General features: G+C 47.4%; 2 protein-coding genes across 2 annotated transcripts in view; one reads left to right on the top strand and one right to left on the bottom strand.

Moving 5' to 3' along the window:
- The first annotated feature begins 3947 nt into the window (after nucleotides 1–3947).
- Nucleotides 3948–41165, top strand: LOC126527690 (uncharacterized). The gene is made up of 4 exons (XM_050175558.2): nucleotides 3948–4385; nucleotides 28954–29216; nucleotides 30232–30274; nucleotides 32488–41165. Exons 1-4 carry the CDS (start codon nucleotides 4323–4325, stop codon nucleotides 34264–34266), a joined length of 2148 nt encoding a protein of 715 aa, XP_050031515.1. The 5' UTR covers nucleotides 3948–4322; the 3' UTR covers nucleotides 34267–41165.
- Nucleotides 41166–57534: 16369 nt separating this feature from the next.
- The window catches only part of LOC126527698 (uncharacterized), a 6894-nt gene continuing 3480 nt past the window's right edge, over nucleotides 57535–60948 (bottom strand). Inside the window, exons 3-5 of the mRNA XM_055068824.2 lie at nucleotides 59627–59682; nucleotides 59196–59285; nucleotides 57535–57750 (exon numbers count right to left, since the gene is read on the bottom strand). Of these exons, the coding sequence (XP_054924799.1) occupies nucleotides 57578–57750; nucleotides 59196–59285; nucleotides 59627–59682 (319 nt within the window). The 3' untranslated portion in view covers nucleotides 57535–57577. The remainder of the gene's footprint in view (nucleotides 57751–59195; nucleotides 59286–59626; nucleotides 59683–60948) is intronic.

Here is a 60948-nt window from a genome sequence, read left to right as displayed (position 1 = left end):
TGTGGCCATGTTGTCCCTGCAAACGTCTTAATGTCATCCGCCCACCTAACTTTCTGCCGCCCCCTGCTACGCTTCCCTTCCCTTGGAATCCAGATTCACGCGAAATCAAAGCTATAGCAGTCGTGCGCAGCAGCGCTTATACTCAGACTCAGTAAAAAAGAAAAAAGAAAGGAAAGAGAGGCTGCAATTTCGCTGGAAAGGCGAAGCACTAACAGTGATAGCGAAGTATAAGACAGTTACACGAAGGAAGGTTACACCACCGAGAGACGGCAGATTATTCGTGGTGCTAGAGGACTCAGTCTGTGAAGTTGGAACTTTCTCCTACTATGAGGCCTTGTAAGTACTCATATAAGGCCGGGCCCATGCAGGGCCCCTGCAGCTAGCCGGGCCCCTGCAAAATAGCTATCCATGCTGACAACAGGAAAACGCATTTGTAGCGTCCACCTGAGAAAGCGGGACGTAGAGATGAACGAGGGAGCTTTAGAAATAGAAAAAGAATAAAATGATAGTCACCATTTAGAAAGAGCACTGTGCATGTCTCGACGGCTCCATGATCACCTAAACATCAAACGTATCAGAACTTGTTGCTGGGCGGGCTGTTACATCTGTATGACAGCCTTAATTGAGGTCCCGAACATGCTCGTGCAAATTATAGCCTAAAAAAATGTCGCAGTTTAGCCTGTAAGGCGAATGCACGATTGCGATAGCAAAGTATGAACTCGTAAACACTTGCTTAGGAAACAAATTAACAAGCATGGTGCCACGCGCGCACAGTCAAACATGAACACATCTCACTCGATGACCGCGGGCACTCGCTGTCGAAACGCTGGCTTGAGGAAGGACGGCAGCAGCAGCGAGCGAATCGACCTTCGTGCTGCCTGTCGCTTCAACGAGAACTAAGCGTCGAGAACACAGCGCACACGAAGCTATCAGCCCTCGGCGAACCTATACTCTGTACCCATCGCAAATCGCTTTGAAGATAGGACCCGCGCGGCCACGCTCAGTCGCGCCATACTCAGCAGCCACCGTAGTAGAATCCCCCCCCACCCCCTCATCACAACCCGGTGCCTTGCGCGCGATGGAGGACGGTGCGCTTCATCCCCGCCTTCCTTCCTTGCGCGCACGACATCAAGCCAGCATCCTTCTTGGCTCACCCATGCACCTGAACTTAAACTTACAGCGCAAACACCTAAGACGGACCACAAAAGGAAGATACGACACACACTGGCGCTGACTAACAACGTCTTTATTTCTTCGTCGTCGATGCATATATAAACCCCAGGCCACACAACCGCGCAGGTGCACAGATTACACTACAGAGATCTGCCAAATTATCACATACGTGATAATAATTGTGTATGTGCTGTGTTGCGTATGTAGTAATTTGGCAGATATCTGTAATCTGTGCGGCCTGGCGCGGTTGTGTGGCCTAGGGTTTATATATACATCGACGACGAAGAAATAAAGAAATTGTTAGTCAGCTCCAGTGTGTGTAGTATCTTCCTTTTGTGGTCCGTCTAAGGGGTTCGCGCTGTAAGTTTAAGTTCAGAATCATGTACCAACTAGGCCCAAATGAAGTTTTACTGAAACACCCATGCACTTTCAGTTGCATACGGCGCGCGGCTACGACGTTGTAGCACTTGGACTTTATGTGGAACATCACGGCGACGGCGACGGCGGAAATGTGCCTGGAATGTCCATATAACTGCCACCGAAATAAATGTAGTCACACAGGTGGAGCGCTCCGCTTGTCTGTCTCCCCCCCCCCCCCCCCCCCCCCACACACGTTTCTTTTTCTGCACATGTGTTTGCTCCCTTGCGGCTTTCATCGAGCGTACCTTCGGAAAGACACAGGCCTTTAGCTCGTCGGCGTTGACACATGTCATTTGACTCTGAAACAACATCTTCCTAGCGATATTGTTTCTATTAAAATTCGCGAGCCATTTCGTTATCGCCTGCACGTGCATTTCACGCCTAAATATTGCTCGAACTGCTCTCCAGTACCGTCGCTTCCTGAATTTACTTATTCGTGATTTCTCTTGTGTTTCACTTTCTCCTTGTGGTATTTAGTTTCGTGTACAATATTACCTCGTTTCGATCTCTTTGTTTGTATTGTCTGAGCGTGGACACTGCGTACACAATTGGCTTTGTACATTACGCAGTGCTTCCTTGCGTGTTGTCCCTGTATGCTAATTGTCAGCATTGCCATTTGTTCGGCGTGCTGGTAAACTGACTTGGAAAGCACATTTAGCGCCAGCAGACAAGGACAGAAGGGAGACGACACCACAATGTTGTTGAAGTTAGCACCTTGTGGTGTCGTCTCCCTTCTGCCCTTGCTTGCTTGCGCTAAATGTGCTTTCCAAATGCTAATTGTGTTGCAGCTGACTTTACATGTATATATGTATCTTTTTTTGTAATTGGCCACCACATGCACTGTTGGTCACGTGCGCTCAAACGAGGAGCCTGTAAGGCATCGCGAATAAATAAATGAGCAGTCATTTTTAGAGGTAAAGACGGGCGAATTTCAGCAGAATATAACGTCACTTTTCCTTTTTCGAAAATTGGAATTGTTAAATCTGCAACCGTTCTCTGTGTTTATTTTTCTGAGACCTTAGTGTGGGAGAGTCACGTGATTTACATATTACATAAAAAAGGCCAAATTACTGGCATATTAAACAGAAATCTCTATTTATTACCACAATCCGTGAAATTATTAACGTACAAATCTATTTTTTTTTCATTTCTACTCAAATTATTTTTCTTTTCCATTTAAGTTATGGGGCACGATCACACAGACAAATGTTATGAGGCTCATAAAAGCTAAAAAAAAAAAAGAATTCTGTAATTGCAAACCTCGATTAATGCGAGCCTACGTCGCGCTTGTTCAAGAGATAAAAAGCATGGTAAAGTTTAGTGATCTGTACCGATATAGGCTAGCACGAGCGTATTTTTCTGTTTTAAGCAAATGAACTCCTTCTTTACTGAAATTGCGAATTTAAAAAGAAGTACTTCCACCTGTGAGACACGGTGGATCGAACTTTGGAATGTTCCGACTTGCCGTTCCACGTATGTATTGCAATCCCCGAACAATAATTTATTGCGCTTATTAGATGAATTTCGTATAACGGGTATAGATATTTCACTCTTTAAGCTATCTGATTTGACTGCATTATTTATTATGTAATTAATTTACTTATGTTTATACTAATTGTGTTGAGTGCTTCATCAAAGTACTCTTATGTGATATCCCGTATTATCTTTTTTGTTTGTTTACAGTGTTAAGACATTATTAAACTTGTAACCTCATGTTGTTATTGCCATTGGTTGGTTCTTCTTGATAAACTTGCACAGCATGCAGTACAAGTCTACACGTTTACCAATGTACATCTGTAAGCGGTGTTCATCGTATGTTTAATGTCTATTGTATGTGTTGACATGCTGTGCCTTATTTACGCCTTTATTGTCCTCGCCGTTTTCTATTGTTAGTTTTTTTTATTGCATGTGTGCGTTTTTGCTTCCCTGTCTCGCTGTCATATGCTGTCAGGGGGTTGAGGGTTCTCAAGCCGTATCTCTGCGGCTTTTCCCTCACATTCTTGCATCGTTCAATGGGCAATAAAAATTCATTCATTCATTCATTCATTCATTCAAATAAATAAATAAATAAATAAATAAATAAATAAATAAATAAATAAATAAATACGTGACCTCCTTCGGAACGAGGTGTGGTGACAGGTGCCACTACATATGCCACCGGCCATGATCCAACCATCCTGCGGCCACGTACCACATTTCGTTCGACGTCACTCCGGTTATTCTCTACTTACTTCCTTTAAACAGTCGGGCACAGTGAAGAGTGACGGCATACTTTCCGATTACGTGGCCAGAGACCGACCGCGTGATCCCACAAACGTGGCCAGCCTCTGACCGTGAGACCCGACCACGAGGAAGAGGGTAACCAGCGCCATACTACGGCGCACTAGAACTAGCGCACTCCAGCAGATTCCGCCGCGATTTCGTCTGCAGCAGCAGCAGCAGACGAACAAGCCAGCGCAGAGAGATCGCATAGGAGAACACCGAGGTCACGTGCCGCCACCTGGCGGCAGCGGCGACGAGCGCGCGCGCGCGCCCGTCGTCGTAGTCTGCGACGGGCCCGCCGGCAAATCGATCGGGGCCAGGCGGGCGCCAGCCAGAATGGCGACGTCTAGATCCCGCCGCCGGCCAGCGGCGGCGACTACGACGCGCAGGTAAGGGGAGAGCGTCGGGGTTCCGCGGGGCGGTTTGGTGGTGCCCGGACCCGTCTGCAACGACGGCTGCCTCAGGCCATGGCGGCCACGCCAACCACCACCAGCTGCTGGGGATGCTTCCGATGGCGCCAGCTGCAGCAGGTGAGAACGAAAGAAGAACCCGTTAGGTAATCTCATTTCCCCTTTCTTTCCTTTCTTAAAAAAAAGAACAGAAAAAAAACGTCAGTCGGGCTTCCCTTCGCCGAAACCCGGGGTAACCATCGCGGCCTACAGTCTGGGATAACGTACGCGGCTCGAAAGATAAAAGCAAGACTGGTCTCGCGTCGCCGTCCGCGCGGACCTACAATCCGCACGTATGCACGCCGTGAATAAAGTCGCGAAACCGAAATAACTCGGAACGAAAACCCCCGTTTCGGGAGCTAAACGAAGCGCGGCGTACGCGTGCCTAATCGTCCCGGTACGGGACGCGAGATTCGTCTCTCGTTCGATCGCGTAGTAAGCGAGATCGCTGTGCTCTCCGAGGACTGGCAAACGAGTACGATGCGAGTGGTGCGGTATGCAGCGCGTGCTGCTGTAAATTGCAAGCGCGACCGCCTGTGTGCAGAGCTTGCTTCGGCCGTCCTGCTCGCGTGTTTCGCAGCGAAGGCCGCTTTAGTACTGCGTAATTCTCAACGATCTGGTAAAAAAAAATAAAGAAAGGAAGAAAGACTCATAGGTGTCCATGCTGGTGTTAAGAGCGCAGAACGTAGACGGGGACACGAATCGGGAAGACGACACCACGATGCTACAAACTGGTAGCATTATCAAGATCGGCTCACTCGTGCATTTGATTAACCCGCGTCTAGGAGGATTGGTCGGTATTAGAAACCCCATAAAATAAAGAACATTCGCGAAGAGACATACCGTGAACTGCTATCAATATCGCCCCCTCAGGCCGCCTCTGATTACGCTATCTCCTGGATTGGCCTGTTTTTGCTTTGCATCTACACGAACAACGAAGCTAAGACATCGAGATAAAAAAAAAGATGGTTAAGGAGAATCATCAGTCTAAATGTTACTGGTGTTACGTTGCGAGGGATTTCCGGTCTCTTTCACTAAGGGGGACAACGTTGTCTCTGTATCGCGGTGCGGGAAGCGCTTCGGCGTAGCAAGGACCACTTGAATCACTCCGTTCTGTCCAAGAAGGAGCGAGGCCCGTTACGAGAGCGGCTCGACGAATATTACTTTTGCCGACTACGGAACGGGACGCATGTTTCTCGATCGCACCAAACTTCACAGCTGTACATCCTGTTCAAACCGGAAGACGTGTAGCTCAGGGACGACATAAGCGCTTCTTTTTAAAAGTCACTTTTAAGTCGCTTTTTAAGTCAGAAGACAAGCAACGAAGGAATCTGTTTGCTGAAAAGCAAAACTGAGCGCAGTGGGCAGTAATTATTACCCTTGCCTTAAATTGGTTCTCGACGTCGCACGCACACATTCTTGCACGCATGTTTAAAAGAAACAACAACAAAAAAAGCACGATACAAATAACTATTCTGAAAACTTTATTCTCAGAGAGCTAGCACCTTTATAGAGCTGGCAGCAGGGTTCCCCGTTCGATGTATCCAATATCTGATGTAGTTCACCACGAGTGAATTAATTTGCCCGAGTATCGGTCAGTAAGTTTCGTATGTTCGATACATAGAATAATTCGCTTTATCCAGGTCTGTTATAATTGGGATTCAATTCAATTCAATTCATTTTATTCACATCGTGTGGATGTGGGAAAGCTTGGGCAAAAAATTAAAAAAAAGCGAAACGATTCGCTTGAGGAAAGCTCAGACCCCTGTGCAAGGCATACAGTAGAAGTATACAAGCGTATTACATACGTGGAGTCAAAGGTTAAACTACATATGCCTGAATTAACAGTCTCTGAGAAAATTTACAAAAAAAAGTTGCGATTCTTATATTAAAATTTACAAGGCACAAACTTTTGTTTCCCCAATTTGGCAGCACTAAGCCATTGATCTTAATATATCAAGGAGCACAGAAATGCATTCGGTTGGAAGTAAGTATTTCAGCATGTTTGTCTTTCTCAAAACAAACGATCACAATTGCTTTGAACTCTCTCCTTAGGGTCGAAAAAAAAGGAAGTTACTGTAAAAAATTTCTTTTTAATATCTCGGATGCTAAGGGTTTCCAATAGTATTCCACTACTTGGCACTGTGTTCAACAAGTGAGTTCACCAATGTGTTCAACAACTTCATCAACTGCACTGCACACTACGAAGCTCCCCGTTCGTCCGGGTTTGAAAACTGCATGTGTACGCCTCGATTGCAGAGCTGTCCTCGCTGCGTCAGCGGGTGGATAGGACGATGGGGATTGTGATAAGGCTGGTTCTAGGGGGGGGGGGGGGGGGGGGGGGGTCGATCGTTACACGCCGTGGGTTTGGACCAGGCGCCAAACAATGAGGCAGTTCCAAAAAAAAAAAAAAAAAAAAAAAAAAAAAAATATATATATATATATATATATATATATATATATATATATATATATAGAAGGTAAATATAATACATATACACATGATATATTATATGTATCATTTGGAGGGAGAACGCATAAAATCCGTTATCGACACAAACAATAATCTGAACATATGTGATCGGTATAACGTTATACATGTTCATAATAACCACAAGGTGATAATTTTTAGGGGAAGAAGAGAGTAAGTTACGTAGGGCTAAAAATAGATTTTAAAGGTTTGTCATTAATTTGTGGGTGAGGAGGAAAATCTTCCCCCTCCCAGAAATACGAAGGGAAACCCGCACGTATTTCGCAGAAAGAAAGCTTTTCGAAATTGAAAAATTCGTCCTCCTCCGGAGATCGAACCCGGGACCGGCGAAGCCTTTACGGGGGTGGTCGCTCTCCCATCTGAGCTAACTGGGTGGCTAGCAGGACGCAGCGCGGGATTCGAATTAACCGACAACTGTGAAGCTGCAGGATACGCCGGCGACGTCAAAACGTTTTCCTTTCTAAAAAACCCGTATGGGTTGCCCTGGTAGCTTCGTGCTATACTGTCGGGTTAATGACAGTTTCCCTTTTTTCAGGAATCTTGCCTCAGCTTTGAGGACATTGTTTGCCTTCGATTTATGGGATTTTAGCGTCATTTTACCAGTGCTGACATATGGGGAGAGACTTGGAGACTGACAAAGAAGCTTGAGAACAAGTTAAGGACCGCGCAAGGAGCGGTGGAATGAAGACTGCTAGGCATAACGTTAAGAGACAGAAAGAGAGCCGTTTGGATCAGAGAGCAAACGGGTATAGACGGCATTCTAATTAACGCCAAGAGGAAAAAATGGAGCTGGGCATGTGACGTAATGCGCCGGTTAGATAACCGTTGGACCATTAGGGTTACAGAATGGGTGCCAAGAGAAGGGAAGCGCACCAGAGGACGGCAGAAGACTAGGTGGTGCGACGGAATGAGGAAATTCGCGGAGCTAGTTGGAATCGGTTGGCGCAAGGCAGGGGTAATTGGAGATCGCAGGGAGAGGCCTTCGTCCTGCAGTGGACATGAATAGGCTGCTGCTGCTGCTGCTGATGATGATGATGAGCGTCTCAAAGCGACACTCGGGCTACGAGAGACGCCGTAGCGGTGGGCTTCGGATTTATGTGACCTCAATTAAAACACTACTGGCCGCGACTGGGAAATCGAACGCACGACCTTGCGCTAGGAGCAGAACGTCAACGCCAGCGAGCCGCCGCCCTGACGGCTGCTATAAGGCCCAGAGATGAAAGCAGGTCGCCAAGGTTGCCTTCGTGGGTTTCCAACCAAGTACATGAAATGGTCGATAAAATGAAATTATAAATGAAATGACACATGAAATGGTTTCATGTATCAGGCACATTATAGTACGCGTAACCTTGCTGAAATTTCAAACAGTATCTGTTTCAAGGTGTCAAATTTCAAACAGTGTAGATGCTGCACACCTAATGACATGTTGGCTACCGATACCGTATTTGACTATGTGTACTGTACTAGCTGCATGCCCTTACTTTTTTTTGAAACACCTCAATTTTGTTGTTTAATTTAGTTGTTTACTGATGTTTACATCGTCACGCTGTTCTACCTTGAAGTGGTCTCTTGGGCCCAGTCAAGCTGTTGTTTTGCACAGCTTTTTGCCCAAGAGCTTCGATCATGCGTATGGTAAAATAAAAGGAATTGAATTGAATTGACTTGAATTGAAGTGCGCGTGCCGAGTCTTCGAGGGGCGAAGCTGACATTCCCGGAGCTTCTTCCGGTGGTCGTTCCGCTCGTTTACGCGGTGGTCCGTCCAGGTTTCGGCATCCTTCGTAAGCGTCACCCTTTTAACGGCTTTCGGGGTTTAGCGGCGCGTTGAAAAAAATCCACGTAGCAGGCGGAGTGGCGGTCTCTCGCGTCTGGCTAGCCGTCGTAGTAGTGGCTGACATCTTACTCGAACGGAATGAGAGAGGGTCAGATTCAGGTGGTGTCGCGGTAGTTCACGTTGCTCCCGTACCTCCACCAGAAATGTCACGTTTTACTACTGTAACGCCACTCACTAAGGTGAGGGGGCCCGTCATAATAGTCTACACACTATTTTTAATGGGCCCCCTCACCGTAGAGCTGCTGAACTGAAGGGGCCCCTTTTTTCGTTTGATCGCATGTTGTGCGCGCAGAGTTTTGCTAATAGGTGAATTTAGAGGGGAATTTAAACGCGAGTTAATGATTACATTAGTTGAAATCAAGAAAAAGAAATGGGCATGGGCAGGACGTATGATGAGGCGGGAAGATAACCGATGGTCATTAAGGGTTACGGACTGGATTCCAAGGGAAGGGAAGCGTAGCAGGGGGCGGCAGAAAGTTAGGTGGGCGGATGAGATTAAGAAGTTTGCAGGGACAACATGACCACAATTGGTACATGACCGGGGTAGTTGGAGAAGTATGGGAGTGGCCATTGCCCTGCAGTGGGCGTATACAGGATGATGATGATGATGATGAATTTAGAGGGGTGGAGGAGGGGGTGTCGTCTCACTGGGGTACGCAGCAACAACGTAACAGGGCGTCATTATTCATTTGTCTGCGGCCGCTAAAGCGGCATCTACCTAAGGTCCCCATCCACCTCCGCCTGGGCTACGCAGCGGGTTGCTTCTCCTACCTTGTTATGAACGCTTCGTGTCAGGCGTGTTGTTGAAGCATAGGACAAAAGAACAAGTACGGCACAAGCCAAACAAGAAAAAAATACACGTAGAAAGAAATTTACACAACGCTATTCGAACCCAGGACCCCTCAATCACAATCCCGATGCTTTTCCGCAGTGCCATGAAACCTTTTTTTTTCTTTATTACCTTCTTAGCAACAATAAGCACACACATACAAAACAGGTCACTTGGTGATAAACAATATCAACACATCATTTGGTTAGACTACTAATTTAGAAGGCCTTCAAAGAGGCTATCGAAGAAACCGAACCAGCTAAACAAACAAACAAACAAACAAACAAACAAACAAACAAACAAACAAACAAACAAACAAACAAACAAACAAACAAACAAACAAACAAACAAACAAACAAACAAACAAACAAACAAACAAACAAACAAAACCTAACTAACTAACTAACTAAAATTGCAAACCTGATATTGCAAGTTCTTGTCGACGTAAAGAAGGCTTCACCTCTACATTTATCTTGAACCATGAAACCTTTTTTTGCTTTATTAACTTCTTAGCAACAATAAGCACACACCTACAAAACAGGTCACTTGGTGATAAACAATATCAATACATCATTTGGTTAGACTACTAATTTAGAAGGCCTTCAAAGAGGGTATCGAAGAAACCGAACAAACAAACAAACAAACAAACAAACAAACAAACAAACAAACAAACAAACAAACAAACAAACAAACAAACAAACAAACAAACAAACAAAAAAACAAACAAACAAACAAACAAACAAACAAGTAAACAAGCAAGCAAACAAACAAACAAACAAACAAACAGAAAAACAATCAAACAAACAATAAACTAACTAACTAACTAACTAACTAACTATCTAACTAACTAACTAACTAACTAACTAACTAACTAACTAACGAACGAACGAACGAACTAACTAACTAACTAACTAACTAACTAAAATTGCAAACCTGATTTTGCGAGATCTTGTCGACGTAAAGAAGGCTTTACCTCTACATGTATCGCCCAGTGGCAAAGCACGCTTCACAGGCTCCATTCGTTTGTCTTCATTTCTTCCTGTGTGACTCCGTCACGGCCTGGGACGGAACGGAGGGAAACCGGCTTGCGGATGGGGACAGAGAGGAATAAAAAGGGGACACGGAAAAACAAAAGCGAAGCTACGGAGTGCCTGAAATAGTAAGGGATCAATAGGGCGTGTAGCGAGCGGGAGACGGTGCTCGGCCTGGCCGCCCCAACGTATTTGTGTATACCGCGACGAAATATGAGCGGCCGACTTCCCGAAATGAAGCGAGCGCCGAGATGGGCGGGGTGCCGTAATACGGAAACTGCACGAAGCGGAACAGACTTGTTTTTCTTTTTTTTTTGCGCAAGGACAAAAGAGCGATTTCTTTGACACGCTGCCCGTAAAATTTGCCCTTTCGCTTACCGTACGCATCTCGGTGAATGCATTAGACGATTTCACGGCGAATAAAGGACACTGTGTGCATTTTAACGCAGTTGAAGAGAATAATGATTATAACTTTATGCTGCCTCCTTAATTTTTTGTATATCTTTGACGACGTCGATGTCCCGAAGATGGTGGGCTGCGACGCCTGCGCCAACGTTTCTCTCAAAGCACGCATTTTTACTCTTTCCGCACTCACTGTTTGCACTAATGCCAGACAGTCCATGAAAGACTGTTAACTAGGAAACAGAATTGCATGCTTCTATCAGTGACATCGAGGAATGACATTGGTTGGGTTCAGGATAGGCAATTCATTTATGTTTCCTGCAGGATGCAGAATTTTTATTTAGCGTATCGAATGCTTCACAATAATGCCGAAGGTTAGTAAGTAAAAAAAAATTATGCACAAGCTTGCAAATTCCTAGCTCTTCACGGGAAACAGATATCGCAGTTCAGTAAGCCGCGTCTGTTCGAGTACCCAAGCGGAGAAACCTGACATGTGAATTTGTAAATTACGTGTAACTGTTGCTTGTTTGTGATGGTTCTGTAGATGTCATACCGAGAAATCAGTGGTGCATTTCAGAGCGGAGCACGATATATCAAATTTGCCCGCTTGAAATGTCTTAGTAGGTGCTGTTGATAAAACTGTGATACGCTTTGGTGCTTCGAACAGCGTGATATTTCGACAAGATTGATAAAAAAAGTTCAAGCGATAATAAAAAAAATGTGCACGTCACAGTGAGTAGGTTATTTTTTCTTTTAAGAGGAAGCTTTGGCCCGGATGCTCCTGTCTAAATACATGTAAAAGGAGAATTTGTCTTTCTCGGCAACCACTGCACCAAATTTGGCAAGGTTTTCTGCATTTAAAAGAACTTAAAGGTGACTGTTTGCTTCCAATTCCTGATTTAGGTTATCAATTCTCTATTAAAAATTGGCAAAAATCGGAAATTTTCGGAAAACGAAACTATCAAGTTTACGACTCTCCAACTCAGCAAGAAAAAATGACATCACAATTCTGTGAATTGCATCTGATAGTAGATCTAAAGCGGACAAAATTGATATGTTACACATGACTCTAATAAAAATCAGCAATATGGAAATACAGCTCTTGCAGAACCCTTGTACACAACGTAACAAATTCATGTAAGATATGAATTGACATGCCAAATTTGTCCGGTATGAATGATCTAATGAATGCTGTTTACAGAACCGCGATATCTGTTTTTGATGCAGAGCTAGTAATATAATAACTTCGTGCGTCTGTCTTCTTAACGTTCAAAATGCTGAAAATCATTTTCACATAATTCAGGCCCTAAATCGAAAATCCCCTTCCTACAGTCACTTGAATTCAACTTCCTCTCTCAAATGCAACAAATTTCATTAAAATCGGTCCAGGAGTTATCTCAGAAAAGCGCTTTTGCGTTTTACATGTATTTGAATAGGCCGCGTTGGAGTTGGCCCCGAGCTAAATATTCTTAAGAGGAAGCTATGCTAATAGTAGCACAGAGATTGAAGAGTGGTACAACCGCTTCAAAGACGGCCGCACATCGGTGGAGAGCGAACCACGCTCCGGTCGGCCATCAACATGCTGAAATGAGCAGGTCATTGTCGAAGTGGACGCTGTGGTGATGCGGGACCGTCGTGTGACTATCCGAGAAGTTGCGGAAGGGGTGGGCATCGGCACTTTTCCTGCACATTCCATTATGACCGAAGATTTGGCCATGAAGAGAGTTGCGGCGAAACTCGTGCCGAAGCTGCTCACGGTGGAGCAAAAGCAACCTCGTGTTGAAGTCTCACAGGACATTCTGGATTCCACAAACAGTGACCCCGACTTCATGAACACCATAATAACTTGGTGACGAGTCTTGGATGTTCGGGTACGACCCGGAAACCAAATCCCAGTCGTCACAGTGGAAGCATTCCGCGTCACCAAGACCGAAGAAGGTCTGCCAAGTGCGCAGCAACGTCAAAGTGATGCTGACTGCTTTATTTGACTCCCGCGGTCTGGTACACCACGAGTAAGCACCACAGGGTCAAACAATCACCAAAGAGTACTACAGGGATGTCCTCCGTCGCCTACGTGATGCTGTGCGGCGCAAGAGACCCGAGTTGTGGTCAACAGGACATTGGCACATTCATCACGACAGTGCTCCGGCACATTCCTCGCACTTGATTCAGACTTTTCTGGCGAAAAACCGGACTCCTATAGTTCAACAGGCTCCTTACTCTCCTGATATGGCCCCCTGCGACTTCTGGCTGTTTCCCAAAATCAAGAGGCCATTGAAAGGAGCGCGATTTCAGACAAGAGAAGACATTATGGCTGCAACGACAGCTGAGCTAAACTCCATTTCGAAAGAAGCCTTCTCGGAATGCTTCCAACAATGGCAGAACCGGTGGGAGAAGTGTGTGGAGTCCCAAGGAGAATACTTTGAGGGTGATTAGGTTTCCAATGCTCCAGTTATGCCAGTTTTTTTCTTCGGCCGAAGGTCGGGTACTTTTCTAACTGACCTCGTATTTAGATAGGAGCACCCGAGCTAAAGCTTCCTCTTAAGTGCAGTCAATCTCCCCAAATTCGGTTCAGTGGATATCGGGCAAGATGATTTCTCCGTTTCAGTGTATTCAGGTAGGGACTCCTGCGGTAAATGCTCCGCTTAAGGTAACAATTAATCCAGCCTTGACAGTGTTCTATTAGTACAGTTTGATTACCCCTGCTTTTACTTATCAAACATCCACCTACCGGGGCTTTAGTGTAGACAAATGGATGCAAAATATATATCTCTCGGCCGCGTTTACTGTAATTACTTCCTAATGCCGCTGGGCGAGGTTTTCATTCGTTCACTCGACTGACCGTACAATCAATCAATCAATCAATCAATCAATCAATCAATCAATCAATCAATCAATCAATCAATCAATCAATCAATCAATCAATCAATCAATCAATCAATCAATCAATCAATCAATCAATCCTCTAAACTGCTTTCGAGGCAAACAAACGCGTTTTCTTTGTCTCCGATCGTACCGCCACCCAGAGAATCGAACGTTCCGTGCTACTGAGAGCGACCCCACAGACGACAGGCGGGGAAGTCCCGAATGGTGGGGAAGCATATAGATGAGGCCCATTTGGATATGCGCTGTAGTTCGCCTCTGCGTCTCTAGCGATCCTGGCTGCGTGTATGCACCAGCGTAACAGGCGCAGCGTAGCGAGAGGTTGTTTGTTTCGACGGGCCTCGTATTACGGCGTTTTACGCACAAGTGGGCTTCGACGATGCCCGAGGCCGCGCCTTTCAATGAAGAGGAGTTTGTTGTTTGTGTCTCGTCTCGTCGACGTTCGTTTGCTCCCAAGTGCTCTTCGCTTGTCGTTCGCCTGGTCTCTCGTTTTATTTGTGCATTTCATGCCTTCGGCATCCGAGACTCCTTTTGATGAAGCTTGGCTCGCGTACTGTCTTCAATGTCTACGTCACTGACTGTAGTTTGCGTTACTCGAACGTTTCCTCCAGCGAGCACGCCGCGTTCATGTTTTACTTGCGTTAGCAAGCGAGACGGCGTTTGCGGGGAGTTCGTTAAGCCTCTTGTATCAAACCTCTTATATGTCATGCGTGCGTCCGAGTACTTATACTTAGTGATTTCACTGGTTCGTGTTATGTTGTTTTAAGCCTTTTATATGTATAATAACGCGAAAAGGAAAGCACACACACACACACACACACACACACACACACACACACACACACACACACACACACACACACACACACACACACACACACACACACACACACACACACACACACACACACACACACACACACACACACACACACACACACACACTCTCTCTCTCTCTCTCTCTCTCTCTCTTTCTCTCTACTTTCTAAGCTTGGAAGGTAATTTTGTTCTTCAATTACGAATAGTAAAGCGTCTACACATACTTCAGCGCTGTAGTTTGTTACGCCCTAGAAGCTTCGAATTCTGCTAATTCGCTGTTACGCAATATTTCTTCAGAGGATATTCGTTGTGAAATAATTATTAAAAGAATACCTTGTATGCTTCGACTATTTAATGAAAAGGCATTGGCGTGCATTGATGTAAGCACGACGTAGGGAAGGCGATCTGTTAATACAGGTAGTGCTAGACAATGTATTGCCTCAACGGATCTCATAGCGGCTTATCAGCTGCCCGGATGAAAGAATAAACTTGAGTAGTTAGCGTATTGAAAGCGCGAAGGGGAATTGGAGACAATGTACGCATTTGTCTTTATATATTAGGTTAAAGACAAGTTCTCAGACGCAGTTTAACATCGGATATGCTGAAGGTCATTCTGTTCACAAGAACGTTTTCACAATAGCCTTTGATAGTGGTATGCCGTGGAGAGTGACTTGCTTCAGCAGAGATTACCAGATGCGCGCCCTTAAATCAACCGGTGAAAAGCGGACTTCTCAAACTTGATAATTAGCGAAGCTATTGCTACGCTTTGCAGAGAAAACTGTGTGTATGCGTTTGCCTGTGTATATTACCGCCGAACTGTAGATGCAGATCTGTGTTCTGTGTGCCAAGCATAACGTTTTAAGGATGTTTTCGAAATCAAAAGCTAATCTTTTTCTATGAATGGCAGAATTGGATTGACAGACGGGAACTTCATTTACCGGATATCATATTGACCGCAAATAAAGACATAGGACAGCGGAAGAGAACACAAAAACGACACCGCCCGTGTCGTTTTTGTGTTCTCTTCCGCTGTCCCCGTCTTTATTTGCGTTCAATATGATATGCAGTAAACACCAACTAGGCCAACTGAAGTTCTTCCTTTACCGAAATTACGATAGCGGGGTATCCGCTCCAGTAGTGCTACTCTGGAGGCTGTCAACTTCTGCCACGTTCTCAATCGTTTTGAACCAATCAGAGAGACGGTAGCTGACCAATGAGCCAGTCAGAGCTGAGAAGGTGGCGAATTCCACAATATAGCAGAATTTGACAGTGCTTTAGTCTAACCCTTTGGAACATAAAAATGATTTTACCATGTCGATTTGCCATATGCATTGTCCTTGTGCTTCGAGTTGTCAATTAATTCGCCCTTGCACTGTCATCTATACTAGCCCCCTGGTTAGCTCAGATGGTAGAGCGACCGGCCCGGAAAGGCGTTGGTCCCGGTCTCAAATCCCGGACCAGGACGAATTTTTACTCAACTACGAAGCTTTGTTTGTGTGAAACCCGTATGGTTTTTCTTGTAGCTTCGTGCTACATACGGATGGATGACAGTTTCTGCTTTGATAGATAGATAGATAGATAGATAGATAGATAGATAGATAGATAGATAGATAGATAGATAGATAGATAGATAGATAGATAGATAGATAGATAGATAGATAGATAGATAGATAGATAGATAGATAGATAGATAGATAGATAGATTTAGGCTTTATTGCAGCAATCACGCTTTAAAAAACCGGAGCCTCCAGCTGCGATTTACATGATTGATTAGGTTCCCGTGAAGCGAAGTCAACACGAACGTGGTGGTGAAGTGCTGATGACTGAAATACTTCGCAGAAATCTGAAGAATTACCGGTAGGTCTCCTTCCCTAGCGATAAACTACAGATAATGAGCAATTAGAGTACCTACGTACGGCCAAAAAGATGCAACGAGAATGATTTTCAGAACGGACGAAGCTGTTGTTCAGGCTGATAACCTTTATGATTATGTCTGATTGCGCAGTTTAGCAAAGAGCAATGCACGATGAAGAAGGTGTTTCTGCAGTCTTAAGGGTAAGGACAAACACCGTCTCCTCACGGGGGAAAAAAAACCTGATATGTAAATTACTCGAGTAGACTGAGTGGAAAGAAGGTTAGAATATAAATAGAATAGATTACAATAAAAAACAGGGGGTGAAATTCACACGCTTGCCGCGCATTTTCGTGTACACAATCGGCAGGCCCGGTATACGTCGAGCATAGCGAGGAGCCCCCCCCCCCCCCTCTTCGAAGTTAAATTAAGTTTTCGTAACTAAGCGTAGCAAAGTTTGCGTGGCTCAGTCGCAGGAGAGGAGCGTAATTCTTCAAAAGAAGTTAGGCAGTTGCGTAACGAAGCAGTGCCTTGCGCAACCACGTGATCTTGCACAAGAACGGACTCCCGCAGGGAGCGGACCGACCGGCGAGACTCCGACAACACGTGGGTGGGCTTTCAGGGGGGTATTCGACCCTGGGCGATTTCGCAATTCCCTCGTTTCGCGAAAGTGAGCTCTTCGTCAAAAAATCACGCACACATGCAGACGCACGCACGCACGCACGCGCGCACGCACACACACACATACACACATACTTTAGAGGCGACAAGACGGCCACCTGCGATCCCAATCTCTTTCGTACGGAAGAAGATAACGAGCGGTGATTCCCGCAAATCCTAGATGGCACGGTCGTAGTGAAATATAATCGTTGAGCGGATTTCTTTCCAGGCGAGCATTGCCTAACTGTCCTGGTCCCCCGGAATTGCCAGACAAGATTTCCAAAGAGCTAGGCTTTGCACGTAGGCAGTGTGTTCCGGCCAGACGTAACCGGTGCGCGCGTGGCGAAATGATAGGGGTTGATTGTGGCTTTTTTAGACGTGAACTGCCTTCGTACGTTGAACTGCGAACGCTAGAGCAGCCTTCGCAATGTTCAACCTGGGATTTCACTGCATCTCGGACGATTTCCGTGCAGTCGAACGAAGGCTATATTGGTGGCTTGTTTCAGCCAATTAGTACAGCTGACTTGTTCCAGAGAAGCAAGAAGGGAGTCGCCCACAGTGAGTTATTGATCTACTCCGTAACGAAGCTTCCGTTTAAAGAGAGTACGCAATGAGGGTGAGGTGGACAGTGGAGCTGTTCTTGTGGTTCCCTTTTCTGCTTGGATGATGCGACCTCGGAACTTTCATTACACTGCGCGCAGTTGCTGAGATGGAGTATAAAAGCAACGCAGTTGCTGAGATGGAGTATAAAAGCAACGCAGTTGCTGAGATGGAGTATAAAAGCAAGGGCGACAGAAAAACAAAAGAAAGAAGATAAAAGTAAAAAACGAGACGGCGTGAAGTTGCGGTTTTCGAGAAATTGTGAAACGCAGCGGTGCGCCAGTTGCAACACTGGTTAGATTGCAGCCTGTTGGAGTACAAAGCTAGATTGCAAAAACGCCTCACGGGATGGGAGTGAAAGCACAAGCTTCCGTTGAGAAGGAAAGACGAATGAGCTTTATATAGGTGGAATAGATGGATGGGTGGACCTATGGATCGTAAAATTGAGCTGGTGTTGGTAAATGGGGTGCTGAATGGATGGATACTGTAAGGCCTTTTTTTTAAATATCGTAGTGGTTTAATGACCTGCCAGCCTGCCTGTGAGAACAAATTCCTCGAATCATAACGTAAGCTTCTGCGTAGCCATTGACGCGGCTTCGCCTTTTTTTTTTTACCTTCTTTAGTCACGGCTACAAAATTACAGCAAGAAATGACCAAGAAGCTAGGCAAGATTTCTCTACCAATCCACATAAGAAACGCTATAAGTAATGAAGCACGAATTTGAAGAAATTTATGTCGTCTTGTTGCTCAAGGAAAGCGAATCGGGCGAGTTTCCGCTTTCTGTGTCTTTTGTTCTTTCTTCAAATCAAATGTATGTAACGAGACTTTGGCACCTCCTCGTTTTGCCGTACTCTCCTATCATGCGTGATGTCTTATTCTCTGCACCAAGTCCTCGAATTTTCCTACATCTCGAAATATGTAACATCGATATAAGCAGCATTTTGTTAAAAGCGGAGTGACTATAAGGAAGGCGCAGTAACTTGAGATGTGCGTTCGAAGAGCACGCGGGAGCTCGTGAAATGCATAATTAAAACAAAGCTGCACTTGACAGTGGAGAAACTCTGTTGAGGCCCGCGAGCAGCTACCGCCTCTGTCGATTGTCGTCACGTGACATTGTTCGCCGCAATAAACTGCCGCCACGTGACAGAGTAACGTTCGCAGCCCTCTGTGCATCGGCCAGGTTGGCATACTGAGAAACGCAAAGTGTCATTGTGCGCGCTGCACGAGACGGTCCCGTGTGGATTTGCGGTTTCGTGCTAAGAGTAGTCGTTTACTAGTGCACTTGAAATAACCTGGTCTGAAATGCATGCAGGGCGGTAGGGATCACAAAAAGCTTCGAATAAAGGAATATTTCGAGTAAAGCGATTTCGATACAACGAAGGATTACGGCAAGTATAGGCCCTCATTCCAACGGCGCTGATACCTGCCGAAAAAAAAAAAAAAACACACTTCCATTCGTATGCAGTAAAACGCGTTGGCCGCGTTGTCCGGGTTTTACGATTCCCGATCGACGTTCTCAAAGGCTCCGTTCAAAGCGTGCCGCGCTGATTACCTTTCCAGATCACCCGGCGGGTTTAATTAGAGAACCGTTGACCAGAGGGGCTAGCAGCACTCTCAGCCTTCCCCCGCTCCCAATCACAATCAAGTGATTCTCATTTGCTCGTTTCAGGAAATGGCACACAGGACTTCTCCTTTCTTTCTTTCTTTCTTTCTTTCTTTCTTTCTTTCTTTCTTTCTTTCTTTCTTTCTTTCTTTCTTTCTTTCTTTTTTTCTTGCCGTTGCTGAAGCATGTGACCACCTGGAAGGCACTTTCGTGTGCCGCGCGCGAGGTCCAGGTTCCCAGGTAATTTTGACCCTTCGCTGTGCCAGGAAGTGAGAGCGACTACGTGAGCCCAGCTCACAGTGGCCCGCCGGACTAGAACGAGGCGAATCATCGATCCTGTTCTTGCATACCTGGGCGGCTCACGCGCTGCGAAATCGAATTCCGAGCGCGCCTTTCGTAGACGACCGTCAAAGGCATAAATCATGACATATATAGATACACAAATAGGGCAAGTAGGTAGATGGATAAATATGCAGAGAAGTAGAGAGGTGTGTGGGTAGGTATGCAGATAGATCACACGTCTGCTCTCAAGCCTGTTGCCTTCGGGTAATGAAGAAGTACCAGAAGGCAACGGAACGTCGCAGGCATAAGTCCTGACATTTACAGATATATAAACGGGCAAGTAGGTAGATGGATAAATACACAGAGAAGCAGGAAAGTAGATGGACAGGTATGTAGATGGATAACACGTCTGTTCTCAAGTCTGTTGACTTCGGGTAACGAAGAAGTACCAGAAGGTAACGGGTCTGAGGGCTCAGTCTGTAGACACGCTGTACTTCGTACAGTGCAAGTGATTGAACCGCTGTCTTCTCTCTATCTTTTTTTCCCCCTACCTGCGTGTAGGGTAGCAAACTGGACAACATCTAGTTGATCTCCCCGCTTTAACTTCTATCTCTACGTAGATTACCAGATACAATGTGAGATAGGTACAGGCATAGATAGTTAGACAGTTAGGTAGATAGATGAATGAATATGCGAATAGCAATGAAGTAGACAGATAGGGAGACAGCTAGGCGGGTAAGTGCACAGGTGTATAGATAAATAAAGATACAGATAGATAGCTATAGAAGTAGACAGGTAGGTAGGTGGTGCCGCGTGCGAAATTAAATGATATGACCAAGAATTCCATTGCAAGAACGACATGGGTCCTGCTTGGACCCATTGTGAACAGTAATATCGAATAACTCAAATAAAATAAATTTTCGATATAGGCTAACACCTAGCGAAAGGTACCGAAGAGAAGACACAGGGCAGAGAAGAAAACAAGACGACATTGACGCGTCGTGACGTATTGAATAGTGTGCTGCTTGGTAAATAGACGATTTATGTGATATCGAAGGTGCAATTCCTTGTGAGCGGCCTTTCTATAAACTGAAGAAGGATTTTGGCTGTTTGATATCTGCTGATAAAGTTTGATTGTTATTTGTTTTGAACACATATACACAGTTAAGAGGAAAGGGAAAGCGAGGAGCAGGCTGGTTGTTTGTTATGTAAACCAGCAAAATGACGCGAATTACGCGACGTAATCGTGGGTGAAAAAAATCACTCACGATCACGATACTCCCTAATGCGAATTTTGATCGCGGCTGTTTAAGTGTTGCGAATTCACGGTATATTGTGGCAAATCATTTGATTCTGAACGACAGGGTCCTCTCGGTGACGGTGCTTAACCCCTACTCGTGCAGCTCGTTCAGCAGCAGCAGCAGACGACGAAGCATTTCCACCGGTTGCGTCGCTCACTGTTCAGAGAGAAAGCGTGAACAGGGGAACGCGTGGGCTCACGCGGAGCGCATTACCTAGCGACTGCGGCGCCGGCGAAGTAGCGCATGCGCAGTGGGTCCGAAGACCGCGCCAGCGCTCTTCCTTTCGCCATACTCTCCTCCCCGCGCTTTCCTCCTCATGCTTCCACCTCGCCCTCCTCCTCCGCTTTCCTCCTCGCGCTCTCTTCGCTGTCGCCGTCGTTCATCCCCCGCTGCGCTCCGCGTTTGCTCTTTCATCATTCGCAGTGCTTGTTCGTTCGGTTACGCCGAGGGACGCCGACCCTCAACGCAGGAACGGGCGCCTAAGAGCTTCGCTCTAAAAAAAAAAAAGAAAGAAACGGGATCGTCCTTTCTCGGCCCTTCGCCGTATCTGGCGTCCGCTTGCGTAGGCTGCGTTGTCTAAGCTATAACCCCAACAGCGTACAGTTTGGACTGTAATGGTGATTCTCGAGCCCAAATGCTTAAAACAGGCCGCCGTCTCTGTAGAAGGACATCGCCTTATTATTTTTTTTCGTGGATAACCACCAGCTGCATTAACACCGAGGCGACGCATTGCGGAGAAAACAGCCGGTGCAAGCTGAGCCCCACATCAAAGGGCGCAGTGATATTTTATTTCTCGTTTCTCTTTCCCGAAGAATTCCTGTTGTTCCGAACGGAAGGGAAGAGTACGAGCCTACTGGCATTGTGAAGGAAGAAAGTACCCAAGAAATTCGCATGTGAGCAAACAATGCATACCCGTGAGATACAGAATGCCGAAAATTTGCACTGGAGAGGCCGTACTGCAGCTCGGAACCTAGGCTGAACAGAAAAACGTACCGGGCCAATGTATACACGAGAAAGCTACTTTATAGATATACGTCTCGAGAAATCGTTGCTTGAGAATAAACTCCGTGTTCCCAGCTCAAACTGTTCATGGGTGTAAGCAGAAATGTTGAAGTTGACGTGACTCCTGAAATTATGATATAGAAGCAGGCGTTCTCAATACGTATTTGCAACTTTTGTTCTTATCTAATTTTTTGAACCACCGTTCTTTGTTACTATTCCGCATGCTTCATTTTCTTCAATTGCGTGGACTAGTCGGTGTCTTTTTCTGGAAGCTCTAACCTTTTTCTTTTGAATACAAAATAAAAATCTAATTCTCTCACTTCCCTGTTATTACCAGCGTTCAAACGAAATACTGCGGCAGACTGTAGAAATATCCAAGATTTGGAGTAGCAGTAAGTGACTTGGCTTTCAGATATATAGCAATTTGCGCTCGAATGCAGGGAGAGGTTTTTTCAAGACTCACATAACCGGGACCTCCGACCTTAGGAGCGTCAGGATTTATTACCCTGTATTGCCATCGACGTTTCCGCCATATCCCGTTTCCTCCCTGTGACCTCTATGTCTAAAGCCGTGCCTTCAAATGCCTTTCGTACTCCTAACGGGGAACTAAATATAAGAACGTCCATGGCGTGCGTGACGTCGGTGCAGCTCTTCCTTAAGAGACAAAGAAAGAAAAGAAAGAAAAGAAAGGAAAGAGAAGGAGTAAGTGCAAGTAGTTGTGCACTCTCGCGATCCTGCTTGTGGGCTTTCCGGGGGGGGGGGGGGGAGGCGACACGCCGACGTGCGATGGACGGATCAGTGGCAAGGCAACGACCACTAAAGAGACCGGGCGTGTGAGGCGTTCAGGCGGAGAAGCGACGCGGACAATTCCCGCAAGACGAGGAAGGCCGCTGGCCGACCCAACTCTTTCCCCCACCTCCTTCCCTAGTACTCCAGCGCCACGATGCGACTCTTTCTTTTTTTTCCCTACACGAGAAACAACGAAAGGAGAGCGCGTAGCTCCTTAGACGGGAAAACAACGGGGACGAATCAGAACCGAAGGCGTCTCTGGCCAGGCGCTGGAAATGTAAGTGACGAGAAAAAGATAGGGACAACCAGGGACAAGTTGCAAAAAGAACGGAACAAATTCGAGGAACCTAGCATCTCTTCCCTATTTCCCCGCGCCTACTGCAGCGAGTCACGGGATGAAACGGGAGCGCACGGAGCTCTTGGCCTGGAGAGAAAACAATGGATATGTTGAGGAAAGCGAGGACACAGAGGATGTAGGAGGATAGGAGGATGTAGCAGAAGTTGAGAGAGAAAGACGGGGGAGGGGGTGAGGGCATATTAGCGCGAAGGACAATAAAAAGGAGTGTAACACACAGTTTCAAAAAGCCATTCCGAGAGACATGCGAGAGACAAAAAAAAGGGGGTAGGTGGGGAAGAGAAGGCACCCCGTCGTCTCGCGAACGGGACGCCGGCGACATGGTCATCGCTCAAAGAAGCGCGCGAGGCACGGGCGGGCGGCGGTGATTAATTTCAGGACGCCGCAATTGGGTGCGTTTTTCTCGGCGTCTCCGCCCTCTCTCTATATATGGCCTCGAGCACGCGGGCTCGTTGGAGAGAAAGGGAGAGCGCGGAACGACGAGATGAGAGGAAGGAGAAACGAGTTGTTGGGGGAACGAGACGGTTTTTTTTGGGAGGGGGGGGAATGAGCGCCATAGTTGCGCGTCCCGGATTCGGCGCGCAGAGTTCCTATAGAAAAATCATAAAGATAGGGAAACGGTAGGCGGAAGCGACGGGAAAAAGGGAACGAATAGAGAATGTAGTTTTGGAAGTGGGTGCTGGAAGCCAAGGAAAGTGTGTGCGACAAGAGGAGGAAAGGAACGGAAGAGAGATGACGATTAGGGAGAGATCACGGGCAGTAAATGAGGGAAGGGAGAGACAGGCAGGAAAAAGTAGAAATGGGAGGTGGAAATGAGGAAATATGGAAACTATAAAGCACAGGGAAGCGAAGGTTCCGTAGAATATGACAGGAAAGGTAGAAAAAGTACATAACAGTAGGGAAAAGAAGGGGTGCAATTGGAGGAAACGCTCTTGGAAAGAGTGAGCACTGGCTGGAAAGAAGGAAAGGCGTGTTTGAGGAGTGATGGACAACAGAGGGAAAGAAGGACAGTGGAAAAAACAGTCTCGTCTGGAGTGAACCTCAGTTGAGAGGGTCCGTCGTCATCGGAAAAAAAAGGAATCGAGAACAGGGACAGCGCAAACAAGGGAACTTTAGCGACCCACGCCATTCTCATCGATCCTTTCGAAAAGCACCGCTATCTTTCTGCCTCCTGTTTCCTCCCTGCTGTGTTAGCCCTTTTTATGCGTTTCCGCTGTTCTCCAAGTTCCTTCTCGCTCTCCTCCCTTTTCTTCCCTTTACGGAGCAGTTAGTTTATCTCCCTTCTCGGCATCATTTTTCTTAATTCTTTCCCTCGTGGCGTGTCCCCGCGCGTTCGCTACTTTCCTCTTGGCAAGAGAATCAGTGTGGGCCTGGGGGTGCGAACAACCGGATGTTTCTGTCTTCTACTGCCCCCCCCCCCCCCTTCGTCCTTAATGACGTGTACTTTTGTCCCGGGTGAGATGCAGTGTTCATTACGGCTGGCATGAGATTAGCTCGGCGCTGGTTGCCGCGCGAGCTGCAGCAAGCTGAGCGAGAGGGCGTTCGCCAGACTCTCTACATGTTCTGCGTGACGGGTACTAACGCGGCTCCCTAAGCATATTGTCGCGGGCACATTGATTGTGCCTTGCTCACGCTGTTAGACGCGCGCGGCGCACATTTCCTTGCGCCACGAACTGCACATTCAATTGTCCACATCAGCAGGCAACTCGATGAACGTGTGTTTTTTGGGGACGCGCTACCAGCCGCGCTGGATATGCTGTTCCACGCGGTGCTGAGCACGGAGGGGAAAAAAGGAAGCCAGGAGGGAGAGTTGCGTGTCAGTTCTTGTCACGAAGAAATAAACAAAAGAAGAATAAAGGTTAAAGCACCCAATCACTTGATGGCAGGCGGTGGTTTCTAGCTTCCCCCCTCAAGGTGGCGCGTGGGTTCGTCCCCCGCTTGTCCGCTGCGCCTCTCGGAAGTTGTAACGCAAGGCTAACTGTGCGGACACATCGAAGCTAGTGTTGCCATTGCAACGACAGCAGTGTTTCCGGGTGTCGAGGCTGAAATTTAAAGGAATTGTAATGGCGGTGAGCAGAAAGTGGCGGAAACTTCGGCGGCAAGCGACACTCAAACCTACCGCGAACTCAGCTAAGTACAGGATGTTGTTCCCATGGTTCACTGCGCGATGCGCACGATTTCCATGATTCTCTAAAAGAAAGCAGGGAGAGAAGGGCGTCAGAGCAGGTTGAAACGCAAAAGCTGACTACCTCATGACGTAGTTATCCCTCTCAAGTCTTTTTTTCACTTATGCGCCCGTTCTTGCGGCGAGCGTCTGCGCGGCGTCGGCGTCCTCGGCGTAACCGAGCGGAGCACAACGAAGGATGAAAGAGCGAACGCGGAGCGCAGCCGGTGATGAAAGGCGGTGAAAGCGAAGAGAGATCGAGGAGGAAAGCGGAGGAGGAGGGTATGGCGAAAGCGTGAGAAGAAAAGCGTAGTGTCGCGCAAGACGGGCTCTGCGGCGACGATATCTGTGAGATGGCGCCAGGGTAGCGCGCGTCGTCTGCATGGAAACAAAGTGCTGCATGAGCGGAGGTCTGTCTGTGGCACCTGCTGTGAATCGCGTGAAAGCGTCACCCCCGCGCTGCCTCTCGCGATCTCCCGATCAGTGAGGCAGTCGCGCCACACTTCGCTCCGTTTGCAACGTGCCGCACGAGACAGATTGTCCGCGGCAGCTAGTATATCGCGAAATGAAAATACCTATAGAGCTGCGTTCAAATTTCGCATTAGGGAGTATCGTATTTGTCGGTTAATTTTTCTTTCTTTTCACCATAGTGCTGAACATGATGTGGCTTGTTCTACTCCCGTCCACGGTGGACTCTTTCGTATAGGCGCAGAATGTAGAGAGGCTTGTGTAGTTAGCGATTGAAATTCACGTTAAGGAACTACAGGCTGCCGACATTTAACCAGAGCTCCCCAGTACGGTGACTCCCAATAGCCTTCGTGCTACTCTTGGGCTTTAAGCCAAGCCAAATGAAATCTGTCAGTCGATCGGTCGGCCGGTCAGTCAGTCAATAAATGAATAAGCGGATCGGTTGCTCTGCGCCTCCTTGCTTTTAGCAAATGGCCCGTCAGCCCTTCATTAGACAATCCACGCTCTCCTTCCAACCTTGTTCAAGCACATTTCTGAACCATACGAACACGATTGCAGTATCCCACAGACCCTATTGAACGCACTCAGATAATTTAATGACCTTAAATAATTGTTCTAAGAGCAGACGCGTTTAGTTTCCTTCTTTAGCTCGCGCTAATCGAAGTGCTTGGACGTGAGACTCTGGGATAGAAGAGCCACTGACGTCAGAAAGTGCAGCCTACGTACTATATACTGCTTGGATTCGGAATTAGCTACGAGCAGTGAAAACAAAAGAACGAGACCTCGAACATTCATTCATTCGCGGCCGCTTCCCTCCCGTTAGACCGCTCAATATTTCTTACCCACGTGCACATTTATACAGAGTGAAGATTCGATCGCGAGTGTGCGATATATAAGGAAACGGGACCGATCGACTCGGCAAGTAGGAAAAAGAACAAAGAAAGGATATAGGGTTATAAAATTGATATACATCAAGGGAAGAGGCCGCGAGCACGCCAAGTGGACATTACGTTTCTGGTCACGTTGCTGTCTATAGATATCGCCGAGACTTCCACTGCAGGTCTTCGGTATAGCGCGAGAAAGAGTGGCTTCCTCCGGGACTCGTGAGATGTGCAGGCCCATGGAAGTGTGTTTGGGTGCCTAGGTCTATCTGTCCGTCCGTGGCCATCCACGCGGGCACTTTGTTTCTCGGCACACTGGGTGTGCATACAAACGACGTTGAAATAAGTTTCCCACTGGCCCTGTCATTTATATCGACGCGACGTGGCAGCCTACTGTGCCCCCGGCCTCTCTCGGCAGAAGCAAGTGGCTGCCGGTGGCCGCACGCTAGCACGGAGGGGCTAACGCACTACAGAGAGAGCACTACGCTACACGATTGAAGCCAAACGTTTCGGCCCATCACGTGATCGTCACGTCAGAGGGCGCGGTAGGTTTTAATGCTCCCACCCTGCAGACAGAGGTATGACAGAGCGACCGAACACGTGCTCATCGATTAAAAACTACCGGGAACCAGACGTTCTCGGCCAATACGCTGAGCCTCAGAGATCGCGTGTTGGGCCGATACTGCGAGAGAAAATGCGAAGGGAATAACTTCACAGAGAGTTCGCTTGCGAAGGCTGGCTGCATGACTTAATGCTCTCTCTTAGGTTATGTGCTTCCCCCGTGCACGCGTGAACCGCAAGCCGCGCTGCATGGCCTCCGAGGTCCGGTGGCTCAGGCAACAGACGACATAGTAGCCTGACCAAACGCTATGAACCACCCCACAGTTTTGTTTACACATGACCTATGGCGGCGCGCGGTGCGAGATCTCGGAGGCTATGTGCGCGGTGGTAGAGATCTTTTGGTCAGGCTATATATCGTCTGTTGCCCGACTATAGGCACGCGTTCCTTACAGATTGTAGTTGGACAGCCTCTAGAGTACGTGAAAACTTCAGCTAGACTGCTTTGCTCTCTCACAAACGTCATTTCGTCAGAGAAGGTATTACGCGCTGTTTACGGTTAGATGACGATCAGTCAATTTCCATTGTTCTAATTGCGTTCCGTAGATATGCGGGTTGTTCACAGTCGTTAGACACGGCTACAGACATCACTCGAGAAGAAATGTAATATCACATTGACACACGTGCATTGCCGTTTTTTTCGGTGACCGGTTTTAATAGATTTAACCCCCAACCGTTTTTAACCAGCCGAAGTGAACCCGGAGCTCACCACTACGATGTCTCGATGTCGTGAGCATTTGTGTTGCCACGGGGTTGTTAAACTTTAGGTGAAATTTATTGAACGTTACTGACCTCGTAACAAATCAGGACTAGGTTGGCGATGAAAGCGAAGAAAGCTTGATAGAGGTCCCAACTCCCTCGTGCCCAGCCTTGCTCGGAGCTTTGTGACCCCACTGATAAACACAGAAAATTTCGACCACTTGGAGTTCTTTAACGTGCACCTAAATCTAAATACATGGGTGATTTCGCATTTCGCCCCCATCGAAATGCGGCCGCCGTGGCCGGAATTCGATCCCGCAACCTCGTGCTTAGCAGCCCAGCACCATAGCCACTAAGCAACCGCAGTGGGCGAACGTTTGCAGAGCATCAACTCTTTCAGATACGAACTCAAACTTACGAATAGGAAATTGCATACGGTCGGTCGGTCAGTGAATTAGCCCGCCGATTCATTCATTCATTCATTCATTCATTCATTCATTCATTCATTCATTCATTCATTCATTCATTCATTCATTCATTCATTCATTCATTCATTCATTCAACTCATTTTATTTCGGCATTATGGTACGTTATAGCGTGTACAAAATTCTGGGGGCACAGACTAAAAGCCAAAAGCTTGACGGGGTCTGTACCACTGTAATCTGTAATCAATGTATGAACCTAATAACCAATAAGCCAGCCAGCCTGTAAATTAACCAACAAATGCAAATGGATACATTAATAGATAGATAACCAGTAATAAATCAGTCAATAAATTTAGTAATTAACTGATTGTAAGTGAATCAATCATAGAGTATATGAGTGCCTCAGTTTGAACCAAACTCAGACATTCAGATGCGATACTCCACACATTCAGTCAGTCGGTCAATGAACGAATTATTTTGTGACTCAATCGATCGGTCAATAAAAAAAAAATGAACCAAACAACTAGTCAGTGAGTAACTTCCAAGCAATCAACGATCCATCGATCAGTCAGTCAATCGATTCCTTATTGGACCTATGCATCAGTCAATCGACTGAATTCCCATTCACATCCCCCTCTATCTCCCTCCCTCGGCAATTCCGCAGGAGCGCAGTTCGCGAGAGTCTACCCTCAGCTTCCGTCCCAGCCACGGTGTCTCGTACAATCACCGCCACCCGCAGCAGCAGCACGGACAGGGCCCTCAGCTCGGGGGCGACTTCCAGCCCAGGGGCCACCGCCCGTTCCCGGAGCGCCCCCAGCTGGAGCAGCCCACGAGCCAGGCGCCGGGCCCCAGCAGCCAGGCGGGGTCCGTGCACAGGTTGTCCTTCCCTCCCAGTGGCATCGAGAGGCACCTGGCACGCTTGCACAGGTGAGAGACGCAGACACACACACAAATACACACACACGCACGCGTGCACCCCCCCCCCCCCACCTCCCACAAACACACGCACACACGCACACCTACGTCACCAGGTCCTGCAAAACTCACTAGAGGGAACTCTGGTGCTACTGTCTAGGGGTAGCTGCAGGCATGGCGCTTCAGCCAGCATTCTGTACGGTTATTGCGCTAACGCAATGCCACTTAATTCCTTAATTATTAGTTATATAGTTGCGTTATACTAGTTGCGTTGTACTAGTTGTGGAATTGAATCCATCCAGTAATGAAAGCATAACCTTCTTCCTTTAACACTTTAATGACGGCCCATGTAATAGCCCTCAAAAAAAGTTTATGCTCAAACTAAATGCGGCAAACACACCGACAATAAGCATAATCAACAAAAAGGAAAAAAAGATACATTGTGGAAACTCTTTCAACAATAGAGAGGTAACCCCAGGCAGAAAACTGGACCTGGGCTTCACCTCAAGCCACCTATGGCTTCGTTTTCGAATTTGCACAGACAGCTGTCGTCACATGTGAACCATGGGTATACATTTCGTTTGGTTTACATTCCATGTATGATACCAATGCAGCCGGAGATCTTGCATCGATCTATGTCCTCTGACTGTGTTGTTCTTGTTTCCTATCGAGCGTGAGGCTCCTACCCACTATGGGGTAGTGGTCAAGAAATGGGTGGATTCCGTGCTTTCAAAAGAAGGCTAGTCACGTGTCCGAGTTCTTCTACCACGTCGCGTGTTCCTGTTCTAAAACGACAGATGATGCTCGCTGCTTGTCAGTAAGTGTTAGCGGAAGACATTTACCCAGAAACTTAGTACTGAATACCAAAATTCAGCAATATTTCCTTTTATAATTTCTGATATATAGCCCGTAGGCGGCAGCAACATCCGTCAATTAAAGAAGTAATCTCTGCGACTTTTTGCACCATCGCATTCCCCTTTCGCATCTACCGCTAAATTGCCACTGCACATTTTCTTCTTCTTTGCAGTACGGCGAGCACAGACAACAGGAAGTCGTTTCCTCCGTGCCAGGTGAGCCCGATGAAAGCCTTGCTTTTTCAACACTGCCGCGAAAGACTAGAAAAGGATGTCCGTTGCATTCATAACCCACAGCAAGGAGCTACCAATGAAATACGACTACTTGAGAACGATGTCGACACAACGAAACATGCGTAACTACTTGCGTAGGCGTACTGCCTGGCTGTAGCGCCTTAGGCGGTGAACCAGGCAAATGTCTTTTTGAAGTTTTCATTGAAGAATCCCTCTCCCCATTCTGAACGTCACCAACTCCGTGCGGTGCTGCGAAAGCCATCGGGTCGCGTTAGCCAACCAGAAAGAAAGCTTCAATGCGTAAGGATTTGAACATGCTTGTCAACTTTCCCGATTTGTCCGGGAGACTACCGAATTACGACCACTCCTCCCGATTGTATGGATAAGGCAACAAAGCTCCCCAAGGCTCTCATCTAAATACACGGGAAGAAATAAATCGTTTCGCTCGGCAACGACGGCACCGAATTTGGTGAGGTTTGTCGCGTATAAAAGAAAAACAAAATTCTAGTGATTTTTGGAAGCGGAATTTCGATTGATGTCGTTCATTTTTTTAATAACAATTCTTGAAAATCACCATGTCTCAAAAAGCGAAACTGTCACGTTTACAACTCTGTAACTCAGTAGAAGAGAACGACTCCACAATTCTGTAAACTGGCCCTAATAATACATCTAAAACAGACAAAATTGATTTGTTATACACCCTTGTGAAGTATATCCCTAATTTGCAAATATGACTTTTGCAGAAGCGCTGCAAAATTTTAACGAATCCACGAACACTGTAAATTAATATATCAACTTTGTCCGCTTCAGACGCTCTAACGAATGCAGTTGGCAGAACAGGGATATCTGTTCTTGGAGCAGAGCTACAAAATTATAAACATCGTGCTTATACTCTCTTTTTTCAAACTTACCCATTTTCGTGACTTTTTGCGGAAGAATTCCGGCCATAAATCAAATTTCCGTTTCCTACAGTCGCTAGAATTTAATCTTTTCTTTTAAATGGAACAAATTTCATTAAAATCGGTCAAGGGGTCATCTCAGAAAAGCATTTCCTTGTCTTTGACATGTATTTGAATAGGTGGCATCGAAGTTGGGGCCCGAGCTAAAGCTTCCTTTTGGACCCCCCGCGAAAAAAAAAATGCTAAGTCAATTCACCGCACATTGACGCATGCGTTGAGGAGCGTGCGTGAGACAACGGTCTAATTTGCTTTCCTTAATGGTCGGTTCAATTAAGTTAGTTTTCTCGCCATGCAGTCTTGTTATACGGCGAAGCATATTAGGAGGCGAAAGGGGCCACTGTCACGGCAAATTGTACGTGTTCCTTAATTATACACACTCCCGTCTCCGCTCAAAACTACGAGCACCGAGACGTCTAATAACTGTACCGGTACCTATTCTGAGCTCTTTCTGACATTGCTGTGGCCCAGCAAAAAAAAAAATGCAAATCTTGTTACTCACTATAGAGAGAAGCTCACAATGGGGGAGCCACTGCTCCTTCCTTTTCTGGGAGCTCGTAACGTACATCCACATACGTTTTCGCCGACCCAGCTAGCGCTCGCCACTGATTGGTTGATGCGAACCGCTGTCTTCGCTGCACTGCAAAAGGTTGATGATGGGACCAAGAGGAAGACGCGGAATCGGGCAGGTCGTATGCGATCGTAACCGATCTCGCGCTACACTTCCCTAGATATTTGGTGCACGTTCGGAGGGGATGCTTTGGAGCGGACGAAACGGAGAACGCTCTTTTTTAAGTTGCGTGCAGTAAAAGCTCCCCTGCAAAACTAATCGAACTGTGCGCGCACGTCGGGGCAAAAACTCTGTACGTGAGTCAATGTGCAAAGCCTAATGCTTGTCCCGGCTTGTACTCGGCAGGGAAAGCGTTCCTTCTTTTGGTACACTGATCAAGGGAGGCGGGACGTACAAGTTCTCGCCAAGTCATCGAATCTAGGTAAAATCGGAACCGGTTGAGCAGTCACTGTGACGGAGGTCACGTGTGGAGGTCGAGTGCTGGTCGTTCCTATCGCGTCGTGGAATAGCTAGGTGTCCCCATTGATCGAATCACTTACGGCGTCCACGAAGTTCCTTTTGTTCACAGGCAACAGAAGGGACCTTTTACTGCATGACGTAGGGTACCGGAGTCATTGAGAGGGCGTTCACGAACACTAACTGATTGGTTGACGTCTCGTGGTTTGCAGGTGTCTGACACGGACTCCGGTCTCGGCCGTACCATCACCGCCGAGACGAGCGAAGAAAGCTTCGCCGGAGCCGTCGCCGCTCCCCAGGCGCCGCCACCTCAGCCTCACCGTCTGTGTGGGGGTAACGTCTGCAACGGCATCTACCGGGCGAGTGCCGCGGCGGCGCACGATCCCGGAGGCGCTACCAGCGCCACTCTCGGAGGCGGTCCGGACGCTGTCCTGGACGACGGCCTGGCGCACGAGATGGCGCTTCTGCGCGTCGAGCTCGAGATCGTGCGATGGGAGTGCGAGAGCATCATCCGCCAGAAGAGGCGCCGCGACCAGGACCTGCTGGGTTCGTGGTCCAGGCGCCGCCGCGTCCTGGACTGGATGCAGCGACACGACAGCAGCGACACCTCGTACGACCCTTCGACGCTCTCCTCCAACTCCGAAGACCGCCGCGAGGCGAGCCCGAGTCCGACGTCGTCCGTCGAAGCCCTCTGCAGCAGGACTCCGCCGCCGTCCTGCCTGGGCGGAGCCGCGGAGTCGCCCGTGATCCAGCAGCACATCTATGAGTCCGTGGCCAGGAGCCCGTCGCCCCTGACAGTGGTGACGTCGTCGCCCCACGTGCGCTCTCAGAGCATGACACTGAGCAACAACACGACGCCGAGCGGCCCGACGGGTCGCGTCCTGTCGCCGGAGCACAAGAGGTGTTCGTCGGCGAGTCCTGTGCGTCGGAAACTGCAGGCCGCCGCACCACTGCCGGCCGTGCTGAGTCCCGTGCGAACTTACCGGTTCTCGTGCACCATCAACGAGTCGCCGCAGACTCCAGCGGCAGCGGCTCGGAGCAGCGCGCGGTCGCCCAGCTGCTCTCCCGTCAGACACAGTGCGGCCTTCAGACCCCGGTGCAGCTCGAACCCGGTGCCGCACGCTGTGACGCCGGCCGTCATTCCGATGGCCACGTCTCGGACGGCGGGCCAGATCAGCGACCTGTACAGGCGCCAGGAACACACCACCTCCTGTTTCCCGACCCAGAGCATCCCGGAGAGCCCGCTGGCGCTTCACAGCACTAGTTCCAGTCCGATACCGGTCGTGACCTATAGCGACCGCTCGCCGGCGGCGTCTCCCGTGAGGTTCCAGCACGAAACTGGAGGGAGTCCATCCCTCGCATCGCCCTGTGGGGGTGCGTCCCGGCAGTCAAGACCTTCAGTCAGCGAGGACAAGCCTCGGCGGTGGTTCGACAGCATCCTGCAGCAGCAGGACGCTTCCGGCTACCAGGTCCACGAACCCGCGCAGCTATGCTCCTTCTACAGCCCTCAGAGGCAAAGCGCCAAGTCCGGCAGCAGGCTTCAACCTGTCTTCGAGGCCGAGTGCTACGGTGACAGGGGTGCTAGGGGAGGAGGCATCCTCGACTTGGACCTCGAGTTCGTCACCAAGGAGTACGAGATCTTTCCCGGCGACGACAACGCTTGCCGGAACGACGTCGGCGCGGCTCAGAGGGCGAAGAAGACGCGTCGCCAGCTGCGGAAGGAGCGCGCCCAGCAGATCGCCGCCCGCACCAGGGCGGACACGACCACGTCCACGGACTCGGACGCCACTCTGAAGCACCACCACAGCAGCTGCCACGCTTGTGCCCGGAGCCGGAGAAAGGGCGGAGGTGCCGGCTTGCCTCAGTCGTCGCACAGGTCGTCGCCGTCCAAGCAGGAGGCGGCCGTGCACCACGGTCGCAGGCCGGTGCAGATGACGCATCGTGATGGAGCCTCTGCCGCCTCTGCCGCCACCACCGACTACATGCTCTGAGTCGCGGCCGTTGTTTAGACTATATGTACGCACTCTCGCCTCGCTAATTCCGGGCTCTGCTGTTTCTGCAAGCTGAAGGTGGACCGTGCTGAAGAAATGTGGATCTGTTCTCAGCTTTCAGTCGTCGTTCCCCAGTGTAAGGTAGCCAATGGCCAATGGGGCTAAGCCTGGTTAACTTCCCTGCACTTTCCCTTATCACTTCACTCTATCTCTAGCTCTGTCTCTCTCACACGAACTAAGTAATATATTACAGTCGTGTCAGGGTAAATACCACGTGATAGAACATGTACCAACACAATTGAATTGGACCCATGCGATGGATATTGGCATCGCGAACTCTTGATACCTGTGTCCAGTATTCGTTTGTGCTTACTGGCTCGTTAAAATGTGCTGGTTAGCTATGTTTCACAGTCCAAGCAAGCAAGTAGATCGTGTAACTGCGGCATTCAAGGATACATCGTTTAAATTATGGAAGGAACAAAAAGAAAAACGGCAGGAAAGACGACACCATCACTTACAGCGCGTACATAGACGGAGGACAAAAAAGGACGACGTAGACAAGCACCATGGAATACCAACTAGCCCGTACTCAAACCTTGCTTCAGGAAAGACGAAATATGAGAAAAATAGGTGAGAAGGGGGTCGCGTGTTAACGAAAAAAAAATGATGAGAGGACAATGAATGTTCATTACACTGGAACAACGCAGCTTTGCTGAAATTATCATCCTTTCATTCGAAAGGATTTTGCTTTCCTCGCATCGCTTAACAAAGTGAACAAGAAACGGTGCTTGCCAAACTTATATCCAGCTTGGAAATAAGAATCGCGGTTGAACATGAAACTAACATACCATGTTTAACTGTGGAGCCGAATTGAAAGGCTTCACCAAACAGACGTAGGAGGCATGTAGAGAGAGAGAGAGAGAGAGAGAGAGAGAGAGAGAGAGAGGTAAAGACGAACTCTTCAGAGCCAATCTTCGCACCCGCCCGTATTTCGTCTTGTTCACCGAGCTATATCCCAAAATTTTCTTGCAGCTTTGACCACGGGTCCCAATTTGCTCCATACACAAATGTGAAATGCGCGGTTAGGAGATATGGTGAGAATCTTGACGGCACAGGCTGCGACGAAATACATTATAAGTTGGACTGGGCCTTCGAGCGCTCCTGATTGATTCAGCCACAACTTCAACTTGCATAATGGTGCACGGAATCAGCAAGGCGGAGCATAAGCATTCCGCTAGTCTTCTATATAGGGACCACCGTCTGTTCGAAACAGCCTCTTTACGAGGGCTGATGTTAATTGCTTGCACTTCACTTCGTCTTTATGTATACGTTGTGTTCGACTCAGTGCACGCTACTATTGAACGCATCGACCTGTTAGCCCCGGGTTGAGGAGAGAGAGAGAAAAAACGAAGTTTGCGTGAGCACGTCAGGTTGTCTTGTCGACCATAAACTCAGCTCCTGAAAGTCTCAGCTCCTGAAAAGAAAATGCAGCACTGCGTTTACAAGTACGTTCCGACTACGCCACACGTGGTCTTTCGCTCCTTGCCTACAAAACCCTGCAACTGCACATTTGAGGCTGGCCAATGCGGCGATTTGGAAACGATGCGATCCAACCTCCTATTTGCGCCAGTAAGGAGAAAGTCCGCACACGCGCTCTGCTCTCTTTGATGTGCGTGCGGCCTTAGTTGTTGGCCTCGCTGGAAATACACGCGATGTGAAGTTCCAATTGAGTGGCCGGTCAGTAATCGTGAGCACGTATTCTCGGTGTTCTCAAGACGAAGAACACAAAGACGGCCTCTCTAGCCACGCGCGCCATATGGAGGATGTATCGAAAGCGAATACGCGAATTAACCATTCGGCACTGTTCTTACCACTATTCCAGTGTTTCGTGTTTATAGAAGGTGCAGAAAAATTTCAAGTTTCGACCATTGGTCCCCAATCCTAAGCCACGCCACATTGCGTGCGTTGTGCTGTACAATCGCCGCTAAATTGTTGGGCCTTCTTCCGCAGAAATTTATTTCGACAGTCCGCAGAGAGTCTATGAATGTTTTCCCGCTGAGCCATGAATTTATATAGACTGTCTTTACGGTTATGACGTCCCACATTTCGTCGTTCGTGGGCTCCCTAAAGGCTACCATTCTGGAAGTGTATGGATCTCAATTGGAAGAAGTGAACTGGAGATAATGTTCTTTTTTGTCTTCAGAATATCCGCATTCGTAAGGTCCAAAGGACCTTACAACTGAGAAGGCAAAACAGTCAACTTGAAGTTTAAAGGCAATCTATAGACTATCAAAATCACTTTGCAATGAAGTTGTCACAGCAGAGTGCGGCTATCTCCCCAGCAATATAGTGACTAGAGCTGTCCATGCCACCTGGACCTCGTGCAGCCGGAAGTTTCTGTCACAGGAAAAATTAATCCGGCATGGGATATGAATAATCCATCATAAAAACTATTTGGACAGTTTATAGAAAGTGCGCAGACCTTCTTTTGCGAAGGCCATGCTATTGATTGTCTATAGGCAGCCTATGGACTTAAGTCCTTACAGTTCCTATCGACACGTTTCTATGACTTGCAGCAGACAACCTGCTGGGAGGTCTGTGGACCCGAACGGAACTAGACTTGTGAACTTCTCTATAGACAGTTAATGTACTTTATGTAGCCAAAATGACAACTCTATTGGAAGGCAAAGATGTCTATAGGCAGTCTACAGAGTGTTAAATCAACTTTGATGATAAACCTGGCCGTATCGAGTCGGCTACATGAATGCGCACCTCCTAGAAAGTGAGCTTATTGCAGCGGCTTCTAATGGCCTGCAGCGCAATCTACGTTACTTCACTGCCGAACGCTTTCAAAATCGAAGCGATAACTCATGACACATCAGGGCCGCAGCGTGACGCGAAAACATTACACATGCTGTTAACCCGAATCGTTGAAAAGTACCTCAGAGCAGTGCCTTCCGGAGGGCTGCTGGTGCATCATCGCACGATCCTTGGCGACGAGTTGCCAGAAATGGTCCGCGTTCCGTTCACAGTACAAAAAGCATCGGTTTGCATGGTTCTCTTCCATGCGAGCTGAAATCGACACAGAAGCTTTAAGGCAGCCCAGCCCACGCTAGTAATAATTACGTCTTCTGTTGTGTTCCCACGGAATCCTGGACTTCTGTTTTGAGCCCCGATATGGGCTTGAAGTTCACCCTAACAGCTGTACTGGGAAACGCAAACGTACGGCAACAACAAACTTAATGATCGTTATGAAAAGCATTCATTATGTCCATACCTGAACATGTAGCTATGGTCTCTGACCACCTAGCAAGGCCTGCTGGACTGAGGCTGTCTTGACCACTTTATGTGGCTTTCAGCGACCACTCTCACAATCACGTGCACTGAGGCGACGAGGAACCGAACTGTCCTGCGTCCCAAACTCGGTGCTTGAATAATGCTACTCAGTGCACTTAGTCACGTCACGTCACTGCGATAATGGTCGTCATCACAAAGTACATGGGCCCCCTGTACACGTTTGTTCTTCTGACGAACCTCGAAACGTGAACTGCCTGCAACACGCCTCGCTGTGTGTCCAGGTGGTGTGAGCAAAGCAGGGCTTCAAACTTCTGGTGAAAACTGTACCAAACGGAGCGAGTGCCTGCTTGATCATCTACCCTCGTTCCAAGCAGCCCCACAAAACTGCTTCTATCTCTCTCTCTAAGTATAGCGTTCCCTTAGTACAATGAACGTCATGAAATCTACTCGCGCGTCAAGAAATCTTACTTCACACGTTGGCTCATGTTTTGTCGATTGCTGATGGTGCATGCTTGCTCTTTTTCTTTTTACTCGAATCACACTGCTGCCTCTACAAGTGACCCGCTATATTCTGCTGCCGCTTTGCTGTTTGAATACGTCGCTGTTGAATTTTTTACTAGTCGTGCCGACTTACTTGTCTTTCTTTCTCACCGTTGTGTAAACAAGTCGGGTGCTGTTGACGACGAGATATCTGTTCATTTTTTTTGTCTCATCCATGTTCAGTGTCGGTGTTCGTGGCCACCAGGTGTTTTACGTGCCTTACTCTTGGCACACCAGACGGCGTGGTTCTTGGGTTGGGATGTCCGTTGTTGAGCGAAATAACCCGACACGATATACAGGCGGTTTGTGGGGACGAACAGGTGCTTTCTTCACGTGGCACAAACCTCGCGCTGTCCGCAAACCAGAACCCTCGAATTTGTTCCTTCGTAGAACTGCCAGTGTCCGGAGTGTTCGAAGTATTTGGGATGTATGTCAAGTCGATTTCTTTTTCCGATTTTTTTTTGCACTGTAGGGAGTGTACGTTTGATTGCTTCGAACAATCGGGTGCTCAGGGACGAGTCGTGTTGTGCTAGGTTGCGCATGCGCAGTCTCTATGACGCACTGAATTGTGCGCGGCCCATGGGCGATGCGTGGCAGAGAAGAATTAAGGCTCGGAGAATGGAACAAAGAGTGTAAAGACTCGGGACGTGATGCGAAGATCAAGAAAGGTTGCCTCAAAATATATTATTTCTCTCTTTCCTTCTTGCCACAGCTCTGCAGTGTATTAGCTTCTAGAATGGCCTACGAGATCGGGATGCGTGTGCGGTGCACAGCGTGCACCGTCTGATTTCGGAGGCCCTGTTTTCAGCATAGGATTTCATATTGCCAACACTAGTGGTAAATCTGGGTCTTTTTTGTCTGCGTGTGCAACCGATACGGTTGTTCGGTCACTATGGGAACGATGGAAAGCGAATGAATTTGCCTATGCTTCTTCAAACTGGCTTCGAACAATGTCGTGAAAATTTACACTCGGGTCCTTGAGGCTAATTTTGATGGCGAATCCAACGCGTGGAACAAATTAGTCTTACTTATTCCCACGTGTCCGCATCTCGGTGGTTATCAGAGCGCTACAAGAATAGTAGTTTTGAACACATCAAAACATATTCACTTATGGCAAATGCTACTTGCCTGACATCATTCAGATTAACGACACACATGCTCACAAGCGTCCTGGCTGATTTAAGCCGGTCAAATTACACAACGAAGTAGACTAATTGAGAATGCAAAACTATTAAATTCTAGAAGGATTCCTTTGATACTCGTTGTGAAGCTAGCGATGAACACAAGGGAACCACAAAGACAACAAGATAAGCTGCAGTGTGCTATGTAAACAAATCCGTGCCAAATCGTAGCAGAATCCATTCGCTACCCGCAATACCCGGGGTGACTGAAGGATTGCAGCCCCGGATTTCCCGCTAGGGGTCATAATACGAAGCGCGGTGTTATTTGGCGCAGGGTTTCCAACGCAGTTTATCGTGAATGAAGCATAACACGTGAGAAGTGAAATACGTGACAGCGTAAGAATTGTGTTGAATCTCTTTAGGCGTTAAGCTGCAGCTTATCGAGCTCTGCGCAGTTTTACAGCCCAGTGCATTCGCGAGGCCTCTTACCATGGCGCGTTCCTGAATCACCACGCTGTGGTACAGCCGAGGCGACACGTAACGTGAAGGCGTGAGTCATGTCGAGAGAAACGCGCGAAGTTTACTGTCGAGGTTTGCGAAGCAGGGTCACGTGCACCTGCGCGATCAAATGAAAAAAAAAAACAATATAAAAAAACAAACGAACCAGGAATTAACCATTGCTTATAACGAGGAAGCCGTTTTTTCCCCACAGGAACCGATCGCAGTCAGAATATTACAGAATCCCTGCGAAGATGCACGGAAGCGCTCTCTCTCAACCAGACTGGAGAGCAGTGCAATTGTGCAACCCAGAGCATCGCACGAGTGCATTTCTTGCATTCTATGCGATTTTCAACAATGCAACGGCGTCTCTTCGCTGTTTAAAAGGGGCATGGGTACCTATTCCATAGCATGCTGCGAGGAACAATTGAAAGTTGTTATTAGCTTCGTGGATGAGACTGAAGAAGGAAAAGGAGTGCACGACATTGCTGAAGAAGTTGGGCGAAGAAAGAGCGCCTTGTTTTTTTGCCCAAGTGTGTACCAACCGACCCTGAAGAAGTGTTCATCTTTCACGATACCTAGCAATAACAATGTCACTCGCTTTGGATAGGTCCGTGTATATCAAGATATCATCGGGCAGTTGACGGAATGTTAGTACACTGAGGTGCCTGGTCACTGTGTTTGGCTAAAGGGGCAGCGCAAGACGCTACTGATAAGGAAAGAAAAGGCTGCGGCTTTAATGCAGTCGGCCTGCACACAGATCAGTGAAAGGTCCGCTCTTAGTGAATGCTGTTTGTTTATCGCATTTTCATGCAATCTTTTCGACCGTGGGTCATTTTTGGACTAACATTGTCGATGCGAAATTGGTTGCTTATCGCAGCGCAACAAAAGCGCTGACGTACTCTGTCTTTGATGTCGGGCATAAAGAACTGAGTTGAACCGAAATGAATAGTGTTATACGTTAAAACTGCTGAACATTGATCCAAGAGTGTTATAAATACACACCATTTATGATATAAAGGTACTGCCTAGGTAGCTGTACCTTCGCTATTAATTTGTACACCAAAGAATGTTAGTAAACGCTTGCTGGCACAAGTACAATTTAAAACAAACTACATGAAGTGTCATCAATCTATGTAGAGTCACAATGTACAATTTTGTGTGTGTATGTTTGAGACTTCTTACGCAGTTACTTTTTGTTTTCTGTTGTTTATGTTGGTTAAGGCGGGAACACAGTGTTGAAATGCTTTTTTGAAGAAAGCCAAACGTAAACGGATGCATGTCAAAGACTTCCCTGCTATACTGCTTATGAATGGTTTTACAAGTAAGCGAGGAGTGACGGTAGCTTGAGAGCACACAGTTTGTTTGGAAAATAAGCCAGCGTGAGTGGACCTGTATCAACGCAAAGTAATAAAAAGAAAGCATTTTGAAGTTTTCACTTTATCACGTTGTTGTAGCGTGCATTTGTGTCATCGGCAAGAACTACAGTGGTCGACGAAGGATTCTTTCAGGTTGCAGCCAATGTTTCGACAGTGGGACTTCTATCCGTCAGGGCAACGCCGATTGTCATCATAATCATCGATCATCATCTTCCCTATTGAAAGAAACCCATGCCCCACATGCACTTTACCCACGACGCTTTATGATCTTAAAGATTCTGTATAAAAACAACTATGTTCCCATATAAACCCACATGATCATACAAGATTATGGTACGGACACATGGGTGTCTTTCTGCAGAGGTGCCATAACGGGCAGGTACTGTTATGGACACTGTCAAATTCCGAAAAGTTGTGGAATTATCTCCTGAGCCAATCAGATAGGGTGTGGTTGCCCGGTCCGCCAATCAGAACTGACAGTATGGCAAACATTCTGGGCACTGTCAAATTTCGCAATGTTGTCGAATCCAACATATCGGCACTTTGAACCAATCAGAGAGGGCGCAACTGCACTGCCAGCCAATCAGAACTGACAGTATGGGGCAACGCCATACTTTGGACACTCAAATTGCACACTGCTGTGGAATCCAATATCTCGACGCTTTGAGCCAACGAAAGAAGGCGTAACCGCTCCGTCAGCTCATGAGAACTGACAGTATGGCAAAACTTCTGGACACTGTCAAATTTCGAAATTGTCGATTCCAACATGACCTTTTGTGCCAATCAGAGCGGGCGTAGCTGCTCCATGAGCCAGTTCGAATCGACACTATGATAAACTTTTTAGTACTCAGAGTAGTAGGCTTTGTCTCGAAGTCAAAATCAGCAGTAGGCAGACGTCAATAATACCCTCCCTGAACATTTACTGCGCAGATATGCTCTAGTACTCTCTTCCGTGCCTTTGTTTATCGCGATAGCAACTATATGGGCACTCCAGGCGAATTCTCGCCCACGCCGTCGCCGTGATGTTCCGTATAAAGTCCAAGTGCGATAAGATAGCGGCGCGCGCGATGTGTATGCGCGGTTGGAACGAGGAAAAGCGGGTGAGAGTAAGCCGAGAAAGACGGGGGGGGGGGGGGAGGGCTTGATGCGCGCCGACCTTCCGCCGCATGCGGGCATTCGGCCGGAAAAGGGAGTGCGGAGAGGAGAGTGCAGAGGAGAGTGTGCATCTCCTCTACACTGTAAAATTTACACCCTTAAATGTAAATAAGGGTGCAAATCGGTCTATAACTCACACCCTTACTCTGATTTACACCCTCATTCACTTTTTAGGGTGCAAATAATTTTACAGTGTTGCCGGGCCGTGGGTGCCCGCTCCGTGTGACTGAGCGCATACGTAGCCCGTCGCCGTATCTTGGAGGTAATCTGCGGCGGGTGCAAAGCCTAGGCGAGCCGAGATGGCTGATGGCTTCGTGCGCACCGCGTTCTTGCGCGCCTATAGTGTTGTAGGTCGCGTACTCCAACGTTTAGGAGACGCGTTTAAGCAAGAAGTAGCACGAAGCGTTCGTGAACAGCCATTTCCGCTTTTCATAACTCCAGCGCTGTGATAGTGAGTGTCCGCACTCATTGAACGAGATACGTTTATGTCTGCCTGTGCGCGCATGACACCGCATGACACCACGCTTGTTAACTTATTTAGCTAGTGAACGTTTATGGCGATTTATATGGACGATAAAACTACGAATCTTACTTCGCGTGCTTCACTAATACTTTGGTAAGGCCATCAATGTTCGCATTTCGGGTGGAACTGCGATTTCTTTTTTTGTAGTGAGGAACATACAACTTATGACTTCTTTATGTGTTGTCGTCGCTTCATTGCTCTGAGTGAAAAAGAATATTGGCAATTCCCGCTCGCTTATTTGGTCTGTATCTGACAGTTCCTGCAATCTTCTTTTTTATTTAGAAGCTTCGAGTCTCGAGTTCAACGTCAGAGTGTTTTTGTTCTGCCGTCCAGTACCGTCTTATCGATTCCAACCGAATGGGCTGATAATTTTTTTTCCATTCATGATCCATGATTCTTTACACTACATTCTCGCTATTCTTTCACCTGTAACGTGCAATTCAGGCCTTTCGCATTGTACTTGCTTGTCGTCAATGACAGAACCAGGTTACAATTCTAATTTACATTTTATCGTCGCTCCCGCCTCTGCTCGGATGCCAGGTGGCGTTCACAGCGAGCCAATAAAAAAAGAAGAAATACGGGCGGGGGCACGTGCTGAGGAATCAGTTCTGCAGTCCACGTGTTGGTTGTTTCTTTCTTTCGCACTCTACGCTAATTATCCCCTCGCGTCTCGCCCTCTTTCCCTCACTAAATTTTTTCGCCAATTCCCTGTAGTGGATATCTGCCATGGGACGAAAAGACAACAGCAGCAGCAGCAACAGCAAGGCTGGCCGCGCGTTCGCGTGACTCACCCAGGCATCTCGTGTCCAGCTTGCCTGCGTGATCGTCGCTGAGGCCTGCGAACCGCTTCATCAAGCGCCCATGGCTTCCGGTGATTCGTCGTCATCGCATCCTTTGAACAGTCATAAAGACACACAGAACCAAGCTCAAGGTACGGTCGCACTGCCATACGGCGGTCCCGATGCGCTCACAGGACCAGCCACGGGCGAGCCGTCCTCGTCTCGGATGTCCTCGGGCGTCCCACCTGACCTTCGCGATACACGCGACGAAGGAAGTCGCCAACGGGTGGCGTCGGCGGCGTCGTCGTCCCAGAGCCTGCAACGCTGTCCAGGAGCTTTGGACCTGACGAAGGGGTCCGGGACTACGGAGCAAGTCGCGAAGAATCCCCCGAAGCGTAAGCTGTCAAAACCATTTCTCAAGGACTGGGCGGAAGTCGGCGATGCACTTCCTATGGAAGTCGGGAATCCGCAAGACGGCGCCGTGCCGACCAAGAAGATGGCGTTGAAGCGAACGAGGCAGTACGAACGCTTGGTGAGGGCTCTTCAACGCCTGCACCTTACGGATGCTGCAGAAAGGCCAGGGCGAGTTAGGAGTAGGAAAGGAGCGTTAAAGATGGATCTAGACTGCGCCGAAGGGACGTCTGGTCAAGGTACGGGAAGACAGACGACTTCGGAACACGGGAAGGAGTCGAAAAGACGCTCGAAAGGGCAGAAGAAGAAGACCAAGCGGGCGTCGTCTGCGGAAGCAGTCGTGGCACGCGCGCAGAAGGGAAAAGAAGCTAAGAAGAAACCTAGAGGCGCAGGCGGTAAGCTGCCCCAGTCAGAGGGCCAGCAGAAGAAGCCAAAGACGGATCCGTCGAAAGCCGGGAAGAAGCCGAGAAGCGGGCCGTCCACTTGCAGCGGCGGAGGCAAGAGCAAGAGACCGCGCCGTACGTCGAGCGACCCTGGAAGTCCCTCGTTTGTCAAACTGAAGTCATACGTACACCTACGGTGACTTATGAACCACAGACACGAAACATGTGTATTGACGTCGTGAGAGGATGACTTAAAACATGAGTTTACACTTCGTAAGTGAGTGCGTCAGACGGGCTTCTATCGTGTTAGGATGTTGGATAACGGCAATCTTGGGACCGTTTTCCGACTGCACTGCAGGAAATTTGTGGCTGGCCTAATCCACCATTTGAATTTAGACAGGGACCTTAAATAAGCAGACGAAACTGACGATAAAGCCCTTCCGCTTTGCCGAACAGATGATTCGTCTATAACATTCAGGATGAGTGCCGCTACTAGGCGCTGAAATTCTAGCGGAGTGTCTTGAAGCGGTCCCAGGCGTTGCAAACTGAAGCGCCCTGTTCAAATTCGGTGACGCCAGCCGTGACGTAGTGCAATGATGCCATAATACCTTCACAGGAAACCTGAACGTTGGTTTTACAATGGGATCGACATTGCCGCTTGAGCAGAGGGCGGATAACTCAATTATGTGCCGCATCTTGACGGCAATCCACTGCGAGTTGTGTGTATTAGTGGGCATATTATTGGAATAACCACCGGCTTTCTATTCCATCTACTCTGGGAGGCCCAGCCGCTAAGTATGAACGGATGATACATTTCAGAATGTAAATTCTTTTTTATGCGAACATGGCTGGAACGAAGCAAGCATAAGCGCTGGCAAGAGATATTCAAGTTCGAGGATATCATTAAGCCAATCTAGAATACGGTAAGGCTTTGGAGTTCTGCGCTGATTCGAGGAAAGTCGCATAAACTCTGTATAGCTTCCTTTTTTTTGCTTTATTGCAGCGGAGACTCATCTCAAGGCCAAGATGTTTGGTACGTATAAAATGTGAACTGTAAGGCCACATCAAAATTGCGATTGTTTGCGGGTATTTAGCTATCCTACGTTACAGAAGTCTGTCCTCAAACATGAGGCTCATAAATACTTGACGAATTCTTACACTTTTACAGTGTCATATAGTATACAGCACACAACAGAACAATGTTGCAGTGAGTTTCCAGTACGGCTATAACTCTGGACACTCAAATTGCGCACTGTTGTGGAATCCAATATCTCGATACTTTGAGCCAACGAGAGAAGGCGTAACCGCCCCGTCAGCCCGTGAAAACTGGCAGCATGGCAAAACTTCTGGGCACTGTGAAATTTCGCAAGTTGTCGATTCTAACATCCCGACGTTTTGAGCCAATCAGAGCAGGCTTAGCTGCCCTATGAGCCAGTCCGAATCGACACTATGGCTAGGATCCGGGGATTTCTTCGTGGTGTAACGTCGACAGAAAACTATCATCATCAATGGCTCACACCTCTAAATGAAATGGCTCATACCTCCGTAAGGCGGAGCCTACAAGCATTCAGCAAAGTGAAGCGGACAGTGCGTACATTCTTTGGAATCACGCATAGAGCACACAGAACAGCATACGTTGCAATAAAGTACTAGCATCTGAACCACAATTTGTGATAAGGCACTCCTGCACCTACATGCAATGCGAAGCACGTAGCGCTCCCCGCATACGCTTCCCGGTGAGAGAGAGAGAGAAAGAGAGAGAGAGAGAAACTTTACTGTTTAAAAGGATTTTCGCGCAATGGTCGGAACCCCTTTAGTCAAGGCCCCACTGGCCTCGGCCGCCCGCTTGACCTGTCTTTTGAAGGATTGTTGTCCCGTCAGGTCTGAACTGGTTAACTGCTTCTCCCATTGCTCCATTGTGACGTGTGATTTATCAAACGGGTGTGATTCACAATCACGTGTAATGTGTTGTAGTGTTGGCATGCAGCCGCACCAGGGGCAGTCGGGCCTGTAGCGAGTGGGGAACATGGCATTCTGTAATTGAGATTACTGTTGCACAAACTGCCGCGGCGACGGCAGCTTGACTGTAGCATACGAAGCAGGAAGTGACGTAACTACACTTTCATACGTAAGAGAAGAACCGGCCTTGCGACTCATTTGTGCTATGACAGTGCTTGGGAAGGCCACGTATAGTGAAGCGTCCTGAAGAGCAGCGCGTATACGAGGCACGGGGAATGTCTCTTCTCTCCGGTTTACTCTGTGTAGGTGCCCAAAGTTGTGGCGCAAGCTGACTCACTGACCGCCAAAACGTCTTAGGCTAATAGTTAGGTAAAGGGCATGTGAATGTCGCCACGTGAATAATTTCAACCCACGTCACAATAAGCAATGGTTCTAGTCGTCGTTTACAGTATCTCTGCCCAACCACCTTCACAGCGTGAATTGGAGATCATTTTTTTCATTATTATAATTATAGTCGTCGTGGTCGTCATGATCATCATGACAATTGTGCCATTTTATGTGCACTGCAGGACGAAGTGCTCCCGCTCCAATCTCTCCGAAAATTCTTATACTGCGTCGGCTTACAGCGTCCCGTGCTCGCACATTTCCTAATTTCATCACGCAACCTATAACCATTCTTCGTCCTCCACTACATTTTCCTAACCTTGGCAGCCATTCTGTTGCAGTAGGAGACCACCGGTTATCTGCTCTGTGCATCACATGCAACGGGGAACATCTCAGGAACTCCTCCTTCGCAGAAAAATTTTTTTCCCGTTCGTCTACGCTTGTGACGACTTGAAACAAGTAATTTAGCCCGCAGTGTCATTGTGCCAGCTGTGACTAACCCACGACCCTCCCTCTATTCCGAAGTGCGCCTCGACTCGAGGCCACGACTTGGCGAAGTGCGGCACGAGATGACGCCGGACGTTATCTCCCCGAAGGGAACGCAACGGATTTCTTGGGCACGTCCACTTCGGACCTTATCTCGTGCCGGACTTTACCTAATCGAATCGTGGCTTCAAGCTGAGGCGCAATACGGGGGTAAGTCAATGTCCAACATCCTGGCGAGACAACACGAATTCCACATTGGCGGTAAGCCTTCAGAACCTGCCAAAGAGCACATATTGACCCGCGTACATTGTTTATCTTCTTTACACCGGAGCTGTATATGGCTAGGGCATTTCCGTCGTCCGCGAACAACCCGCGAACTATTTTCGTTGGCGCTGCGCAACCACGCTCGTGTCACTGCTCACGCGTTCGTCATCCTCGTCTCCTTCCACGGCTGGCTCCGTTGTCGCTTATTGCTTAAGGAGGTATTAACCATTAATTGGCAAGAGGAAACTATCGTCATCATTATAATTATCATCAACTATCATGATCAGCAATAGTACGAGTATCATCTTCCACTTCTGGCTCCGTTGCCCATTATTGCTTAAGCGAGTATGAGCCATTCATTCGCAAGAGGAAACTATCGTCATCGTCCATTATCATCATAGTCATCAACTATCATCATCAGCAATGGCTCAAGCATCGTCGTCTTCTTCCACAGCTGGCTTCGTTGCCGCTCATCATTCCAGCGTAGAATTTCATTGCTCTTCTGTCATCGTAATGGGGAGGCCGCGTTAAATTTTTTTGATTTACGGCGGTATGAACCATTGTTTAAGAGGGTATGAGCCATTCAATGTCTCACGCGACGGACGTATCTAATAATAGAGGTGATACGAGAACGTGTGTGCATACCTACCATTACGATGACCACCGATCAGGGCAATAAATATGTTTGTACCTTTGTTCAAAATTCTATGTCACCTCTTTCTCGTGTGCTGGACAGGTTCGCTGGCCATCCACCTTCACAGAGTGGAATGGCTCGTGATTTTTTTCCCCCACTTATCGCTTTTCTCCGGTTAACAACTGTTACAAACTTATCGCTCGGCGCAAGAGGCTGCTACATGTATGTAAACGTTTCCGTATGTAGTCGCCAATTCTACAGCGAGATAATTTTGTTTGCAATCAGACTGCATGACACTGCTTGAATAGTTGTGTACATTCTAGAACGTACGCGAGAACGAGCTGATTGATCTAGAATGTACGATAAGTCATGCATAGCTGGCGCACTCGACTCATCGATCAGATTTCGACGACCGACAATCGTGCTAACTGTAGTTGTTGCGCTCCGAGTATTACTCACTTTTCTGGGCACAAGTTTACCGGTAAAAAGAAAAAAAAATTAAATTATGGTGTTTGACGTGCCAAAACCACTTTCTGATTATGAGGCACGCCGTAGTGGTGGACTCCGGAAATTTTGACCACCCCGGGTTTTTTAACGTGCATCTAAATCTAAGTACACGCGTGTTCTCGCATTTCGCCCCCATCGAAATGCGGCCGCCGCGTCCGGGATTCGATGCCGCGACCTCGTGCTAAGCAGCCCCACACCATAGCCACTGAGCAACCACGGCGGGTTACCGGTAAAAAGAGTAATCGCCTTACTTCACGCGGTTGGCAGTGTCTTAAGCTTCATCGTCGCGACAACGCGGCAATATACCGGATTAATTATGCACAGGGGGGAACCCGAGTCTTCGGAATAAGATTTGCTGAAGTAAAAATGGGTTGCGCCGCGTACGACAAGCACTTCCACGTTGTAACCACCCGCTTACCCCTGATGTTCTTGTAAAAAGCAAAAAAAAAAGAATAAAGATAACAAGAGGGTACAATAATTGCACTTTACCAATACCAACTCATAAGGCGGTAGTTTGGAGGCTAATAAATGAGCTTATAAGAAGAAGCTAATGACTGCGCAATGAGGCACAAAAGGGAAGAATGTTCTCCTGGATGCAATCAGATATTCGATGCACGAATTACCCGAAGCGCCTAAAAACAAAAAGAAAAAAAGAAAGTATGGGAACCGGTTGAGAGAAGTTGATGCAGTCATGTTGTAGCCACAGTGAAGAACCAGATAGTGCTTTAACTTTACCTTCCTTATCAGACGACTCTGGGCACAAAAGCACAAGTGACACTCAAAGAACAACCGGAGTGCGGCACAGCTATAGCGGCGAGTGCAGTCGTCTTGGCAGACAATCCCGATTCCCGGGTCACGTGCGTCGGCTGCTTATGCATGACTCCTCGTACACTGCATTGCAATCACTTGCGCGCTTCCAGACTGTACGCACCCTTATTCGCGTCGCGCGTGTAATCCGGTTAGGCAAGCTTCTTTTGCTACAGCGTCGGAGACAACGTTCGGGGAAGTTAGTACACACGTAGGCACGTCTTGCGCCATGAGCTAACTTTGTAACAGTTAGCCAGTGAAAAGGCGGTAACCGGGACAAAAAAAGAAAGGATGAACAATGCACGTGTGTCAATACTAATCGTAGCTAGAATTTACAGCTTTAGCTGTGCGACAACGCCTGCATCTTGAGCGTGCGCGAAAGCGACAGACGAGGCAGTGAGCCAACGAGAACGTAATTAAATATTTCCACTCGGTTTAAGGAGACGAAGCTCGTACCGTCACAATGCGCGTCGCAGACGGAGAGAACTGAAACTAAGGTCTTTTTCTCCCCTGTGCATAGGTAACGGAAGATGTTGTAAGCCCACGCCATTTTTTTTCGTACCTCGACTATATGCTAGGGCTCGCTTGGCCGCATTCGAAACGCGCGCAACACAGACTCCATTTATCAAATCCGACCCCACCTCCACCCCCTCCCCCTCCCACCTCAGTTCCGTAATTTAATAAGAGTGAAGCGGGGAGCTATTCATCTTCAACTGCGCATCCCTGACTGGGAAGCTGCTCGTGAGTGTTAATTGGTGTCGCTACTGAAAGAGCGGCAAAATTGGCGTCGGTAATGACGCAATGAAAAAAAAAAGAAGGAAAATGCTAGAAGCCATAGCAAAATAGTGGGAAGCGTTGAGAAACAAGTTAAGGGAATAATAAAGAAACTGTAATAGTGAGAGAGAAGTCTTATGAGAACGCCTTAATAAAAAGCTCTAGCATATCGGGTCCAACTTGAATTGCATATTTAAATGCAGTAAAACCTAGAAATATATATATATATATATATATATATAATACAATTCTTGCAATTCTTTATTCGTATAGAGTAATAGTAGCAGTAATTTAGAGTAATGGTTTTGTTTTGACAGCACGCCGCCGCGGGCCCATAGAGGTGTTGCAACAACGTTGAAATCTGTTGCTAGGCTGGTTCTTTCATATACGAAAGGTCCTGTGGCTGGCGCAGCGTGGCCTTAGTCGCTTTTGCGCCATTAAAATCGAGCTAACTAACATATACGAAAGGCTAGTGACGTCACTCTCGACGTCACAAGCTGCCGTCGGCACGGCAGCTTACGCAACAGTAACCTCTACCGGGACACGCATGCAGGGAGCGCTACGTGCTTCTCATTGTTATCAGGAGCGCCTTATCATCAGTTATGATGTTGGGATGATTGCTTTGTGCGTGTTATTTATTGAAACGTATGATGTTCTGCATGTTGTATGCGTGATACCAAATAATGTATGCACTGTTCGCTTAGCTTTTCCCACTGCTTGAAGCCTCTGCCTTACGGGGGTACGAGCCACTGATCCTGATCCTGCACTACTGCCTGGATTGGCCCACTTTTTATCGCGATAGCATTAAGGGTCACGTGTCGCAGAAAATCCGGCGTCGGCGTCCGACGTCGGACGTCGTGCCGGCAAAACGATGTTCGTGCCACTTGTACCCAGGCCGTCCATGTGGCGTAAGGAAGTTACTGAAGTAATTGCATTTCTGAAGCTGAAATACGTAGAAAGAACGTAAAGTACGACTTACACACAACCTACAGACATGATAGCATCGGAATGTAATTTCAATATACGAGAAAGCTGTCACGCGAAAACTCGAAGAAACTCCTTATCCAGCGTTTCTACGGCACATAGACCGCCCACGGCATCCGCCGTTTGCGCGAATATCTCGGAGTTCACAGAGCGGCGCGCCCGTTTTCTTGAAGCACCTCCAGATGGCGTTGGCCTCCGCCGCATTGCGGCGCACGCAAGAGGCCGGGTTTTTATCAGAAAGCGTGCCTTCGTGCATAGCGTTCGCCGCGAGCGCTTCCGGGTAAACATTGCGGTTACATACGCTGCAGTTGTCGGGAAGCGTGAGAATCAGCCAGGGATCTTTGAATGCTATCGCGTTACACTCTTAAAGGCGAAGCTTAAGCGTCCTCCAATTTTTTTGCTGACGGACGCGGACACGAAAAATGACAGCCAATTAGAGGCTAACAGCTTCGATGTAATAAAATAATAACTCAGGTATGCAATTTACAATTCTGTAATTCAATAATAACAAAAGCGATATCCCACTTCTGCAAAATTTTCCCTATTAATAGATCGTAAACGGACAAAATCGATGTCCTGTACAAAGCTTTGAAGCATACGAGCGATTTGTAATTAAAGCACTCGTAAACATTGCAATAATTTTGTGTAAGCTGTAAAATTATTTACCAAATTTGTTCGCTTTAGATGCTCTAACAGACGCTGTTTACAGAACTGGGATATATGTTTTTACTGCGGTGTTACGAATTTGTAAACTTCTTGCTTCAATATTTTAAAAATGACCTAACTTAGGGAAATTAAAAAAAAAATTGAAGTCCTAAATTAATGTTCTGCTCCATAAATCCACAAGAATTTACTGTTTTCTGCAGATTACAACAAATTTAGTTGAAATAGGTCCAGCGTTCGTCTCATAAAACCAATTCTGCGTTTTACGCCTACTTGAACAGGGAAATTGGACTGGGTCTCGAGCTATAACGATTCATCCTAATAAATAGTTATTCACTATATTTCAATATGGAATGTCCGCTACTTTTCATGCATATGCTACATATGAGGAGTTTTTTTTCGAAATGGGTTCAAATCCACGTAAACAAAAGTTGAGAAAAAAGCAAAAATTTGTTACCGGACCTAAATGCAACGCTAGCAAAGCTATTATATGATATGCTTTACATGTCGGCTAGGGCAAGTTTACGACCACAAGTAATGAAAAATTATGCGGCAGATATGCCCAATATTAGGGTGAGAACTCTGGATTTGGCTCGTATTGAATTGAAACACTGGATTTTAGGCGGTATTGTTATGAAAACTTTATTAAAATTGGCTTTCCAGAATGGCATCATGTAATAATGACAGAAAAGCTATAATAACATTGGCAGCAGGGCTTTGCTGTGCTTCAAGAACAATAGAACTATACTTGAAGAGCAGGTGCGTCTTCTTGGCAGCATAAGCAGCTCTCTTCTAATTCTTCCGCAGGATCATTTCCTTGGGCGCGCCTGAAGACACTAACGAAGTACGCAAGCTCTTCATTGTCTTGCCAGGAATTTCCGAAATGCTTCACAAGAAGGCTGGTCACATCTCTGACTTTCATTTCGTTGACGTGGTGTGCGTACAGTGCACATCTTATGGGTGCTTGTGCAAGGGACCTTCCCCTTTTTAGCACTGACACGAAATTTGACACAGAAACTTTATAGTGAGGCTCTGCTCTAATTTGAGGACTCCTACCAGCTGCATTTCTTTGAATGTAGAAGACCTTCGTTTCGGTTATCTTGAACGGCAAGCTGGATGTCGACTTCATCACCGCCGTGCAGTAGGCCTTCCAGTCGTACGCATGCCAATGTTTTTCAAGCTCTAACACAGTGCCGTGATTTGAAAAAATCCTTTGGTAGCTTTGTGGATTCAGGATTTCTTCGTGTCGTCTAACATCTTTTTCAATTCTGCCAAATACCCTGTCTGGGGGTAAAAAACTGTGTCCTGTGACAGGAAACACAAGGGAAACTACTGAGACACCTGCTGGAGCCTCATTCTGGAGCCACCAAAGAAGCATGCAAAGCACAGTACTCTTCTTGTTTTGTCCAGCACAGCCATCGGCTACTAACCGCACCTCTCTAATTCCTTCGAAGTTAGCGCTTCGAAGTGTATTATGTACCGCACTGGCTACTTGGTTGCTTCCTTTGGAGCTTTCATCTTCGCTCCATGTGTAGGAATGGATGGCCTCTTTGGGCATTGATCCATCTGCCTGGTTTTCCACCACGCAGAGGTGGTACTGATAGAGCTGGCGGCTGTAGTAGGCTTCCTGGTCCGGAACTTTGGGGAGCACTTGATTTTGTTGGCAATCAAATGAGAATGTTTTCAAGTCTTCCCTCTTCTCACGCAGCAGGGAATAAAAAGCCTTATACTTCAACTTGTGTACACGTTGCTCTGTTATGACACGCTGCTTCTGTGAAACATCTCCACAAGTTTTCATCTCATACGCATTTTTCAGGCACACAGAGCAAACGTCTGTCCTCGGTGTTCTGAACGAAAGATTGAACGTCGCTCGAAAAATGTGGTGAAAGAAGCCATACTTCACCCTCACATCTTCGGGTGCTTGTTGGTTATAAATCTGCCACAGGTTTCGGATGCTCTTCAGCTCACTTGGAAGGTATAACTTTTTTGTCTTCTTCCGGTTGTAGTGCGACTCTCTTGCCCGAAGTCGCTTAATGAAACCCACAACAGCTGATCGCTTTCGACCGTAGCGCTTGATCTTCTGGTCACCTCCACGACTGTCGGCTTTCACTTCACCTTTTTCATGCTTGTGCTTTATATAGCGAGTAACTGTGCTGTGACTAATATCAAGCACTGCGCAAAACATATCGCGACAAACACGAATCTCTTGGCCATTTTCTATCCGTACCTTGTAAACAACAGCAAGGCTCCGACGAGGTTCCGCTTCTTTTCCTCTCCTACGTTTTACGGCTGTTGGCGTGCAGTACATCAAAACGAACGCCTTTTGTTCCACGCTACACAGTGCGTAAAACTTCTCCTTGAAACGTTTAGTGGATGCTTCTGTCACAAGCGCACACCTGAGAGTCTTTTTCGCGTGTTTACGTTTTGGCAACGGCGCATTCTTGCTTTTTCGGTGGTGATGCGGCTTTTTTTCACTTCGCCGTCGACGTCTAGGGATAGATCTTTCGCCGATCTCTTCATTGCCATCCGAATCCATGAACAACGATATTAGAAAAGCGAAGAACTCGCGAAAACACGAACGAAACACTCTGAGCTGTCAGGCGGGAACCAACTCCTTGGCGGGAACTGACAAGGAGGCAGCGATGGCTAAATGACGTCATGCCAAAAGCGCTCTCCTATTGGGCAAATGGATTTGGCTCATTTTGATTCGTGCAACAGCTGGATCTGGCTCAATTTCGATACGAAATACGATCTGCGAACACGTTCGCCTGGCGTTATTTGACCCATTTCGTTGCAACGGTTTTTCTATGAGAAAGTTGCCTAGTTTTTCTTGTCATTACCGTTTTATCTGACCCAGTTTCGGTTTGTGGATTTGGCTCATTTCGAAAAAAAACTCCTCATATATTCTACAGTGATGTCATCACTTCCCTGGTATTTTCTTGTTTAAAATATTATTAATTAGTGATACCGATATTATCTCATAGATGTCGTTACCGATGTCATCCTTCAATAAACACGCCCTGGTGGCGTAGTGGCTTCGAAGAAGCGCTGCGAAGCTCAAGGTCGCGGGATCGAATCCCGGCCAAGTCGGCCGTATTTCGATGTAGGCGAAATGCAAAAAATAGCAACCTCATGTGAGCTGGCTTGTATCCTGTCTCAATACTGCGTTTAGCATTCAGTCTGAAGGACAACTTCTAATTTATGACTCGGCATTGAGCGGACGGGATTGTTCAGTAGACATAAATGACCGAGTGATCGACAGACATTTCTGAAGGGCGACATGGCATCCTGGCCTCCCGACAAGGGCCGGTTTCTTTTCTCGCGCAGCGACCGCAACCTCTGCCATAACTCTGACGGCGACTTACGTCAACCAGGCCCTACTATCTATCTGAGCATCCGGGGGTGACTCACACCTGTCACTTCCTCATTGCCACTTCTGACGTCAGTCTCTGCTAAATTGTCAGTTTTCTAACTGCAGCCTGCGACGTACTTTATCGCAGCTGTGCTTACTGGCGTTGTCGCGAACTTCATTATGTGATACTACCAACCCTTCCACATTAGAAGAGCAATAAATCCTGACATAAATGTTGTTTGCTAATTCATTCATTAGCGTCCAGCTCATCCCGCCTTTCACAAGCCCGCTAGTTGTCGGCACCACTTAAAAGTCAGTTATCATTTATATTGCAGTTGGCGGCGCAAGCTATCCGGCCATAAAATGCCAGCGTTCCAACTGTGTGAAATAAATAATATCCGCATGAAAAAGACGAAGGATCTATACTATTGCAAGCCAAGTCTTCGCTGCCTGCATATGTAGACGGCGAGCACGGGAAGTACAGCTGTTATACACGAAACGAAACTCTACTAAAAAAATCAAGAAAAAAGAAGGCGCCATGTCTATCAGCTAAAAACATGAGTGAAAAAAGGAAAGCTGAACATCTGCGTTTCGCGGGTAAAGTTCGCGCAAGCGTGTACGATCAAGGAAAGTACCCCGGTGAGGCAAAACTAAAAGCTCAGACATGGCGTGCATGTACTTGTAATCAGACAAAAATGTAATGAGCCCTCATTCTAAGCCGCCTGCGTATTTAATTTAAAGGGGGGGGGGGGGGGGGGGCTCTAAATCATGCTCTCAGTCACCAATCGCCACTTAGACTGCCAACATAAGTGTAAGCATTACCGCTTTCTAAAGACACGGCAGAAAACTATAAGCGCGCGACCAGACGAGTACGGTGAAAGATGACGGGAGACTAACACGTTGAGAGTTCGTGTGTCCCGTCTTCTTTCACCGTACTCGTTTGGTTGTGCGCTTATAGCTTATTTTGTCTTGTCTTACCAACACGCTCATAACAGCCACATTATTCAGCTTTCCAAAGGTAGGGCTTGATGGCGCTGTTCCTGATTGATTGTTTCTGACATTCTAATGTACGTATGTATACTCGCGCCCATAGATCGCAATATAAACGGAGCTCAGTCAGATTCCCTCAGAAGATATATTTTAACGGGCTAGCACTCTTTGAGTACACTGACGCACTTTTCGGGGGCTATGTACATTTGTATCAATCTTATACTTGACTTGAGACGCAAGAAAAAAATAAAATAAACGAGGACACAAGAAGGAAAATCAGTCAAGACGAGCGCTCACCCTGTATGGTTTTCCTTCTTGTGTCCTTGTTTTCTGCAACGAGCTTGTTTTAGGTTGATCCCTCCAGCCGACCTCTCTATAACCATGTGCGTCGCGACGAACGCGTGTGGTTCTCTGGCCTGGAAGACCGGCGCATACTCATGTGAGAAGCTCGGCGCAGTGTGACTTAAGAACGAATTGAACTGTGGGGTTTTAAGTGCCAAAACCACGATCTTATTGCGAGGCACGCTGTAGTGGGGGGGCTCCGGAAATTTGGATCACCTGGGGTTCTTTAACGTGCACCTAAATCTAAGCACACGGATGTTTTCGCACTCGGCCAACATCGAAATGTGGCCGGGATTCGATCCCGCGACTTCGTGTGCTTAGCAGTCCAACTCCATAACCACTAAGCAACCACGGCAGGTATTGCGCCTTAAGAATAGCGGTGGATCTGCTGACCCGAAATCGCCGCATGGGCAACTGAAAACGATTTGCGCCGCTCGCAATAGGCTGTGTTTTACGCCAGTGCTGTTGGTAATCGCGGTTGTCGCTCTGGTTGCCCATATTAGGGGCAGCTGAACTGCTTCCTTGCAAGAGCTGTACGCCCTACACCGTGGTAACTGCTCGTGGCTAGCGTGAAGCACGTCATCCTGTCCAGACAACCGGACTCGTCACCAGGCCTGAACGTCCAGCTGAACCCCTATACAGAGATGGCCGGGAATAACAGACGTTCAGAGAAATAGGCTTTCTCTTTCTTACGATACATTTTTATTTGTCTGCTGACGACACCTAAAATTCACTTTATGTGGGGGAATATTGGCTAAAGTGGCTACACCACAGAAAAAAGTTAATCGGGGCAAGCTGGACGAAGTGGAACACGGAATGTGTGGAAGCAAATTGCAATGCTTGATGTGAAAGTAAATGCCACGCTTCTTACGGATGCTTCGTTCGTACGCAGCTGCGCATGGTTTTACCACAGATGCCACGCGAAGCCCAATAACGCGCTGTGCTGTGGGATTCATTGCTTCGCCGCTTCTTAAAAAAAAAAAAAAAAGAAACTAGAGATCTTTTTTTTTTTTGTTCGCGCAGCGCGTGTGGCGAGTCTAAGATTGTCCGTGAATGCTGCAGAATTTATTAGGCGGTATTCAAAAGAAGTCAAACTTGGTCTCCTCTTCCAACTTCTCAACAAGTGGATAGCAGTAGCGACGTTCGTACGTCGATATGACGTTTTCGCCGGTGTATTCCTCTAGCTTCTTCAAGCACTGTTCGTAGTCGGTGTCCGTCGCATTAACACTTCTGAAGAGGTAGTATTTTGAATCTGGAAAAAGCAAATTAGAAACAAAATATTTTGGGCTACATCTAGCATGTGATGCTACGTTGCCCACAGGAATTACATTGGGAATCGGTGGTATAGGGACGTATTAAAAAACTACGTTGCTGGTGATCAGACCCTTCGCGCGAAAAGTGAGGCGAAGTGCGGAAGGAGTAAAGAATGGATCGGCGAAACGTCGGTGCTCCATGCATTCCGCTACTCGTGATGATAATGATGGTGATGATGTTGATTTATTGGCAACCCCTTTGAAACGGGGCTGTGGCTCTTAGTGACCTAGTGTGCTTGAGAAGGCAATCTATACTTGCTCATCAATCGAGCCTTTTGCCTACATGTTCGTAATCTTTTCTCTCGCTGGGTGAATACCTTAGCGTTCCATTAGGACTGTAAGCGGATTTTTGCTGCAGCAGAGACATACCACATGCTTCTGCAAATACTTGCTCCGGTAGGGTTTTATCCTTACGCAATCAGCTCGGGACTCAAATAGCAAGGCACAGCATTTTGGGTAACCCACAAGTTTTACTTTCTAATATTTTTTTGCCATTCTTGTAAATCTCCATCGTTTTTCTTTGTTTCCGTCCTTAGAATTCAATTTACTGCCTCCGCTTCTCTTTTAATTTCTGTTTCGTTGGTATCTCTCTCAAATTTTCAAGGTTATGCGTCTGTGATGGCTACCGCGGCTATCTGCTCTTTGTTCATATATAGTCATTTGGTCTAGTCATTCATAAGCCGTTTCTACGACTAAGGCGTAGTCGATAAAGGACTGCCTGCTTCCACATCGACACGCTACTTGTCCTTGACACTTATTCTCTTTAATATGCTACGAGGTTTCGCTCCTCAAACAGATACAGCACTATGAAGCCGTTGGAACCATTATATCCGTCTAGATCATCCATGTGCCAATGCATATCTCCTACTAATGTCACCTGGGCTGGTTTTCTGAATTCAATAACATATTTTCTAATACAGCAAATCACTTCTCTAGTTCGATTCCTGATATCATTCACTACCTGCCCATAAGTAATTTATTCCAAGCCACATCTTCTTTTTTCATCCCATTTGCAGTTAATTCATAGGTGCACCTTACATGCCCCTTTTACCTTTTATCACTGCAAACAACGCCTAATGAGCCTGTATACGACTCTGATTTTTCTAGACCCAGTCAACCATGATGACAACGACGACTCCGCGTAGAATGTGTCCCGTTTCGAAGCCGTGCAGGAGCGATATGAGATTTATGTGGTACCCCCTCCCCCCCCTCGCTGGAAAAAGATTTGATTTTCTCGTTGCTGCTGACGAGCCTACTAGAAGGTGTGCATACAGTTACGAATCCTACGCCGTGCTTGTCCTGCCTTCACCTGAAAATGTCTTAGACAGCGAGAGAAAGAAAAAGAGTGAGGGAGAGGAGTGTGGGAATTATTGAGTGCACTCACCTGAATTATCTTGTGGGAATTGCTCAAGCACAAAACAGCTGTTTGTGTAGTGGAAACGCACACCGAGCTTCAAGCTTTCGCTGACATTTCCTAATGTCGAAAGCGTAGAAAAAAAAAGAGGACAACTCAGGAGAGCTTAGTGATTGCACTAGAACGAAACTCACTCACTGCGACAACAAGAGACTCGCAGACACGACGAAAACATTACGAAAACATTACGAAAACATTACGAAATCATTACGAAAACATTACGAAAACATTACGAAAACATTACGGAAACATTGCACCGCGCACAAGTCGCTGCTCGTCCACTACATTATCCCTTGTCGTTGTTCCGAAATAGATGCAAAGGCGCCGGAAGTCACAGAGCTTGTGTGGGTTTCAACACCTTGCACAAATAAATGTCACGCAGAGAACATTTCAATACTCACCGCTGTTCCATGTAGCGTAAATCTTGCCTTGAGCAGTTATGCTCACATTTCCGTCTCTGAAACAAGGAGAGACTTGTGAAAGAAAACTGATCATCGAGTAAGCTCGTAGGCGTTTATCTTGATTAACAATGCCAAGGACCGCATGGAATCTGCAATGACTCGTTGCAGTCTCAATTTGTTGCCTTCACCACTTCGATTAAAGGTAAGCATTTGCTTAGGTGTTTTTTTATTTCGGTATGCTATATCGGCTAGCAGGCCCTTTGATACAGCAAACAGCAATATTAGGTCACGAAAAGGGCCGAACGTGTTTGTTCACTCGTCACAATTTGACGTGTATTATGTGATCAACGGTTTTGCACAAGGTGTTTGGAATAGAAACAACGATCTTGCAGCATCGAGCCGAGCATTCTAACCAGTAAGCCGCGGTCGTGTTGCCCTAGTGCTCTGGGCGCTGCTAATATCCGGCATCACATTACAGTTCTGATGTACGAAGTCGGTGCCTGTAATATTGGAGAACCTGCAGCAGCTCTCTTCTCTCCCACCGGCTGTCACATTACGCAGCCCCTCCCGTCACCGAGATTTCGACCAACTACAAAAATTTCACTTGTGCTGAACTGATTATTAATGAGTAGTACAAACTACTTCATCGATTTCGACAAAGCTGGAATCCTGGTAATTATCCTTTCTCCTTGATTTAAAGCCTTTAACAGCGACAAGCAGACGACGCATGCGCCAATGATTAGAGGTCATGACTCAAGTCCGAGCAGGACGGCGCCTCCGAGATTTACAGCGCGGTGGCCTGGTCTCGGAAGTCGTGCCGACGAGCCAGGCTGGTTTAGGTTTTGAAAGGCCAGATGGAACAAACATCCACTTTGACAAAAATGGTTGTAACTGAGCAGTGTACTATGTACGGTTCATGCAATCTTGACAAAGCTGGAGAGATGTTAATTGTGCAAGTTCTTTTATTACCGGCTTCCAAATAGTGTATAAGCAGACGACGCGCGCGCTTGGCGGTTAGCGGATGTGACGCGCGACCGAGCCCATCGACTCCGAGATGCTCAGCGCTACACGAGCGTCACCTCATCTTGGAGGTCGTGCCGCCGATCCACGCTGGTTCTGAACGTTCTGCTTCTAGCGCGATTTTCGGTTATCCATTTATTCGCGGCGTTTTTTTTTGCTGTTTCCGTACGAAAAAACGTCATCTATTGCGAGCTTTTTTTTGACGCATCAATTTTCATTTCAATCATAAAGTTATGCACCGAGACCACTCTATACCTACACAATTTAAGAGTAGGCCTTTTACGCGATCTAAAATTTTCTTC

The sequence above is a fragment of the Dermacentor andersoni genome, chromosome 9, assembly GCF_023375885.2.
Source record: "Dermacentor andersoni chromosome 9, qqDerAnde1_hic_scaffold, whole genome shotgun sequence".
Classification (NCBI taxonomy): domain Eukaryota; kingdom Metazoa; phylum Arthropoda; class Arachnida; order Ixodida; family Ixodidae; genus Dermacentor; species Dermacentor andersoni.
Note: the sequence above shows the minus strand (reverse complement) of the source record. Positions and strands in the feature narration are given on the sequence as shown.

Excerpts from the sequence above, each read along its gene's own strand:
- LOC126527690 (XM_050175558.2), top strand. The coding sequence starts at position 4,323 with ATGGCGGCCACGCCAACCACCACCAGCTGCTGGGGATGCTTCCGATGG. Across the intron at positions 4,386-28,953 it reads GATGGCGCCAGCTGCAGCAG|GAGCGCAGTTCGCGAGAGTC; the intron begins GTGAGAACGAAA and ends GCAATTCCGCAG. Across the intron at positions 30,275-32,487 it reads AGTCGTTTCCTCCGTGCCAG|GTGTCTGACACGGACTCCGG; the intron begins GTGAGCCCGATG and ends CGTGGTTTGCAG.